The sequence below is a fragment of the Eleutherodactylus coqui genome, chromosome 3 (assembly GCF_035609145.1).
Source record: "Eleutherodactylus coqui strain aEleCoq1 chromosome 3, aEleCoq1.hap1, whole genome shotgun sequence".
NCBI lineage: Eukaryota > Metazoa > Chordata > Amphibia > Anura > Eleutherodactylidae > Eleutherodactylus > Eleutherodactylus coqui.
In genome coordinates this window covers 216,211,444-216,283,532 of record NC_089839.1, presented here as the reverse complement: position 1 = coordinate 216,283,532, position 72,089 = coordinate 216,211,444, and positions in this window count along the sequence as shown.

The window sequence follows — 72,089 nt, the reverse complement described above, 5'->3', positions numbered from 1 at the left end:
CACACCCAACCGCGACAAGTCTATGTGACAGCACACCGCACAGCGACAAGTCTATGTAACGGCACACCCCACCATGAAAAGTCAATGTAACAGCACACCCCACGTGCCAAGTCTAGGTGAAAGCACACTCCAGGGCGACAAGTCTATGTGACTACACACCCCACTGCGACAAGTCTCTGTGACAGGACACTCCACAGTGACTAGTCTATGTAACAGCACACCCCACCATCACAAGTCTATGTAACAGCACCCCGACCCCGCCAAGAAGTCCATGTTACCGCACACCCCAATGACAGCATACCCCACCGCGACAAGTCTATGTGACAGCACACCCCGCCGCGACAAGTCTATGTGAGAGCACACTCCACAGCGACAAGTCTATGTCACAGCACACCCCACCGCAACAAGTCTAAGAGACAGCACACTCCACCGCGACAAGTCTATGTGACAGCACACCCCATCACGACAAGTCTATGCGACAGGACACTCCCCAGCGACTAGTCTATGTAACAGCACACCCCACTATGACGAGCCTATGTGACTGCACCCCGAATCCCGGTGACAAGTCTATCTGACAGCACACCCCACAGCAACCAGTTTATCTGACAGCACACCCCTCGCAACAACTCTATGTGACAGCACACTTTACCGCCACAAGCCTATGTGACAGCGCACCCCACCGCGACAAGTCTACGTAACATAACACCCCCACGGCGACAAGTCTATGTAACAGCACACCGCACCATAAAAAGTCTATGTGACAGCACCCCAACCCCCGGCAAAAATTCTATGTGCAGCAGACACCCCCGCGACAAGTCTATGCAACAGGACACTCCACAGCGACTAGTCTATGGAACAGCACACCCCACTATGACAAGCCTATGTGACAGCACCCCGACCCCCGGTGACAAATCTATCTGACAGCACACCCCACCGCGACAAGTCTATGTGAAAGCACACTCCAACGGGGCAAGTCTATGTGAAAGAACACCCCACTGCGATAATTCTCTGTGACAGAACATTCCACAGCGACAAGTCTATGTAACATCACACCCCACAATGACAAGTCTATGTGACAGCACATCCCACAGCGACAAGTCTATGTGACAGCACATCCCACAGCGACAAATCTATGTGACAACACACTACATCGTGACTACTCTATGGGACAGCACACTTCACTGCGATAAGTCTATGTGACAGCACACTCCACCGCGACAAGTCAATGTGACAGCGCACCCCACCAAGACAAGTCTATGTGACAGCACACCCAATCGCGACAAGTCTATATTACAACACACCCCACCATGACAAGTCTATGTGACATGACACTCCACCGTGACAAGTCTATGTGACAGCACACTCCATCGCGACAAGTCTATGTGACAGCACATTCCACCGCGACAAGTCTATGTGACAGCACACCACACCATGACAAGTCTACGTGACAGCAGACCCCACCACGACAAGTCTATGTGACAGCACACCCCACCGCAACAAGTATATGTGACGGGACACTCCACAGAAACAAGTCTATGTAACAGCACACCCCACCATGACAAGCCTATGTGACCGCAGACCCGACCGCGACAAGTCTATGTGACAGCACACCCCACCGTGACAAGTCTATGTGACAGCACACCCCACCGCGACAAGTATATGTGACGGGACACTCCACAGAAACAAGTCTATGTAACAGCACACCCCACCATGACAAGCCTATGTGACCGCAGACCCGACCGCGACAAGTCTATGTGACAGCACACCCCACCGCGACAAGTCTATGTGACAGCACACCCCATCGCGACAAGTCTATGTGACAGCACACCCCACCGCGACAAGTCTATGTGACAGCACACCCCAACGCGACAAGTCTATGTGACAGCACACCCCACCGCAACAAGTATATGTGACGGGACACTCCACAGAAACAAGTCTATGTAACAGCACACCCCACCATGACAAGCCTATGTAACAGCACCCCGACCCCTGCCAAGAAGTCTATGTGACAGCACGACCCACCGGGACAAGTCTATGTGACAGCGCACTCCACAGCGACAAGTCTATGTAACAGCACACTCAAACACGACAAGTCTATGTGACAGCACACCCCACCGCAACAAGTATATGTGACGGGACACTCCACAGAAACAAGTCTATGTAACAGCACACCCCACCATGACAAGCCTATGTAACAGCACCCCGACCCCTGCCAAGAAGTCTATGTGACAGCACGACCCACCGGGACAAGTCTATGTGACAGCGCACTCCACAGCGACAAGTCTATGTAACAGCACACTCAAACACGACAAGTCTATGTAACAGCACACCCCACCATGACAAGTCTATGTGACAGCACCCTGACCCCGGGAAAAAGTCTATGTGACAGCACACCCCACCGCGACAAGTCTATGTGACAGCACACTCCACAGTGACAAGTCTATGTGATGGGACAATGCACCGCGACAAGTCTATGTAACAACACACCCCAACATGACAAGTCTATGTGACATGACACTCCACCGCGACAAGTCTATGTGACAGCACACTCCATCGCGACAAGTCTATGTGACAGCACATTCCACCACGACAAGTCTATGTGACAGCACACTGCACCATGACGAGTCTATGTGACAGAAAAACTGCACTGCGAAAAGTCTATGTGACAGCACACTCCCACAAAGGCAAGTCTATGTGACAGCACACTCCCACCACGACAAGTCTATGTGACAGCACACCCCACCGCGACAAGTCTATGTGACAGCACACCCCACCGCGACAAGTCTATGTGACAGCAGACCCCACCGCGACAAGTCTATATGACAGCACACCCCACCGCGACAAGTCTATGTGACAGCACACCCCACCATGACAAGTCTATGTGACAGCAATCCCCACTGCGAAAAGTCTATTTGACAGCACACCCCACCATGACAAGTTTATGTGACAGCATACCCCACCACGACAAGTCTATGTGACAGGACACTCCACAGCGACAAGTCTATGTAAAAAAAGCACACTCCACCATGACAAGCCTATGTGACAGCACCCCGACCCCTGGTGACAAGTCTATCTGACAGCACACCCCACCGTGACAAGTCTATGTGGCAGCACACTCCACAGCGACAAGTCTATGTAAAAGCACAACCCACCATGAAAAGTCTATGTGAGAGTACACCCCACCGCGAAAAGTCTATGTGACAGCACACTCCACCACGAAAAGTCTATGTGACAGCACACCCAACCGCGACAAGTCTATGTGACAGCACACCCCACCGCGACAAGTCTATGTGACAGCACACCCCACCACGACAAGTCTATGTGACAGCACACCCCACCGCGACAAGTCTATGTAACGGCACGCCCCACCATGACAAGTCAATGTAACAGCACACCCCACGTGTCAAGTCTAGTTGAAAGCACACTCCAGGGCGACAAGTCAATGTGACAACACACCCCACCACGACAAGTCTCTGTGACAGGACACTCCACAGTGACTAGTCTATGTAACAGCACACCCCACCATCACAAGTCTATGTAACAGCACCCCGACCCCGCCAAGAAGTCCATGTTACCGCACACCCCAATGCGACAAGTCTATGTGACAGCATACCCAACCACGACAAGTCAATGTGACAGGACACTCCACAGAGACAAGTCTATGTAAAAAAAGCACACCCCACCATGACAAGCCTATGTGACAGCACCCCGACCCCTGGTGACAAGTCTATCTGACAGCACACCCCGCCGCGACAAGTCTATGTGAGAGCACACTCCACAGCGACAAGTCTATGTCACAGCACACCCCACCGCAACAAGTCTAAGTGACAGCACACTCCACCGCGACAAGTCTATGCGACAGGACACTCCCCAGCGACTAGTCTATGTAACAGCACACCCCACTATGACGAGCCTATGTGACAGCACCCCGAATCCCGGTGACAAGTCTATCTGACAGCACACCCCATAGCGACCAGTTTATCTGACAGCACACCCCACCGCAACAACTCTATGTGACAGCACACTTTACCGCCACAAGTCTATGTGACAGCGCACCCCACCGCGACAAGTCTACGTAACATAACACCCCCACAGCGACAAGTCTATGTAACAGCACACCGCACCATAAAAAGTCTATGTGACAGCACCCCAACCCCCGGCAAAAATTCTATGTGCAGCAGACACCCCCGCGACAGGTCTATGCAACAGGACACTCCACAGCGACTAGTCTATGGAACAGCACACCCCACTATGACAAGCCTATGTGACAGCACCCCGACCCCCGGTGACAAATCTATCTGACAGCACACCCCACCGCGACAAGTCTATGTGAAAGCACACTCCAACGCGACAAGTCTATGTGAAAGAACACCCCACTGCGATAATTCTCTGTGACAGAACATTCCACAGCGACAAGTCTATGTAACATCACACCCCACAATGACAAGTCTATGTGACAGCACATCCCACAGCGACAAGTCTATGTGACAGCAGATCCCACAGCGACAAGTCTATGTGACAGCACATCCCACAGCGACAAATCTATGTGACAACACACTACATCGCGACTACTCTATGGGACAGCACACTTCACCGCGATAAGTCTATGTGACAGCACACTCCACCGCGACAAGTCAATGTGACAGCGCACCCCACCAAGACAAGTCTATGTGACAGCACACCCCATCGCGACAAGTCTATGTCACAGCACACTACATCGTGACAAGTCTATGTGACAGCACACTCCACAGCGACAAGTCTATGTAACAGCACAACCCACCATGAAAAGTCTATGTGAGAGTACACCCCACCGCGACAAGTCTATGTGACAGCACACTCCACAACGACAAGTCTATGTGACAGCACACCCAACCGCGACAAGTCTATGTGACAGCACACCCCACCGCGACAAGTCTATGTGACAGCACACTGCACAGCGACAAGTCTATGTAACGGCACACCCCACCATGACAAGTCAATGTAACAGCACACCCCACGTGCCAAGTCTAGGTGAAAGCACACTCCAGGGCGACATGTCTATGTGACAACACACCCCACCGCGACAAGTCTCTGTGACAGGACACTCCACAGTGACTAGTCTGTGTAACAGCACACCCCACCATCACAAGTCTATGTAACAGCACCCCGACCCCGCCAAGAAGTCCATGTTACCGCACACCCCAATGCGACAAGTCTATGTGACAGCATGCCCCACCACGACAAGTCTATGTGACAGGACACTCCACAGCGACAAGTCTATGTAAAAAAAGCACACTCCACCATGACAAGCCTATGTGACAGCACCCCGACCCCTGGTGACAAGTCTATCTGACAGCACACCCCGCCGCGACAAGTCTATGTGAGAGCACACTCCACAGCGACAAGTCTATGTCACAGCACACCCCACCGCAACAAGTCTAAGTGACAGCACACTCCACCGCGACAAGTCTATGTGACAGCACACCCCATCACGACAAGTCTACGTAACATAACACCCCCACGGCGACAAGTCTATGTAACAGCACAGCGCACCATAAAAAGTCTATGTGACAGGACCCCAACCCCCGGCAAAAATTCTATGTGCAGCAGACACCCCCGCGACAAGTCTTTGCAACAGGACACTCCACAGCGACTAGTCTATGGAACAGCACACCCCACTATGACAAGCCTATGTGACAGCAACCCGACCCCCGGTGACAAATCTATCTGACAGCACACCCCACCGCGACAAGTCTATGTGACAGCACACTCCAACGCGACAAGTCTATGTGAAAGAACAGCCCACTGCGATAATTCTCTATGACAGAACATTCCACAGCCACAAGTCTATGTAACATCACACCCCACAATGACAAGTCTATGTGACAGCACACCCCATCACGACAAGTCTATGCGACAGGACACTCCCCAGCGACTAGTCTATGTAACAGCACACCCCACCATGACGAGCCTATGTGACAGCACCCAGAATCCCGGTGCCAAGTCTATCTGACAGCACACCCCACAGCGACCAGTTTATCTGACAGCACACCCCACCGCAACAACTCTATGTGACAGCACACTTTACCGCCACAAGTCTATGTGACAGCACACCCCACCGCGACAAGTCTACGTAACATAACACCCCCACGGCGACAAGTCTATGTAACAGCACACCGCACCATAAAAAGTATATGTGACAGCACCCCAACCCCCGGCAAAAATTCTATGTGCAGCAGACACCCCCGCGACAAGTCTATGCAACAGGACACTCCACAGCGACTAGTCTATGGAACAGCACACCCCACTATGACAAGCCTATGTGACAGCACCCCGACCCCCGGCGACAAATCTATCTGACAGCACACCCCACCGCGACAAGTCTATGTGAAAGCACACTCCAACGCGACAAGTCTATGTGAAAGAACACCCCACTGCGATAATTCTCTGTGACAGAACATTCCACAGCGACAAGTCAATGTAACATCACACCCCACAATGACAAGTCTATGTGACAGCACATCCCACAGCGACAAGTCTATGTGACAGCACATCCCACAGCGACAAATCTATGTGACAACACACTACATCGCGACTACTCTATGGGACAGCACACTACATCGCGACTACTCTATGGGACAGCACACTTCACCGCGATAAGTCTGTGTGACAGCACACTCCACCGCGACAAGTCAATGTGACAGCGCACCTCACCAAGACAAGTCTATGTGACAGCACACCCAATCGCGACAAGTCTATATTACAACACACCCCACCATGACAAGTCTATGTGACATGACACTCCACCGCGACAAGTCTATGTGACAGCACACTCCATCGCGACAAGTCTATGTGACAGCACATTCCACCGCAACAAGTCTATGTGACAGCACACCACACCATGACAAGTCTATGTGACAGCAGACCCCACCGCGACAAGTCTATGTGACAGCACACCCCACCGCGACAAGTCTATGTGACAGCACACCCCACCGCAACAAGTATATGTGACGGGACACTCCACAGAAACAAGTCTATGTAACAGCACACCCCACCATGACAAGCCTATGTGACCGCAGACCCCATCGCGACAAGTCTATGTGACAGCACACCCCACCGTGACAAGTCTATGTGACAGCACTCCCCACCGCAACAAGTATATGTGACGGGACACTTCACAGAAACAAGTCTATGTAACAGCACACCCCACCATGACAAGCCTATGTGACAGCAGACCCCACCACGACAAGTCTATGTGACAGCACACCCCACCGCGACAAGTCTATGTGACAGCACACCCCACCGCGACAAGTCTATGTGACACCACACCCCATCGCGACAAGTCTATGTGACAGCACACCCCACCGCGACAAGTCTATGTGACAGCACACCCCACCGCGACAAGTCTATGTGACAGCACACCCCACCGCGACAAGTCTATGTGACAGCACACCCCACCGCAACAAGTATATGTGACGGGACACTCCACAGAAACAAGTCTATGTAACAGCACACCCCACCATGACAAGCCTATGTAACAGCACCCCGACCCCTGCCAAGAAGTCTATGTGACAGCACGACCCACCGGGACAAGTCTATGTGACAGCGCACTCCACAGCGACAAGTCTATGTAACAGCACACTCAAACACGACAAGTCTATGTAACAGCACACCCCACCATGACAAGTCTATGTGACAGCACATCCCACCGCGACAAGTCTATGTAACAGCACACCCCACCATGACAAGTCTATGTGACAGCACCCTGACCCCGGGAAAAAGTCTATGTGACAGCACACCCCACCGCGACAAGTCTATGTGACAGCACACTCCACAGCAACAAGTCTATGTGATGGGACAATCCACCGCGACAAGTCTATGTAACAACACACCCCAACATGACAAGTCTATGTGACATGACACTCCACCGCGACAAGTCTATGTGACAGCACACTCCATCGCGACAAGTCTATGTGACAGCACATTCCACCACGACAAGTCTATGTGACAGCACACTGCACCATGACGAGTCTATGTGACAGTAAACTGCACTGCGAAAAGTCTATGTGACAGCACACTCCCACAAAGGCAAGTCTATGTGACAGCACACTCCCACCACGACAAGTCTATGTGACAGCACACCCCACCGCGACAAGTCTATGTGACAGCACACCCCACCGCGACAAGTCTATGTGACAGCAGACCCCACTGTGACAAGTGTATGTGACAGCACACCCCACCGCGACAAGTCTATGTGACAGCACACCCCACTGCAACAAGTATATGTGACGGGACACTCCACAGAAACAAGTCTATGTAACAGCACACCCCACCATGACAAGCCTATGTGACAGCACCCCGACCCCTGCCAAGAAGTGTATGTGACAGCACGACTCACCGGGACAAGTCTATATGACAGCGCACTCCACAGCGACAAGTCTATGTAACAGCACACTCAAACACGACAAGTCTATGTACCAGCACACCCCACCATGACAAGTATATGAGACAGCACCCCGACCCTCAGTGACAAGTCTATGTGACCGCACACCCCCACCGCAACAAGTCTATGTGACAGTACACCGCACTGCTACAAGTCTATGTGACAGGACACTCCACAGCGACAAGTCTACGTAAAAAAAGCACACCCCACCATGACGAGCCTATGTGACAGCACCCCGACCCCCGGTGAGAAGTCTATGTGAGAGCACACTCCACAGCGACAAGTCTATGTGAGAGCACACTCCACAGCGACAAGTCTATGTCACAGCACACCCCACCGCAACAAGTCTATGTGACAGCACACTCCATCGCGACAAGTCTATGTGACATCATACCCCATTGCGACAAGTCTATATGAAAGGACACTCCACAGCGACAAGGCTATGTGACAGGACACTTAATAGCGACTAGTCTATGTAACAGCACACCCCACCAATACAAGTCTATGTGACAGCACCCTGATCCCCGGCAAAACGTCTATGTGACAGCACACTCCACCGCGACAATACTATGTGGCATGACACCCCACCGCAACAAGTCTATGTGACAGCACACTCCATCGCGACAAGTCTATGTGACAGCATACCCCATTGCGACAAGTCTATATGACAGGACACTCCACAGCGACAAGTCTATGTGACAGCACCCCCCACCGCGACAAGTCTATGTGATGGGACAATCCACCGCGACAAGTCTATGTAACAGTACACCGACCCCCGGCCAAGAAGTCTATGTGACAGCGCACCCCACCAAGACAAGTGTATGTGACAGCACCCCCCCCGCGACAAGTCTTTGTGACAGCACACCCCACCAAGACAAGTCTATGTGACAGCACACCCCATCGAGACAAGTCTATGTGAGAGTACACACCACCGCGAAAAGTCTATGTGACAGCACACTCCACCACGACAAGTCTATGTGACAGCACACTCCACCACGACAAGTCTATGTGACAGCACACCCCACCGCGACAAGTCTATGTGACAGCACACCCCACCGCGACAAGTATATGTGACAGCACACCCCACAGCGACAAGTCTATGTAACGGCACACCCCACCATGACAAGTCAATGTAACAGCACACCTCACGTGCCAAGTCTAGGTGAAAGCACACTCCAGGGCGACAAGTCTATGTGACTACACACCCCACCGCGACAAGTCTCTGTGACAGGACACTCCACAGTGACTAGTCTATGTAACAGCACACCCCACCATCACAAGTCTATGTAACAGCACCCCGACCCCGCCAAGAAGTCCATGTTACCGCACACCCCCGCGACAAGTCTATGTGACAGCATACCCCACCACGACAAGTCTATGTGACAGGACACTCCACAGCGACAAGTCTATGTAAAAAAAGCACACTCCACCATGACAAGCCTATGTGACAGCACCCCGACCCCTGGTGACAAGTCTATCTGACAGCACACCCCGCCGCGACAAGTCTATGTGAGAGCACACTCCACAGCGACAAGTCTATGTCACAGCACACCCCACCGCAACAAGTCTAAGTGACAGCACACTCCACCGCGACAAGTCTATGTGACAGCACACCCCATCACGACAAGTCTATGCGACAGCACCCGCCCCCCCCCCCCAACTAGTGACAGCTTGGCGCCCGCACCACCTGGCTAGTGATAGCTTGGCGCCCGCAAGCCCCGACTAGTGACATCTCGGCGCCCACACCCTCCGACTGACAGCTCAGCACTCGCACCCGCCCCCCGACTGCTGACAGCTCAAACCCCTCCCCCGCCCCCACGGCAGCTACTTACAGGTCACACCTGCAACTACTGGCAACTCACCCCCCCCCCCTTCCCCCACGGCTACTGCAGCTCGCACTCCCGCCCCGTTGCGACTACTGACTGCTCGCACCTGCACCACCCCCGCGCGCGACTGCTCACAGCTTGGACCCGCACCCCCTCTCCGCGCACCGACTACTGACAGCTCGCACCCGCACACCCCCCAAGCGACTACTGACAGCTTGCACCCACACACACACTCCCAGCGACTACTAACAGCTCGCACCCATGCACCCCCCCCCTTCACGACTACTGATAGCTCGCACCCCCTGCGACCACTCCCCCTCCTCCCCTCAGATTCTTACCTCAGCTGATAATCCAGCGGCTGTGCATCCCCTACAGGCAGACCAGAGCTTTTTGAAGCAGCGCGCGATCCCGGCAGAAGAACTTCTACTGAGCATGCGTGGAGCAGAAGAAGCGCGTCCCAGTCCAGTCAAGACCTGGAGCCAGCTCGACAAGAAGAGGAGAAGACTTGTCGTATCCATGGACAACAGGAGAAGCAACACAGGGGGGGCATCCCTAAAGGTAAGTGAATAACTTCTGTTTGCCTAATTTACAATGCACAATGTATATTACAAAGTTCCAGTTTTGTCTTCTCTTTCCATAGAACATTTCCCCAGAACCATTGTGGAGCATCCAGGTGTCTCAGGAAAACTAGATGGGTCACAGTGTTTATTTGGATAACAGCGCCTTCCCTCGTGGTGTCCCTCCATTAATATTAATTTTGTTCACTTGGTTTTCTATTAGTGGACACATGGACAGAGTTTATTTAGCATTTTCTAGAATCTTCTGTACGCCTTTTGCTGTTACCCGTGGCTTCTTTGTCACCACTTTTAGGATTACCCATTATGCTCTTGGAGAGATCTTAGCAGGACACCCACCTCTAACCTGTTCACACTGCAGATATTTGCAGTGGATTTGGCATTGAAATTGCATCAAATCTGTGTCAAATCCAAAATGCTCCATTGCTGTCATTGAAGTCTCATTTTTTGTACCCACTGAAATGAATTTTCTTCTTTTGTACATAATTTCTCTAACCATGGATTGCTGTACAACAAGTTACTTAACAATTTTTGCAGCTTTTTCCAACCTTTTGTGTCTCTATGTTATGTATTGTGAGATCTTCTGAAAGTTGCTTGCATTAACCAGTCTTTCTTGAAAAGGCTTTGTGCACTTTTAATTAATGTGAAGGCACCTGTTTAACTCACACTTCCATCTCCTTTCCTTAAAGGGGTTTTCTCATTTTAAAAAATCTATACTCGCCTATTCCTCCACAGGCAGTTTTTTTACAGCATCTTCTCCTTGCTCACCTTCTGCAGTCACCAGGGTCATGTCTCCTCCAGCCAGATCGGTTTGTTATAAAGCCGGTATTCCTCACATTCTTCAGTGAAGGTCACGTGACTGTAACATAGGCTTCACTGGCTAGGAAGGATTCTATTGCCGAGATTACATGCAAGAGCAGTCTATGCAGAAGCTTGGCACTCCACCTGTGATGTAGCGTACATTGGCTGGCAGGAACCAGACTGCCTGTGAATGTACGCATCATCACAGGAAGCAGAGGAATCAGGCAGCTGAAGGTGAGATGACCCCCCTGGACTGCAGGAGACAGGAGATCAAGGAGATGAAGATCTTATAAGTAGACTGACAGAGAAGAAATAGGTAAGTATAAATATTTTTTCTTTTTAATGACAGAAAACCTTTTTATTAAAACTCTTTTTGCCAATTAGGTCTTGAAAAAGTCACAGAGGCTCACTTACGGCCCATTTACAGGGCAAGATAGTTTTTCAAACGATTGGAAGTTTTGGTGATCTTTTTGCACAAAGTGTTAATGGATATTTGTGTCCATTAACACTTTATCATATTCATTTGCATGTAAAGGGGCCTCCAGGAGCTGTTTGCAAAGCCCAGCATGTGATTACTCACACTCCCAGCTGTAGACAGAGCTGTACCGCTCTCTCCAGGGCTGCCAGCAGAATACAATGTAATCCCTGGCTCCTGTGGACAACACAGCATGCAGTCTGTTGAGAGATTCAATATCTCTCTCAACTTAAAATCATTGTTCAGACAAAAAGTGCATGATGGCAGCACTTACATGTAACGATTATCACTTGTTTGAACGAATTTTGAGCGATAGTATTGCGTGTAAACGGGCCTTTGCTTTTTCTGCCTGCACTGTGAATATTTAGTTAAAGAGGATCTGTCACTAGAAAAAAATCAATCCTTACCCATTCCTCCCCAGGCAGCCTACTTACTGCATATTCTCCTTGTTGATCTTTTCCTGGCTCTTGCAGTCCTCCAGGTCACCTCACCTCCAGCCAGCCGATTCTTTTTAAATGAATGTAATTATCGACAGCATGAACATCCATCCACAGTCAGAGAGGAAGCTGGATAGATGTATGCTTGTCATCCGGACTCTGACTCCAAGGAATTCACCAGTAATCGTCAAGACAAGTAGAGAGCAAGCACTACTCAGGACACTTCTTGGTAAAAAATCACATCTGTAGATGTATCTTTATTCGGTCCACTAAAACAACGTTTCAACCAACTTGCGTGGTCTTTATCAAGCTTAAGTGTTGCTTGCTCTCTACTTGTCTAACCGATTCTTCGCTGTCTCGCCGCGAGAGTTTATATACTATTGCAGAGAGACAGAGCACATGCACAGTCTCTGCAATAGCTCAGCATTCCCTGCTAGGTAGTTAACGTTACGTCACTACTCATGTAGCGAACATTAGCCGGCAGGAAGAAGAATGCTGGCAATGGACACATCATAACAAGAAGAAGAAAATCTGGATGGTTTGCGGTGGGGTGACCCGGGGACTGTAGAAGATGCTGTAAGAAGATGGTCTGGGGAGGAATAGGTAAGTATTGATTTTTTTTTTTTTCTTAAATACCAAAACCCATTTAATGTGCTTCAACCTGTGCCAGTCAATGTACTGATGCCTCCATCCTGTGCCAGTCACTGTAATGACGCTTCCACCCTGTGCCACGCACTGTACTGATGTCTCCACTCTGTGCCAATCACTGTATGGACTCCTCCACCCTGTGCCAGTCATTGTACTGGTTGCTGTCCACTGTAGATTACAATATAAACTCCTCATTCTCAACCATAATGCTCTCCACAGTGCTGCACTTCCCTATATCTTCTCCATATCTACCACCCTAGCCTGCTCTGCAACCTGCTAATGATCATACTCCAAGGATGCCTTTAAATGGGTCAACTGCCATTCTAATAGTCACTTGGAATAGTCGCTTGAGTGACTTGTTAGCATATGAATAAATATTGTTTTAGTGTTTTACACAGAACCAATGTTCTTGATTTGTTCATTTTTGCGGGCGCTGAAGCGCGTCTCTGCAAAATTATTGGCTCGTTGTTCGAAGACAAATGATTACCTGTTTATACCAGATGATAATTAACCAATCGGGGACTACTTTTAGGTGAACTTAAACCAAGTGACTAGTGAACCAATTCTCATCATCCTGCTGGTGGCCATGTTTACACGGAGCAATCATCGCTTACATTCGCTCTTTCGAGAAATTTTTTGAAAGACAGTTGTCCTGTGTAAAGACACCCTAAACTCATCAGACGGAGAACAGAAAGATTGGAAGAAACACAAACTAAGGATTTGTTTTAAGTAGAGAAATTCTTTTATAACTTTTTCAATTTTTTAAATTAAATATAGGGAAGGAGGAGTACAATGGGACAAAGAAGGCTGGGGTAAAAAAGCAAAGAGATGGAGGGATATCAATCAGTGGCGTAACCATAGAGGATGCAGGGGATGTGCTTGCTCCTGGGCCCAGGAGCCTTAGGGGTCCCATAAGGCCACTCTTTTCCATATAGGGAGCCCCGTACTATAAATAAAGCATTATATTTGGGGGCCCTGGTACAGATTTTGTATTGGGGCCCAGAAGCTTCAAATTATGCCTCTGATATCAATGGTAAAAGGGGGAAAGGGTAAGAAAAGGAAGAAGGGTAAGGGGAAGGTAGGAATTAGAATGAAATTTTAAGGTGTTTTCTTTTTCATGAAGACTCGGTTTTTCTCTCAGGGGCATCAGGCTGGTTTCAGGTGTAGACTGGGCCCTAGAAGAATAATGAAACATGAGAATACCTGAGTGGATGCGAGTAACAAAGCGATCTGTTATATCATCACAATAACATTATAATGAGCCACCCTTATAAACGACATACCCGCGTGAAAGTACTCCCAGAGTGAGAAAATCGTGCGAGTTTTGTGCATTGTGATATGCACAAAACTTCCTTGAAAATACAACCCGTAATTCGTGAGCGGTGAATTTAGATGGGCGACTTTTCTCTCGCAGCGATGCTGTAAGACGGAAAAATCACAGCATGTTCTACTCTCATGCAGATGTGCGTCTCCTGCTCGGCACACAGACAACGCGGGTGTCCGGGTGCTGTGCGATGCGACTCGTGTCCGAGAATGTAGGGTGGAACACGCTCTCGCCCATGTGAATTCAGAGCTCTTCACAATTAATCATGTGGCACATGAGTAGATTTGCTTTTGCTAAAAGACTTTAAAAATTTTATCAGTCGTTATCCAAATGAAAACAGAAAACCACAAGTTCAAGTTTGTACAAGTATGTTAAACTCCTGCCCCCTCTCCGCCCCTCGCCGGCTGTTGCAAAGGGAGGGGGTGTGATGGGGCGGGCGCTAGTGTGCTAATCTCCTTTCCCCTCCCCTTGCTGGATGCCGCCATGGGACGGAGAGGGGGAGGGAAGGGGGCGGGAATTCAGCAGAGCCTCTGATAAAATCCCTCTCACCTCCCTTTTTCCGACAGCTCCCCTAGGCTCCCATAGAAGTCTATGGGACTAGCTGCTTTATTCCGGCTGGAAGATAGTTCCAGAACCATCTTTTTTGCCTGGCATAAAAATGGCCGGCCGGAATGCGCACCATTTGCGCTATCTTTTCGGGACGGCCGTTTTATGCACTGGAAAATCGTCCATCTGAACTGATTCCTTGGAATTCAATGCATCAGATGGTCGCATGTATTGGCCAGTCAAGGAAAGCGTCCGATATACGTTTGCGTGAGTAAGCGCTGAGATGGAGAAAAGAGAAAGGGAGAGATGGTAGCGATGACAATATCTGCATAGCTGCAAAATATGGTAAAGATATAAAAACAACAGAAACAAATGATTACCTTTAGCTAGATGGAGCTCTTATCATTTAACCACTTGTTTTTGAGGAGCGTCTTCAGAGATGGTCTTTTTCTGGGGTCCGGCTGCAGGAGTTTTTTCATGAAGTTTACGGCTCCTAATTTAAAATGACATTTACAAAATAAATCCGTGTATATATTCTTGTTCTAGACACTACAGAGACAAGTTCTGGAGGCAATGCTTTATGTCCCATGTGTGATGGTAACAGCCCCCCGTCATACACTGAGTGTTACCTTTAGAAAGGTCTGATGGAAATGCTATTGGTTTTTCTTTGAGTTGGTTCAGTATGTTGCTTCCATTGTCCAGCTCTGATGTATAAGGGAAGTTGCCGGTCAGCATAGCATAAATGGTGACTCCACTGAAATAGAGAATACAAATCAAAGAGGTGAGTTAGAAATTATCCATATTGTTGTATTTGTACAATTGTGCTAAATGGAAGCTTTTACTAGAATCCATCATCTGGTTTCTCCTGCCGGCGAACGGCACTGGCTTCTTCTTGCCCAGATTGTCTACTCTGACAGGTCTCTCCTTGTTTGTATATAGAAAGAGACATGTCCGTCTCGGTGATCTGGGCGGGGAGAAGCCAGCGGGGCCTGAGGACTCCTTATAAAACCAGCTAAGTCTACTTACATTGACCAGACGTCAACTTTTGAATCATACGGCTTGCCCGCAAGTAACTCAGGTGCCGCATAGGCTCTTGTGCCACACTGCGTTCTCAATGGCTGGGGGCATGATCCATAATAGCCGATGGTGTTGCTAAGGCCAAAATCTGTAAAATCATAAAAAATAGTCCTAAGAAGTGACTCATATTTCTATATGGATTCATATCCTACACAAGTCTAGTAGGAATTGTATCTCATTTATTTACACTTCTGCTCTTTCTATGCTGAGGAGTCATCACTGAAGCATTCATGGAAGGCGCTGTGCGGGGCATCAGCAGGAAAGTTACTTACCCACGAGTTTTATGTTGTTATCTTCATCCAGTAGGATGTTTTCTAATTTGATATCTCTATAAATAACAAAGGAAATGATCAATCAGTTCAGTAATAATAAATTACAAGCTAAGTAGAAGGTAATGGAAATCATGTTTAGGGCGGCTTCACATGAGTGTATGCAAAACCGCTCACTGCAGAACATAAACGAGGCGAGTGCTGAACTTTTTGGGCATGCAGAGCCATTTCACCCACGACACACCCTATCTGTGGATTAAATGGCTAATTAGCCTAATGAGCTCCAGATGTGTTCTTTTCCTTTTAAGCAGTGTTTCGCCCTTCCCCTTGTGTATTTGCGCACCTCATGTAGACCTCTATAGGACCTTTGTTGTGCAAAACGCAGGAAAATAGAAATAGTAGCAGGTCCTACTTTTTAACAAGTGTGAAAAACGCACTCCTGAGAACATACCTAATAAAATCATTGGTTTCTATTCTCTGTTTTTGCGTGCGCAAATATGGTCGTGTGGAGAAACCATTACTTTATTATATGTATGGCATTTCTGAGCCGCCATGAAGTAACTGCATTGCATTATGTATCCGGCCCCGGTCCTGAATGTTACAACCCAGAGCCGCAGTCACAGTTCTTCTGGTTTTTGTTGGAAACCGCCAAGAAGCTTGGTGGCGGACTCCTCCATAACAGCTTAGCTGAGCCCCTGTATAATGCAGTGAGGCGGTTATGCCTCACACACCAGATTATTGCAGTAACGCCACTTTCCAAAATGTCAATCACTGGAGGAAGCTTTGTAAGAACATTGACTTAGTGAAAAATGACAGGAGGTTTCAGCTCTGAAGCCTCCAGAAATGTAATGCTAGAATCGTAGAATTCAGGATCAGAGCACAATAAGTAATGCAATGTATATAGAATGTGAATATATGGAATATACAGTGCATGAAGATTGTTTACCTGTGTACAATCCCCTTTTTATGTAGATGTTCTACTGCTGTTATAATTTGCCTGATGTACGGTTTGGCTTGATGTTCTTCGATCTTCTTTTTTGCAATAAGTTGGTCAAATAGGTCACCGCCCTCGCAGAGCTCCATCACTAGATAGTATGAACTGCCGGTCTCATACGCTTCATACAAGGGCACAATGTTTTGGTGCTTGATCATCTTTTGGAGTCTTATTTCCCTCTGCAGGTTCTTTATTGAGGTGGGAGTCTTTAGGGATTTGGCCTTGTTTATGATTTTTACGGCGACCTATATTACAGACAGGATACATGATGTGCAGTTAGCAAACGGAAATTACCCCAAACCTTGAATATTCACTATACTAAGATATAGCAGAGGTGAATTCATCATTATAGCAATTCTGTTCTTCACCTTGATCCCTCAGGTAACTGAGAGGGTTTACATGCCGTCCTATGAACCTCAGAGATACCATCTAGCAATATGATGGCACATGCTGGCACACTGGCGCATGATTAACAGCTCTTCTACATTAAAACAATTCAGCTCTGCTATACCGGTGTGGGTATTGGTCTGTGTCGTTGGTTGTAATGTAATGTAGGTGATGAATGATGCTACAATATTCTCCTTATAATAAATGAAAACTCTACCTTGTGGCCGGTTGGAAAATGCAGGCCTTCAGCAACCTTTCCAAAAGAACCTTGGTTTATGGTTCTGCCAATATAGTACTCGCCCACACGCAGTTTATGGGGGTAGTATGGCAGACCGGGCTGCTCACTTCTTCTGCCGTCCTTGGCAGGCATGTTTCTGCTAAAGAAGAAAAGATTTCTTTCCATGTTAGTCCCAAAAAACATAGGGTTTTAATGAGGCAATAATCCCCGTCCTGGCTTATAGGGCATATAAATATGTCCATATAACCATATAATTCAGTGCCTAATTAACTATAGCATACGGGCTGGTGCACAAATAACAGCTATACATTGACCACTTATTACATTACATCACTAAGGTTTGTCCAAAGAAAGGCAAAAAAATGAGATAAAAAACAATTTTCCCCATTCAAGTGGAAAAATTTCTTGCTGACTCTAGTCTGGCAATCGGAATAATCCCTGGATCACTGACCCTTCTGGAGTAATTAGTGGCTATAACATCTAATATTGTATTGCTTTAAAAAAGGCCCGCGGACCCTCTTGTACTCTTCAGTGATTTCACCATCACCCAGACAGCTGTTTCATAGTTTTTGCCCCTAATTAGTGTGCAGTAGGTCAAAAACCCAGAAGCAGCTGTCTCTGTATGGTATTCTGGCTTAGTTTACAATTCCCAGTCATTATTATAAGGCTTGTCTAAAAAGTCTACATTGACTTGCAGGAATGCTGCCTTTCAATAGGGGGTGATGCAGAGGTATTGTTCCATCTTCCATATTTGCATATTTCCCAGAGGAGCATGCATGGCCTTATAAGTCTCTTATGGACAAAAAGAGAGCTGAAATCTGGTCCCCGGCTAATGTTGATGTGGCAGCAAATGAAAATATTACTAGCCCACTCAGGAACTGGTATTAATTACAAGATAGAAAAAATGGGAATTTTCCAAGCAAGCAGTGCAGATTGTATAGAAGATGATGGTGGTCTTACCTCAGTATGCAGAACAGTTAGGTCTCTTCCAAGCAGGAGGAGGACAATCCGTCCCCTCGCCCCCTAAGGGGGAGCGGAGGTAAAGAAAGCTCTGGAAAGAGAAGTGAGAAAGTGGATCACTTACTGAACACAGACCCCCGGACACATCCAGTAGCCCCCAGTATCAGCCCCAGTAGCCCCAGTGCTCCTTATCCCCTTCGCGCCCCAGGAGGTACATTTATGTCCTACGTGTGTGTTGGGTCAATATGACGCATGATCGGAAGGCGAGGCTCCATAACATTGATGTGCGGATATGTGCCTCAAACTTGCAGGTTACCTGAGTGTGTTTGGCGCATTTATGCAAGCCCATTGATTTCAGTGCGCTCTTGCACTGCGCAGAAAATAGGACATGTCACATATTTGTTTGTGCGACCAACATGTGTGTGCAAAATACACACATGTGAACAAACCCATTGAAATCAACGCATTCTGTTCACTGCTTGTCATGTGTGCTGGTTTTCACGCATTATACATAATGCAAATATGACCGTGTAAACCCGGCCTAAGCGTCAAGTTGAACTTTGCTGCATCTGTACATATCCGGTCACTGAGCTACCTAATAATATGAGGTGAATTACATACAGCGATCTGCTATCATATTACAACCACTGACAGAGGAATTGAACAAAATCAACTATCTCATTACACGGACACCATGGTGTTACCTTATAGAAGGGGGTACAATTATAACATTGGCTTGTACATTCCCACCCCCTAAATAATGCATTTACCAGCGCCCCATATTTGGACTATGATACAAATGACCTGATAGCTTGGTATCAGCAATTACACCACCTTTTGCTTGAGGTCCTTAAAAATAAAACTTCTTACCTGATGAGCTTTCAAAAAGTTTTCAACAGATGAGCTTTTATCACAATAAAAGTTTTCAATCCTATAGAGAAACTCTGAAAAGTACGAGCACAGTGTCACCAGGATGCGACTGCGTCCCACCAACAACACTGTGTGGCCAGCCAAGCAGCTGCTAGAATGTTAACCGCTGTCTGGATTGTGACATCATCATGGTAGGGATGTCATGCAGATCGGGGCATACTGCGTATACAGCACTGATACATGTACTGCTTAGGCTGCCTTTACCATCATGGCATTCATTTATAGTCACCCAAAGACACCATTGTTTTATAATGGCGGCCCTTCAGGTTTCTGCAATGTTTCCATTGTTTGGTGACATAATATACCTGTGTGCAGCGCCTTCATTGCAGGCAAATATTAAAACCTGCTGACAGAACCCCCAATACCCGGAAATTTGTGTTGTTTTATTTTTGTACAATATCTAAGTGCGGCTCTAAAACCCCATTCACATGTATTATACTGGAGTCTGTTCCAGTGTATTGGTGCAGAAGCCATGAGACGTCCACCATGGCTGTCATGTAACTTAACCCCTTACGCACGGACCCTTTTTGTGTCCCAAGGACGAACCAATTTATCAGTTTTTTCATTGAGACATTCCTAGAGCCATTACTTTAAAATTTTTCAAAGGGCTTGTTTTTTTGCGGGACAAGTTGTATGTTTTATTACATCATTTTGGAGTAGATATAATATGTTGGGGGGGTTGAGAAAAAAAAAATCACTATTGTTTCTTTAATTTCATTTTCACGGCATTCAGCGTGCAGAATAAATGATGTGATGACATTATTCTTTGGGTCAACACGATTCTGGTGATACAAAGTTTATACAGTTTTTTTATAATTTGCTACTTTTGTAAACTGAAAACACTTTTTTTTTTTTGTTTTACGGTGTTCACCATGCAGTATAAACAATATGTAAATTAATTCTGCGGGTCGGTACGATTCCAGCAATACCAAACTTATAAAGTTTAAAAAAATATTTTGATTTTTTTCTCACGTTTTTTTTTTTTTTTTAAAGAATGTTTTGTTTTTTTTATCATCGCATTCATAGACCCCCAACATTTATTTTTCTTGGTCAACTGTGTAGTTTGAGGTTTCTTATTTTTTCGAGACAAATTCAAATTTTTATCCGTACCATTAGGTGACCCATATGACTTTTTGATCGCTTTCTATTTAATTTATTGTGAGGTGAGATTTACAAAATTAGCTATTTTTTGCCATGTTTTTTGTGTGGGTAAAATAATTTACCAACTAATTACAAACGCGGTAACAAAATATTCGTAATGATATAGATGTATATTTTTTGTACATAATGAAGGGGGAAAGGTGAAGTTTTAACACTTTTATTTTCATTCTTTCTTTAATATTTTTTTACATTTTTTTTAACTTTTTAATCTTTGTTCCACAATCAGACATCAATATCTCTACCTTTTATGTTGCTTATAATACACCGCTATACTTTTAGTATAGCCGTATATTAAATTAAATTGTCTATGAAGCTCAGCCACAGGCTGAACCTCATAGGTCACCGTACATGGCAGACCTGGAGGCCATCTTCAAGCAGTTGGATGGTATGACAACCAAATGCAACCAATTGATCGCATCTTGGGGGTCCAGTGGGTAATAGAGGGAACCCCCTCCCTCTCTCAGCCTTTAACATGCTGCAGTCATATTGACCGCCGCTTGTAAAGGATTAGTCAGTGACGATCGGAGGTTTCTCTGGTTCCTGCTGTTTGAGCAAGTACCAGACTGTCAAGTGACAATTGAACATCTGCTCTCCCTGGCATGGGATACTCGCTGTAAAATGCACATGGATGGTCATTAAGAGTTCAAAGGGGTTTTCTATGGCCTCATCATTGTTTAACAGGCAGAGCTCTGTAGATCTGGTACTGGCTGTGCCAGGTACTGCAGCTCTCTGCGGCCTTCTGCCATTCAAGTGAATAGGACTAAGATGTGTTACAATGCACCAGGCACTCTGCCTGGTAAACAATGAAGGGGACGCGTGCCATGGCCCCTTGAGTCAGCTGATCGATGCCAGGAGTCGGACCTCCACCAATCTGATATTGTTAGCTAATTTTAAGTAAAAGGCACAAATAACAAAGTCCCTGAAAACCCCTTTAATCTTTAGTGCAAAACATAAAAGATAAGTGTTAAAACACATTAAAAAGGTTTTCTGAGCAGAGCCGGCGCATCACCAGCGACATTTCTGTGCGGGCCTCTGTGAGGCTCGCACAGAAATAGGAAATGCTGCGATTTGTTTACTGTGTGAGATTTTTAATGCAGTCAAATCACAGCTGTCTGCATAGGATTGTGCGCATGCATGCAATACTATGATAGCGAGTAGTGGCCGAAATTCTGCGGGAAATCTCACCGCGGAATTTCCGCCCGTCTGCATTTACCCTTAGGGCTCAGTCACATGGGTGCCGATGCGCCAGTGTTACTGCATGAAGAAGACGGCCACACTGCAAGTGCGGACGACTCTCTGCACCGCCGGAAGAAAGAACATATGACCGGCAATGGAGCCAGTCATGTGTTCTTTCTTCCGGTGGTGTGGAGAGTCGTCCGCACCTGCAGTGTAGCCGTCTTATCGTAGAGGAACACGGGCACATTGGTGCCCGTGTGACTGAGCCCTTAGTGAGAATATGTGGTTACATGTAAAGAATATTTCCAAGGTCAAGTAGCTTGTGCCATGTCCTGAGGTACCTACTTTGTAAAGGTGCATTTAGACATGAAGACAACCGCTCAAAAAATGGCTTTTCAGAAATCATTTTGCATAATCTACTAATTGGTACTAATGCCTATTAGTATCAATTAGTAACATGTGAACCTCTGGGAAATGAATTTATTCTATGAATTAATTCTCTTTGTTCTGCCAGTGGGGCTAATGGCTGAGAACAGCTGAGACAATGTAATCAGCTGTTATCAGCGCTCACCTGCAGAGCACAGCGTGCGGTCTGTCTTATCAGCTGTTCTGCTGAACTACGGATTTTCGGCAGAAAACTGAAAGATGGGCACATTTACATGCAATGATTATCGCTCAAAAGATGTGTTTTGAGCGTATTTTGAGAGATAATCAAGTCTAAATGGCCTTAAAACCCTGGACTACGCAACCACTTCAAAAAAAAAGGTGGGCACTGAATAGAAAAACACTCAACTCCAATTAATACCATAACCTTTATTAGTAGCAAAGACACAAAGATTTTAGGAAAAATAAAATCAAGATGAAAAAAATCTTTTTTACGTTATCAAGTTGTTTATTAGTGGAAACAATTAAAACATACACTAAAAAAAAGTACAGAATTGGACTCTGCATCTATAATGACCTAAACATTAAAGGAGTTGTCCCGCGCCGAAACGAGTTTTTTTTTTTTTTTTTTTCAATAGCCCCCCCATTCGGCGCGAGACAAACCCGATGCAGGGGTTAAAAAAGAAAACCGGAGAGTGTTTACCTGAATCCCCGCACTCCGGTGACTTCTTACTTACCTGGTGAAGATGGCCGCCGGGATCTTCACCCTCGGTGGACCGCAGGGCTTCTGTGCGGTCCATTGCCGATTCCAGCCTCCTGATTGGCTGGAATCGGCACGTGACGGGGCGGAGCTACAAGGAGCCGCTCTCCGGCACGAGCGGCCCCATTCAGAAAAGAAGAAGACCGGACTGCGCAAGCTCGTCTAATCCGGCGATTAGACGCTGAAAATTAGACGGCACCATGGAGACGAGGACGCTAGCAACTGAACAGGTAAGTGAATAACTTCTGATAACTTCTGTATGGCTCATAATTAATGCACAATGTACATTACAAAGTACGTTAATATGGCCATACAGAAGTGTATACCCCCACTTTGTTTCGCGGGACAACCCCTTTAACATTTTCAGGCTATTTGTTCCACATAGTGAATACCATAGAAGCGGGGGAAAAAAAAAAAAAAAACAATACCAGAATTGATGTTTTTTAGACACTTTGTTTCCTGAATATGGAAAAATGTGTGACCAAAAAAGTTGTATGTACCCCAAAATGGTATCAATGGAAACAGCAACTCATCCACCCTTAAACAAAATCTCTCACTCAGCTCCATTGATAACAGAATAATGAGTCTTGAGAATATGTTGACAAATTAGGCCTAATTCCCACTGGTGGATTTCCACCCCGTATCATGTGGTGGAAATTCGCGACGTGGCCCTGCAGCTATTAGGTTCTATTGACCCTAATAGTGCAATGCTCACGGTGCGGAATTTCATCGTGGAATTTTGCCCCGTGAAATCACCCGTAATCACCCGCGGCATGTTCTATTTGCCACAGGTGTACATGCGGACTGCTTCCATTGCAGTCAATGGAATCTGTCCGTCACGCTATCTTCCTCTGTAGCGCCTGAAAATGCTTCCCCACCCACTGACGCCTGCGTCATATGACACGGCCAGCGCGTCATGTGACGCTGCGGGCGCATCATGTGACACTGCGGGCGTGTCATATGACAATGCCGGCGCATCATGTTCTGCACTGCGCATGCGTGCCGGCAAGGGATGCGGGACATCGGGCAGGGGATCCGGAGGTGAGTATGGGGTCTCTGGGGGGCGCCGTGACGGACTCTGCTGCGGATTTCCTTTTGCGGAGCCTGTCACGACCTTGGGCACTAGGCCTTAGTTTCTTTTTGTTAAATTTCACCCACTGACTGGGTAGCGGGGGGTTACTGCTGTGTTCTTTGGCTTCCAAGAAATACTAAAGTCGAAAACCCATCAGAGTGCCTGTTTTAACAAAGCACTGGACACAGCACCTCACCTGGGCTTGTGAGTTTGCTAACTGAACCTTAGAAGACTGGCAACGTGTCATGGCCCGATGAGTCATAGAATTATGGAATGGTAGAGTTGGAAAGGACCTCCAGGGTCATTGGATCCAACCCTATGCTCAATGCAGGATCACTAAATCATCCCAGACAGATATTTGTCCAGCCTCTGTTTGAAGATTTCCATTGAAGGAGAACTCACCACCTCCCGTGGTAACCTGTTTCACTTATTGATCACCCTCACTGTTAGAAAGCTTTTACTAATATCTAATATGTGTCTCCCCTAGAGATGAGCGAGCACCAAAATGCTCGGGTGCTCGGTACTCGGGACGAAATTATCGTGATGCTCGAGGGTTCGTTTCGAGTAACGAACCCCATTGAAGTCAATGGGCGACCCGAGCATTTTTGTATTTCGCCGATGCTCGCTAAGGTTTCCTTGTGTGAAAATCTGGGCAATTCAAGAAAGTGATGGGAACGACACAGCAACGGATAGGGCAGGCGAGGGGCAACATGTTGGGCTGCATCTCAAGTTCACAGGTCCCACTATTAAGCCACAATAGCGGCAAGAGTGGGCCCCCCCCCTCCCAAAAACTTTTACTTCTGAAAAGCCCTCATTAGCATGGCATACCTTAGCTAAGCACCACACTACCTCCAACAAAGCACAATCACTGCCTGCATGACACTCCGCTGCCACTTCTCCTGTGTTACATGCTGCCCAACCGCCCCCCCTCCCCCCCACAGCGCACACCAAAGTGTCCCTGCGCAGCCTTCAGCTGCCCTCATGCCACACCACCCTCATGTCTATTTAGAAGTGCGTCTGCCATGAGGAGGAACCGCAGGCACACACTGCAGAGGTTGGCACGGCTAGGCAGCGACCCTCTTTAAAAGGGGCGGGGCGATAGCCCACAATGCTGTACAGAAGCAATGAGAAATAGAATCCTGTGCCACCGCCATCAGGAGCTGCACACGTGGGCATAGCAATGGGGAACCTATGTGCCACACACTATTCATTCTGTCAAGGTGTCTCTGCATGCCCCAGTCAGACCGGGCTTTTTAATTCATAGACACAGGCAGGTACAACTCCCTATTGTGAAGTCCCTGTCGACCGACAGCATGGGTGGCTCCCTGGAACCCACCGGCGGTACACAAAAATATCCCATTGCTTTGCCCAACACAGCTGAGGTAACGTCAGGTTTATTGCAGGTGGGCTTCGGCCCACACTGCATGCCCCAGTCAGACTGGGGTTCTTTATAAGTAGACACATGTAGGTTAAACTCCGTGTGCACCTACAGCATGGGTGGCTCCCTGGAACCCACCGGTGGTACATAAAAATATCCCATTGCAGTGCCCAACACAGCTGATGTAACGTCACGTCAGCTGTAATGCAGGTGGGCTAAAAATTTATTTGATTACACTGTAGGCGAGGGCCCACAAAAATTGCTGTATCAACAGTACTAATGTACATCAGAAAAATTGCCCATGCCCAACCAAGAGGGCATGTGGCTTAGGTGGTAATTAGGCCTGGAGGCAGCCCAGTTTAACGAAAAATTGGTTCAAGTTAAAGTTTCAACGCTTTTAAGAGCATTGAAACATATAAAAATTGTTTAGAAAAATTAGATGAGTGAGCCTTGTGGCCCTAAGAAAAATTGCCCGTTCAGCGTGATTACGTGAGGTTTCAGGAGGAGGAGCAGGAGGAGGAGGAGGAATATTATACACAGATTGATGAAGCAGAAATGTCCCCGTTTTGGATGGTGAGAGAGAACGTAGCTTCCATCGGCGGGTACAGCCTACGTATTGCTTAGGTATCGCTGCTGTCCGCTGGTGGAGAAGAGAAGTCTGGGGAAATCCAGGCTTTGTTCATCTTGATCAGTGTTAGCCTGTCGGCACTGTCGGTTGACAGGCGGGTACGCCTATCTGTGATGATTCCCCCAGCCGCACTAAACACCCTCTCCGACAAGACGCTAGCCGCATGACAAGCAAGCACCTCCAGGGCATACAGCGCTAGTTCAGACCACGTGTCCAGCTTCGACACCCAGTAGTTGTAGGTGGCAGAGGCATCACGGAGGACGGTCGTGCGATCGGCTACGTACTCCCTCACCATCCTTTTACAGTGCTCCCGCCGACTCAGCCTTGACTGGGGAGCGGTGACACAGTCTTGCTGGGGAGCCATATAGCTGTCCAGGCCCTTAAAGACTGTTGCACTGCCTGGGCTGTACATGCTGCTCGATCTCCGCACCTCCCCTGCTACCTGGCCCTCGGAACTGCGCCTTCTGCCACTAGCGCTGTCGGATGGGAATTTTACCATCAGCTTGTCCGCCAGGGTCCTGTGGTATAGCATCACTCTCGAACCCCTTTCCTCTTCGGGAATCAGAGTGGGCAGGTTCTCCTTATACCGTGGATCGAGCAGTGTGTACACCCAGTAATTCGTCGTGGCCAGAATGCGTGCAACGCGAGGGTCACGAGAAAGGCATCCTAACATGAAGTCAGCCATGTGTGCCAGGGTACCTGTATGCAACACATGGCTGTCTTCACTAGGAAGATCACTTTCAGGATCCTCCTCCTCCTCCTCCGCCTCCCCCTCCTCAGGCCATGCACGCTGAAAGGATGACAGGCAAGCAGCATGGGTACCGTCAGCAGTGGGCCAAGCTGTCTCTTCCCCCTCCTCCTCATCCTCCTCATCCTCCTCCTCCTGAACGCGCTGAGATATAGAAAGGAGGGTGCTCTGACTATCCAGCGACATACTGTCTTCCCCCGCCTCCGTTTCCGAGCGCAAAGCAGCTGCCTTTATGCTTTGCAGGGAACTTCTCAAGATGCAGAGCAGAGGAATGGTGACGCTAATGATTGCGGCATTGCCGCTCACCACCTGGGTCGACTGCTCAAAGTTTCCAAGGACCTTGCAGATGTCTGCCAACCAGGCCCACTCTTATGAAAATAATTGAGGAGGCTGACTCCCACTGCGCCGCCCATGTTGGAGTTGGTATTCCACTATAGCTCTACGCTGCTCATAGAGCCTGGCCAACATGTGGAGCGTAGAGTTCCACCGTGTGGCAACGTCGCACAGCAGTCGGTGCACTGGCAGATTAAAGCGATGTTGCAGGGTGCGCAGGGTGGCAGCGTCCGTGTGGGACTTGCGGAAATGTGCGCAGAGCCGGCGCACCTTTACGAGCAGGTCTGACAAGCGTGGGTAGCTTTTCAGAAAGCGCTGAACCACCAAATTAAAGACGTGGGCCAGGCATGGCACGTGCGTGAGGCTGCCGAGCTGCAGAGCCGCCACCAGATTACGGCCGTTGTCACACACGACCATGCCCGGTTGGAGGCTCAGCGGCGCAAGCCAACGGTCGGTCTGCTGTGTCAGACCCTGCAGCAGTTCGTGGGCCGTGTGCCTCCTATCTCCTAAGCTGAGTAGTTTCAGCACGGCCTGCTGACGCTTGCCCACCGCTGTGCTGCCACACCGCGCGACACCGACTGCTGGCGACGTCCTGCTGCTGCTGACACATCTAGATTGCGAGACAAAGGTTGAGGAGGAGGAGGGTGCTTTAGTGGAGGAAGCATACACCGCCGAACATACCACCACCGAGCTGGGGCCCGCAATTCTGGGGGTGGGTAGGACGTGAGCGGTCCCAGGCTCTGACTCTGTCCCAGCCTCCACTAAATTCACCCAATGTGCCGTCAGGGAGATGTACTGGCCCTGCCCGCCTGTGCTTGTCCACGTGTCCGTAGTTAAGTGGACCTTGCCACTAACCGCATTGGTGAGGGCGCGTACAATGTTGCGGGAGACGTGGTCGTGCAGGGCTGGGACGACACATCGAGAAAAGTAGTGGCGACTGGGAAATGAGTAGCGCGGGGCCGCCGCCGCCATCATAGCTTTGAAAGCCTCCGTTTCCACAACCCTATACGGCAGCATCTCAAGGCTGATAAATTTGGCTATGTGGACGGTTAACGATTGAGCGTGTGGTTGCGTGGCGGCGTACTTGCGCTTGCGCTCCAACACTTGCGCTAGCGACGGCTGGACTGTGCGGTGCGAGACATTGCTGGATGGGGCCGAGGACAGCGGAGGTGAGGGTGTGGGTGCAGGCCAGGAGACGGTAGTGCCTGTGTCCTGAGAGGGGGGTTGGATCTCAGTGGCAGGTTGGGGCACAGGGGGAGAGGCAGCGGTGCAAACCGGAGGTGGTGAACGGCCTTCGTCCCACCTTGTGGGGTGCTTTGCTTGGCCATCATATGTCTGCGCATGCTGGTGGTGGTGAGGCTGTTGGTGGTGGCTCCCCGGCTGATCTTGGCGCGACAAAGGTTGCACACCACTGTTCGTCGGTCGTCAGGCGTCTCTGTGAAAAACTGCCAGACCATAGAGCACCTCGACCTCTGCAGGGTGGCATGGCGCGAGGGTGTGCTTTGGGAAACACTTGGTGGATTATTCGGTCTGGCCCTGCCTCTACCCCTGGCCACCGCACTGCCTCTTGCAACCTGCCCTGCTGCTGCCCGTGTCTCCCCCTCTGAAGACCTGTCCTGTGTAGGCGTTGCACACCAGGTGGGGTCAGTCACCTCATCGTCCTGCTGCTCTTCCTCCGAATCCTCTGTGCGCTCCTCCCTCGGACTTACTGCCCTTACTACTACCTCACTGCAAGACAACTGTGTCTCATCGTCATCGTCCTCCTCACCCACAGAAAGTTCTTGAGACAGTTGGCGGAAGTCCCCAGCCTCATCCCCTGGACCCCGGGAACTTTCGAATGGTTGGGCATCAGTGACGATAAACTCCTCTGGTGGGAGAGGAACCACTGCTGCCCAATCTGAGCAGGGGCCCGAGAACAGTTCCTGGGAGTGTTCCCGCTCCTGAGCATGTGTCATTGTAGTGGAGTGAGGAGGCTGGGAGGAAGGAGGAGCAGCAGACAGAGGATTCGGATTTGCAGCAGTGGACGGCACAGAACTGTGGCTGGACGATAGGTTGCTCGAAGCACTTTCTGCCATCCAGGACAGGACCTGCTCACACTGCTCATTTTCTAATAAACGTCTCCCGCGTGAACCCATTAATTGGGCGATGAATGTGGGGACGCCAGAAACGTGCCTCTCTCCTAATCGCGCAGCAGTCGGCTGCGACACACCTGGATCAGGAGCTCGGCCTGTGCCCACACCCTCACTTGGCCTTCCGCGTCCTCGGCCACGTCCACGTCCTCTAGGCCTACCCCTACCCCTCAGCATGCTGTATTACCAGTGATTTGATTTCACAGGCAGGAAATAAATTGGCGCAAGCCTACAGGCCAAATACAATTTTTTCCCTTTTGTTTAAAAGGAAAGGCCCACTGCCTCTAGTGAATGAATAATAATAAGTTTAATAACTGTGTTGCGGCCCTGCAAAAGTGTCACAGAACTTTACTGTTGCAGAGTTATTAACTGTGGTAGAGCAGGTATTTCCCAGGCAGGAAAGAAATTGGCGCAAGGCTGCACTCAACCGTAGCTGGTTGCGTCTGATTTTTTTACATTCTCCACGCAGCACACACGTACCCAGAGCCCTGACGGCTGTCAGAGGCAGGGCAAATATAATTTTTTCCCTTTTGTTTAAAAGGAAAGGCCCACTGTGCCTATTGAGAATGAATAATAAGTTTAATAACTGTGTTGCGGCCCTGCAAAAGTGTCACAGAACTTTACTGTTGCAGAGTTATTAACTGTGGCAGAGCAGGTATTTCCCAGGCAGGAAAGAAATTGGCGCAAGGCTGCACTCAACCGTAGCTGGTTGCGTCTGATTTTTTTACGTTCTCCACGCAGCACACACGTACACAGAGCCCTTAGGACTGACAGAGGCAGGGCAAATATAATTTTTTCCCTTTTGTTTAAAAGGAAAGGCCCACTGTGCCTATTCAATGACTAATAACTGTGTTGTGGCCCTGCCTACACAATTCTGTGCCTGTAGTATCAATGCAGGGTGCAATGCTCTGCACCGCCGATTTTGAGAAAAAAAAAAAAAGGAACACAACTAACAGCAGCCAGCACAGTACTGCAGACGGTTAAATGTGGCCCTAGAAAGGACCGTTGAGGTTCTTGAAGGCTACACTCACTCCTAACACTCTCCCCGCCTAAGCACCACTTCTGTCCCTAATGCTAGGTGCAATGCTCTGCACTGCCGATTTTGAGAAAAAAAAATTTTTTCTCCACTGCTAACAGCAGCCTGCACACACGTAGATGTGGCCCTAAGAAGGACCGTTGGGGTTCTTGAAGGCTACACTCACTACAAACACTCTCCCTACAGCAACTCCAATAGAACAGCACTGTCCCTCAGCTAACTCACAAGGCATGTGTGGCGAGCTGCGGGAGGGGCCGACTTTTATACTCAGGTGACATCTGATCGCCCCAGCCACTCACAGCAGGGGGGTGGTATAGGGCTTGAACGTCACAGGGGGAAGTTGTAATGCCTTCCCTGTCTTTCAATTGGCCAGAAAAGCGCGCTAACGTCTCAGAGAGGAAACTGAAAGTAACCAGAACACCGCGTGGTGCTCGTTACGAGTAACGAGCATCCCGAACACGCTAATATTCGCCCGAGCATCAAGCTCGGACGAGTACGTTCGCTCATCTCTAGTCTCCTCCCTTTTGGTTTCATCCCATTGCTTCTAGTCTTTCCTTGTGCAAATGAGAATAGGGCTGATCCCTCTGCACTGTGACAGCCCTTCAGATATTTGTAGACAGCTATTACGTCTCCTCTTAGCTTTTTGTTTTGCAAACTAAACATTCCCAGATCCTTTAACTGTTCCTCATAGGACATGATTTTCAGACCACTCACCATTTTGGTTACTCTTCTCTGAACTTGCTCCTGTTTTTCTTTTTTTTTAAATTCTGGGTGCCCACAATGGTCACAGTATTCCAGATGAGGTCTGACTAAGGAAGAGTAGAGGGGGATAATTAGCTCACGTGATCTAGACTCTATGCTTCTCTTAATACATCCCAGAATTGTATTTGGCTTTTTCTTGCTGCTGCATTATGCTATTGACTCATGTTCAGACTATGGTCTATTAGTATACCCAAGTCTTTTTCACATGTGCTGCTTAGTCCAATTCCTCCTGCAGCGTTCAAGGAGCCGGTCCACAGGCGAGGAGATGGGGGGGGGGGTAGAGTTAGGCCGTGTCAAGGAGCTCTACCATCTCCTCCCTTGGGGGTTGCATGAGACCCGTTCAAGTTACCGCTGGGGAAAGTTTCATGGGGGTAACCCAAAATGTAGATTATTTTAAGAGTCCTGTCATTTGTGACGCCACCGTTCCTTCCTCCGCGGTGATATCAGATGATGAAATAAGTGATCTACATACAGGGAAACGTTTAAGGAGCAAATTCGGGAATGGTCGGCAGTGCTCGTTTACTTGAGACATTATTCACCGTCCAAAAACAGTAGATACACACGCCCGCAGAGAATGGTGTATAACACAAGAGAGGAAATCACAGGATCACAGAAAAATCCACAGTCCAAAGTTATCTGTGGGATTCTGTTCCTAGTCACTCTTCTTCACTCTCTAGCTCTCTACCTGTCAGCACTCACAAGTGGACACAAAATTCACTCAGTGCTGCTTGGTGGTTCCACTGTCTCTCTTCACTCATAGTGTATTAGGGGTAACACTGGCATCTCCCGGGTAAAGTAGGCCCAGGGAAGGCTGGTGGATATCTTCCATTCCGGCCCACACAGAACAGATGGTGTCTGTGTGGCTCACTTGCAGAACTCCATACGCTCCTCTCTCTTGCAAGACTAGAAGAGACTCCTTGCAAAACACCTTGCAAACATATATACATAGCACAATCACATGCCAAACAATGAGATACATTTTCCAGGCATCTCACATACCAGATAGTCAACCCACTCAGTGCTGCAGCTATGCAATACACATCATATTTATGCAACATATAAGACACTTACAACACATAGGCACAAGACAAATGCATGCATGCATCATGGAGGGGCCCTCTTAACTCCCATACTGTAGGTGCTTTTATTCATTTTTTGCCCAGATGTAGGACCTTGCATTCCTACTCATTAAATACCATTCTGTTAGTAGTTTCCCACTGTTCAAGCTTTTCTAGATCTTTTCGAATCCTTACTCTTTTCTATCCCTCCTAGCTTTGCGTCATCTGCAAATTTGATGTTTCCAATCTATGGTACCCAAGTGGTACCCCACTTGACACATTCATCTAATTGGATGTGCAGCTATTTATGACCACTCTCTTAGTATGATCACTCAGCCAGTGGTGAATCCACCTAACAGTTGCCTTGTCAATCATATATTTGGTCATGTTATCAATAAAGATGATATAAGATACTTTGTCAAATGCATCACTAAAGTCAAGATATACTATATCCACCGCATTTCCCCAATCAACCCAGTCGGTGATTCTGTCATAGAAGGAAATTAGATTTGTCTGGCATGACTTGTTTGTTACAAATCCATACTGGCTTTGTTTAATTACTCCATTCTCATCTAAGTACTTGCACATATGCTGTTTAATAATTTCCTCAAACATCTTACCCAGTATAGAAGTCAGGCTCACAGGCATGTAGTTTACTGGATCGACCTTCCTCCCTTCTTTGAAGACTTACTTCATTTGAAGGAGATATTGGGGTGTTCCTAAAAAGAGCGAAGGATTAAGTTTCTTCATTATCATCCCCTTTTTATCTAAAATTGAAGAATAGCATAATCATTGCCTCCTAAAGTCCCAGCCACTCGTACTTCCTCAACCATTTTCTCTCTACCACTTGTTTCAGGCTGATGGTCTGGTTCGTATGTGGCACAGACCCCTGGAAGCAATGGACCTCAGTTGTCAAGAAGTGGTTGCACATGTATTCCTAGACTATTGCGGCAGAATATGTCTCCCTCAATTAAGATGTGGTTTAGAATGGTTAGAGAGATAATGGAGATGGAGGATTTGACAGCTTCAGTAAAAGGCGCACAAGATAAATATCAGAAAACATGATTTTATTAATCAAATTTCAGGATATTTGGAATTCCGTAACATATACAGCTCATAAGACCACTACACAGTGGAAATAGGCCTTTATAATAGTTCAGAAAGTGATGCCACGGTACGCCAAGGTCTTGCCAAATAATACAAATGCAAGACTATGCATTATGATGTACTCTTCCTCATTTCTTTTCCTTTCCTTTTTAGATTGTGTTTTTTTAAATTTTTTTATTGCTTGTTTTTTCCATCTTATGATGTTCTAATGTTACGCCACAGTCAGGGCTGCAATATTAGGGGGTTACCATTCACTATCAAGAGATTAGAGAAATAGAGAGGGTACATGGAGGGTGGGATGGGTCGGAGATTGACCTTTAGTGAGGGTCTTCTTCCCTCTTTATGGGGGTTGCCAAATTCGGGACCGAGCATAATTGCAGTTCGCACTTGCAATACCATAGGTAGTACCTGAATGGGCCCCCCTCCAGGGGTTTATTGTATGTGCTTCAAGGTTTAGCACTTTGTCTGAATTTATTTGGGGAATTTTGTAGCACTTCCTGGGTTGCAGGTTGTCAATTTCTTTGTATTACTTAACAGTGATTTGACTTTGTTTTTGAAAAATAGAAAACTTAAAAATAAAAGAATTTATAAAAAAAGAAGTGGTTGCATACTGGTGTGGGGTGTAGTCTCATGGCATGGGTTGGGTCCACTGATCCATTGAACAGTTCCCGCTACGTTTCACTGCTTGGTGACTATTTGCAGGTCTTTATGGATCTCATGAAGCCCCGCGATGATAGGATATTTCAGCAGGATAATGCATCATGCCATGAGGCTTAAGTTGTCCAGAATTGGTTTGAGGAGCACTCGTGAGAGTTCCTATGAATGGAAAGGCCTGCATGTTTACCCATCATGAGCCCAATGGAGCATGTATGTGAAGTATAAATCCATTCACACCTGAGATCATGCACATACAAATATCGTGGAGCTGTAGGTGGCTATCCAGATGGCATTGCTCAAGATCCTTCTAGACATCGGCTGTCCACTTGTGGAATCAATGCCACGTTAAGTCGCTGCACTTTGTCGGGACAGAGGGTGTCCTATACAATAATAGTTCCTATCCTATGACTTTTGGCATATCAGTAAGACTCCAAAAGTATACCTTTAACACAAGTGAGAAACTGGATACTCCAGGATAAAGTTCAAGATATTTGTTCAAGTTGGGTTAAAAACAATGAAAATGGCTAGTAGACCCCAGGTTCGTGAGTGCACATGCATGGACCTGGGTTTGCTAGCCATTTGCATTGTTTATAATTAGAGATGAGCGAACACCAAAATGTTCGGGTGTTCGTTATTCGGAACGAACTTCCCGCGATGTTCGTGGGTTCGTTTTGAACAACGAACCCCATTGAAGTCAATGGGCGACCAGAGCATTTTTGTATTTCGCCGATGCTCGCTAAGGTTTTCATGTGTGAAAATCTGGGCAATTCAAGAAAGTGATGGGAATGACACAGAAACGGATAGGGCAGGCGAGGGGCTACATGTTGGGCTGCATCTCAAGTTCACAGGTCCCACTATTAAGCCACAATACCGGCAAGAGTGCCCCCCCCCCCTCCCAACAACTTTTAATTCCGAAAAGCCCTCATTAGCATGGCATACCTTTGATAAGCACCACACTACCTACAACAAAGCACAATCACTGCCTGGATGACACTCCGCTGCCACTTCTCCTGTGTTACATGCTGCCCAACCGCCCCCCCTCCCCCCCACAGCGCACACCAAAGTGTCCCTGCGCAGCCTTCAGCTGCCCTCATGCCACGCCACACTCATGTCTATTTAGAAGTGCGTCTGCCATGAGGAGGAACCGCAGGCACACACTGCAGAGGGTTGGCATGGCTAGGCAGCGACCCTCTTTAAAAGGGACGGGGCGATAGCCCACAATGCTGTACAGAAGCAATGAGAAATAGAATCCTGTGCCACCGCCATCAGGAGCTGCACACGTAGGCATAGCAATGGGGAACCTATGTGCCACACACTATTCATTCTGTCAAGGTGTCTGCATGCCCCAGTCAGACTGGTAATATGCACCTTTACAGTAACCGCGTTGGTGGTAATGTGGTGGTGACTGCGGACCTAGTAGCACGGTTGTATTTTGTTGGTTTTCGGAATGCGGCCAGGATTAAGTGGGCCGTGGCGGGGGGATGGTGTGGGGGCTCTCTTGTTGTGTCGGTAAAGGTGAAATTCTTGGACTGCCACCAGACGAACCAATGCAAAGACATTTGCCAAGAATGTTTTCCCTGTTGGAGGAGGAGGGGGATGTTTTTGAGGCACTACGTGTCCTCTCCACGTGTCCGTGGTTATATGCACCTTTACAGTAACCGCGTTGGTGGGAAATGGCCTCGCCGCCATCATGTCTTTGGGAAGCCTCTGTTTCCACACCCCAGAGACATACCATTAGCAGCGGTATAGGCCGAGCCCAGAATTCGTAACATTTCAGCCGTAGCATTAGGACAGGCCCCACTAACATATCACTAGCAGCATTATAGGAGGAGCGCAGTCTTCGTTCCATGTCAGCAATAGTAGCACTCAAGACAGGCCCCAGTAACAATTCCGAAGCAGCAGTATAGCGGGAGCGCAGTCTTCGTTCCATGTCAGCAATAGTAGCACTCAAGACAGGCCCCAGTAACAATTCCGAAGCAGCAGTATAGCGGGAGCGCAGTCTTCGTTCCATGTCAGTAGCCTTAGTATAGCCAAGGCCCAAGTTACATTTATGTAGCTAAAGTGTAGGCCAACCCCACACACCTTTCTGTACCATGAGTGCAGGCGAAGAACATACAAATTGCTATGATTACACTGTAGGTGAGGGCCCCAAAAATTTGGTGTACCAACAGTACTAATGTACCTCAGTAAAAATTGGCCATGCCCAACCAAGATGGCAGGTGAATCGCTTTGGTTAATGTGGCTTAAGTGGTAACTAGGCCTGGAGGCAGCCCAGTGTAACGAAAAATTGGTTCAAGTTAAAGTTCCAACGCTTTTAAGCGCATTGAAACTTATAAAAATTGTTCAGAAAAATTATTTGAGTGAGCCTTGTGGCCCTAAGAAAAATTGCCCGTTCAGCGTGATTACGTGAGGTTTCAGGAGGAGGAGCAGGAGGAGGAGGAGGAATATTAGACACAGATTGATGAAGCAGAAATGTCCCCGTTTTGGATGGTGAGAGAGAACGTAGCTTCCATCCGCGGGTGCAGCCTACGTATTGCTTACGTATCGCTGCTGTCCACTGGTGGAGAACAGAAGTCTGGGGAAATCCAGGCTTTGTTCATCTTGATGAGTGTTAGCCTGTCGGCACTGTCGGTTGACAAGCGGCTACGCTTATCTGTGATGATTCCCCCAGCCGCACTAAACACCCTCTCCGACAAGACGCTAGCCGCAGGACAAGCAAGCACCTCCAGGGCATACAGCGCTAGTTCAGGCCACGTGTCCAGCTTCGACACCCAGTAGTTGTAGGTGGCAGAGGCGTCACGGAGGACGGTCGTGCGATCCGCTACGTACTCCCTCACCATCCTTTTACAGTGCTCCCGCCGACTCAGCCTTGACTGGGGAGCGGTGACACAGTCTTGGTGGGGAGCCATAAAGCTGTCCAGGCCCTTAAAGACTGTTGCACTGCCTGGAATGTACATGCTGCTCGATCTACGCACATCCCCTGCTACCTTGCCCTCGGTACTGCGCCTTCTGCCACTAGCGCTGTCGGCTGGGAATTTTACCATCAGCTTGTCCGCAAGGGTCCTGTGGTATAGCAACACTCTCGAACCCCTTTCCTCTTCGGGAATCAGAGTGGGCAGGTTCTCCTTATACCGTGGATCGAGCAGTGTGTACACCCAGTAATCCGTCGTGGCCAGAATGCGTGCAACGCGAGGGTCACGAGAAAGGCATCCTAACATGAAGTCAGCCATGTGTGCCAGGGTACCTGTACGCAACACATGGCTGTCTTCACTAGGAAGATCACTTTCAGGATCCTCCTCCTCCTCCTCCTCCTCCTCCTCCTCCTCCTCCTCCTCAGGCCATACACGCTGAAAGGATGACAGGCAATCAGCCGGTGTACCGTCAGCAGCGGGCCAAGCTGTCTCTTCCCCCTCCTCCTCATCCTCCTCATGCTCCTCCTCCTCTTGTACGCGCTGAGAAATAGACAGGAGGGTGCCCTGACTATCCAGCGGCATACTGTCTTCCCCTGCCCCCGTTTCCGAGCGCAAAGCAGCTGCCTTTATGGTTTGCAGGGAATTTCTCAAGATGCATAGCAGAGGAATGGTGACGCTAATGATTGTAGCATCGCCGCTCACCACCTGGGTAGACTCCTCAAAATTACCAAGGACATGGCAGATGTCTGCCAACCAGGCCCACTCTTCTGAAAGGAATTGAGGAGGCTGACTCCCACTGCGCCGCCCATGTTGGAGTTGGTATTCGACTATAGCTCTACGCTGTTCATAGAGCCTGGCCAACATGTGGAGCGTAGAGTTCCACCGTGTGGGCACGTCGCACAGCAGTCGGTGCACTGGCAGCTTAAAGTGATATTGCAGGGTGCGCAGGGTGGCAGCGTCCGTGTGGGACTTGCGGAAATGTGCGCAGAGCCGGCGCGCCTTTACGAGCAGGTCTGACAAGCATGGGTAGCTTTTCAGAAAGCGCTGAACCACCAAATTAAAGACGTGGGCCAGGCATGGCACGTGTGTGAGGCTGCCGAGCTGCAGAGCCGCCACCAGGTTACGGCCGTTGTCACACACGACCATGCCCGGTTGGAGGCTCAGCGGTGCAAGCCAGCGGTCGGTCTGCTGTGTCAGACCCTGCAGCAGTTTGTGGGCCGTGTGCCTCTTATCGCCTAAGCTGAGTAGTTTCAGCACGGCCTGCTGACGCTTGCCCACCGCTGTGCTGCCACACCGCGCGACACCGACTGCTGGCGACATGCTGCTGCTAACACATCTTGATTGCGAGACAGAGGAGGAGGAGGAGGAGGAGGGTGCTTTAGTGGAGGAAGCATACACCTCCGCAGATACCACCACCGAGCTGGGGCCCGCAATTCTGGGGGTGGGTAGGACGTGAGCGGTCCCGGGCTCTGACTCTGTCCCAGCCTCCACTAAATTCACCCAATGTGCCGTCAGGGAGATGTAGTGGCCCTGCCCGCCTGTGCTTGTCCACGTGTCCGTAGTTAAGTGGACCGTGGCAGTAACCGCGTTGGTGAGGGCGCGTACAATGTTGCGGGAGACGTGGTCGTGCAGGGCTGGGACGGCACATTGGGAAAAGTAGTGGCGACTGGGAACTGAGTAGCGCGGGGCCGCCGCCTCCATGATACTTTTGAAGAACTCCGTTTCCACAACCCTATACGGCAGCATCTCAAGGCTGATGAATTTTGCTATGCGGACGGTTAACGTTTGAGCGTGCGGGTGCGTGGCGGCGTACTTGCGCTTGCGCTCCAACAGTTGCGCAAGCGACGGCTGGACGGTGCGCTGAACTACACTGCTGGATGGGGCCGAGGACAGCGGAGGTGAGGGTGTGGGTGCAGGCCAGGAGGCGGTAGTGCCTGTGTCCTGAGAGGGGGGTTGCATCTCAGGGGCAGGTTGGGGCACAGGGGGAGAGGCAGGGGTGCAAACCGGAGGCGCTGAACGGCCTTCGTTCCACCTTGTGGGGTGCTTGGCCATCATATGTCTGCGCATGGTGGTGGTGGTGAGGCTGTTGGTGTTGGCTCCCCGGCTGAGCTTTGCGCGACAAAGGTTGCACACCACTGTTCGTCGGTCGTCAGGCGTCTCTGTGAAAAACTGCCAGACCTTAGAGCACCTCGGCCTCTGCAGGGTGGCATGGCGCGAGGGGGCTCTTTGGGAAACAGTTGGTGGATTATTCGGTCTGGCCCTGCCTCTACCCCTGGCCACCGCACTGCCTCTTGCAACCTGCCCTGCTGATGCCCTTGACTCCCCCTCTGAAGACCTGTCCTCCTGAGTAAGCGTTGCACACCAGGTGGGGTCAGTCACCTCATCGTCCTGCTGCTCTTCCTCCGAATCCTCTGTGCGCTGCTCCCTCGGACTTACTGCCCTTACTACTACCTCACTGCAAGACAACTGTGTCTGATTGTCATCGTCCTCCTCACCCACAGAAAGTTGTTGAGACAGTTGGCGGAAGTCCCCAGCCTCTTCCCCCGGACCCCGGGAACTTTCGAATGGTTGGGCATCAGTGACGATAAACTCCTCTGGTGGGAGAGGAACCGCTGCTGCCCAATCTAAGCAGGGGCCCGAGAACAGTTCCTGGGAGTGTTCCCGCTCCTGAGCAGGTGTCATTGTAGTGGAGTGAGGAGGCTGGGAGGAAGGAGGAGCAGCAGACAGAGGATTCGGATTTGCAGCAGTGGACGGCGCAGAACTGCGTGTTGACGATAGGTTGCTCGAAGCACTTTCTGCCATCCAGGACAGGACCTGCTCACACTGCTCATTTTCTAATAACCGTCTCCCGCGTGGACCCATTAATTGGGCGATGAATGTGGGGACGCCAGAAACGTGCCTCTCTCCTAATCGCGCAGCAGTCGGCTGCGACACACCTGGATCAGGAGCTCGGCCTGTGCCCACACCCTGACTTGGCCCTCCGCGTCCTCGGCCGCGTCCACGTCCTCTAGGCCTACCCCTACCCCTCAGCATGCTGTATTACCAGTGATTTGATTTCACAGGCAGGAAAGAAATTGGCGCAAGACTGCAGGCCAAATAAATTTTTTTCCCTTTTTTGAAAACGAAAGGCCCCACTGCCTCTAGTGAATGTATAATCTAAGTTTAATAACTGTGCAGTGTCCCTGCTAATGTGTCACAGAACGTGAGGGTAGCAGAGTTATTAACTGTGGCAGAGCAGGTATTTTTTTTCCCAATTAAGGAAAGCAAATGGCAAAGCCAGGAGTAAAACGTAGCTGGGTGCGTCTGATTTTTAAAGGTTGCACACGCAGCCGACACGTGTCCACCGCCCTTAGGACGGACAGAGGCAGGACAAATAGAATTATTTTCACTTGTTTTACAAGCAAAAGGCAGCACTGCGTATATTCAATGAACATGAGAAGTTTAATAACTGTGCTGTGGCCCTGCCTATACAATTCTTTCCCTGCAGTATCAATGGAGGGTGCAATGCTCTGCAGAGGCGATTTTGAGAAGCAAAAAAAAATGCAGCACAGCTAACAGCAGCCTGGACAGTACTGCACACGGTTAAATATGGCCCTAGAAAGGACCGTTGAGGTTCTTGAAGGCTACACTCACTCCTAACACTCTCCCTGCCTATGCAGCACTTCTGTCCCTAATGCCGGGTGCAACGCTCTGCAGAGACGATTTTGAGAAAAAAAAAATTGCCACTGCTAACAGCAGCCAACACACAGCTATCAGTGGCCCTAATAAGGACCTTTGGGGGGTCTTGAAGCCTACACTAACTACCAATTCTTTCCCTACAGCAGCTCCGGTACAAACAGCACTGTCCCTCATCTAACTCACACGGCATCTGAGGCGAACCGCGGGAGGGGCCGACTTTTATGTTCGGGTGACACCTGATCTTCCCAGCCACTCACAGCAGGGGGGTGGTATAGGGCTTGAACGTCACAGGGGGAAGTTGTAATGCCTTCCCTGTCTTTCAATTGGCCAGAAAAGCGCGCTAACGTCTCAGGGAAGGAAGTGAAAGTAACCAGAACACCGCATGGTGTTCGTTACGAATAACGAACATCCCGAACACCCTAATATTCGCACGAATATCAAGCTCGGAAGAACACGTTCGCTCATCTCTATTTATAATCCTTCTTTAATAAAATTCTTGGATATTCCAGATGCAGAATAAAAGCCAGTTTCAGAGTTGCTACTTCCGCTCGCTTCAGCAAGAAGTGTATGAACAAGGGCTGATGGTGTAATGAGGTGATCACAGGTGAGAGGGACACTTATTCGCATCCACAACAGTTATGCCTAACACCAACCAGTATGGACGACAGTCATGAATAATATACTGTCAGGGTAATTTCTGCGTACATCACCAATCAGGCCCACCCCACTTGCCCCGCTGCCGGCGGTAAAGAAGAAAACACCACACAGAGGTCTGGTATAGTTCCTCACACGGGGACATGACTGCGCTGCGCCTCTTTATTACAGATTACATGAGATCTTATACCCTTTGGTCTCATCACCAGGAATGGGTGATGGGCTCATTGGCTAAAATTCACAGCATAACCATATATGGGAAGTCCGGATTTCCAGCCTGAGACAGTGAAAGTTATGTACGTAGTTGAACAGTCGTTATCTTGCTACGGCGCCTCTGGAAAAACAGCCAAGTACACGCAGCCTTCGTGTCTGGTTATTCCTTGTGTTCAAGATACATTTTGTCTTCGCCTTGCAAGGCCTCTTGGCATATCTGATATAAGGCGAAGTATTAAGTTTTTCATAGAGTTAGTACATATAAGAATAAAGTTAGTATATATATAAAAAGAAAGGCACATAACTATATCTATATAAATGTATATATTCCAGTGTTTTCTACCTACAAGGATATATATGTATCCTTCTCAATACCAGAGCGTATTGGTTTATTCATTATTTTACTTCTTGAATAGACGCGCTCAGATATATAAATACGTAAATGGGAATTTATACCATTATGTTATGCAGCAGAAAACAAGTGCTTTTGTAACATTACAGGAGCAGTCCCATGAAAATAATGTATCACCGATCCACAGGACTGAAGGTAAGTATCTAATTTGTGGAGTACTACTAACACCCACAATGTTCACGAGCATGGAAAAGCGCAGTGCAAATGGCTCCTTTTAAATAGGAAGTCATTCCTGCTACCACAGTACTGCTCTGTGGGTTTTTCCATTTGATGGTTGGTCAGACTTTAACCCCTTCCTGCTACATGACGTACCGGTACGTCATGGAGCGGCGGGATATGTATGAAGAGAGGTTGCATGGCAACCTCTCTTCATACAGTGCGGGTGTCAGCTGTTTATAACAGCTGACATCAGCGGGCAATAACTGCGATCGGCCGCGCGGCCGAATCGGCGCTATTAACCATTTAAATGCCGCTGTCAATTCTGACAGCGGCATTTAAATTCCCCGAAGCGGTGAGATCGGGGGAGCCATGCAGGTGTAATGGCAGCCAGGGCCTAGCTATAGCATTACGTCATACTGCAGGAGCGATCAAAGCATCGCATGTTAAAGCTTCCCAGGGGGACTTTAAAGTAATGTAAAAAAAAATCAATAAGGTTTTTTTTAATTAAAAAAAAAAAAAAAAGTTGTAAAAGTTTAAATCACCCCCCTTTTGCCATATATATTATTAAAAAATCTAAATCATACAATAAAAATATGTATTTGGTATCGCCGCGTCCGTAAAAGTCCAAACTATCAAAGTAGCACATTATTTTTCCGGCACGGTGAACATCGTCCAAAAAATAAAAAATGTCAGAAATGCACTTTTTTCGTTACTCTATCTCCCAGAATAAACGCAATAAAAAGGGATCAAAAAGTCAGATGTATTCCAAATTGGTACTCTCAGAAACTACAGAACATCCCGCAAAAAAATGAGCCCTTGCTCAACTACGTCGATGGAAAAATAAAAAAGTTATTGCGCGCACAAAATGACCGCAGAAAATAATTGAAAAAAATTAAATGTCTTTGAAAAAAAAAAAAAAAGAGTATAGTAAAAAAAAAAACTATACAAGTTTGATATCGTAGTAATCGTACCGACCCATAGAATAAAGTTATCATGTCACTTTCGTTGCTGTTTGTGCACCAAAGAAACAAAACACACTTAAAAAAGCGAAATGTCGCTTTTTTCATTTTACTCCACTTAGAATTTTTTAAATGTTTTCCAGTACATTATATTGTACTTTAAATATCACCATTGAAAAATACAACTTATCCCGCAAAAAACAAGCGACGTAGATGGATAAATAAAGGAGTTACGATTTTTTTGAAGGGGGGGAACGAAAATGGAAAAAGAAAAAGGGGCTCCGTCATTAAGGGGTTAATTAGCCAGATATGATATGGAAAGACAAAACCTGCGAATCTCACAAGGGTGATATAAGTTCTTGAGAACAATTAAACCTAACTACCTTACCCAACTTGTATGGGAGCCTGCTAGATGGAGGGACACTCTGGATTTATTATTAATAGAGATGAGCGAACGTGTTCTTCCGAGCTTGATATTCGTGCGAATATTAGGGTGTTCGGTATGTTCGTTATCCGTAACGAACACCATGCGGTGTCCGGGTTACTTTAACTTTCTTCCCTGAGACGTTAGCGCTTTTTTTTGGCCAATATAAAGACAGGGAAGGCATTACAACTTCCCCCTGCAACGTTTAAGCCCTATACCACCCCCCTGCTGTGAGTGGCTGGGGAGATAAGGTGTCCGCCTGATATAAAAGTCTGCCCCTCCCGCGGTTCGCTATGGATGCATTCTATATGCGCTCAATGGGGCCAGCGGCAGCAGCGCTGACCCCATTGAGAACATATAGAAGACAAATCCTTCTTCTCTGGCACAGCTGTAACAGCTGTAGCAGAGAAGAACGATGTTTGCCCATTGAATTCAATGGAGCGGCAATACAGCATGTTCCACTGAATGCAATGGGCTGCCGGCGATCGCAGGATGAATGGTCGGAAAGGGGTTAAATATATAACCCCTTTCCTGCAATTCATCCAGAAATGTGTTACACTAAAAATATATACCGGCGTATAAGGCGACGGGGCGTATAAGACGACCCCCCAACTGTCACCTTATACGCCGGTAATACAGTGGAGCAAAGAATAAAAATCATTACTTACGTTTTTAGATGATCTGCGGCGCTCCTGCAGGCTGTCACTCCCTCCTAATCCACGGCAAAGTATTCCTTTCTCCACGAAAGGCTTTAAATCCCTGCCTCCAGAAGCACACGTGCCTTCAGCCAATCACAGCCAATGACAATGATGTCATTGAATGGCTGTGATTGGCTGTGTTTCTGGAGGCGGGGATTTCAAGGCTTGAAATCCCCGCCTCCAGAAACACAGCCAATCACAGCCATTCAATGACATCATTGTCATTGGCTGTGATTGGCTGAAGGCACGTGTCTTTCTGGAGGCAGGGATTTAAAGCCTTTCATAGAGAAAGCTTGTCTGCCGTGGATTAGGAGGGAGTGACAGCCTGCAGGAGCGCCGCAGATCATCTAAAAACGTAAGTAATGATTTTTATTCTTTGCTCCACTGTATTACCGGCGTATAAGGTGACAGTTGGGGGGTCGTCTTATACGCCCCGTCACCTTATACGCCGGTATATATTTTTAGTGTAACACATTTCTGGATGAATTGCAGGAAAGGGGTTATATATTTAACCCCTTTCCGACCATTCATCCTGCGATCGCCGGCAGCCCATTGCATTCAGTGGAACATGCTGTATTGCCGCTCCATTGAATTCAATGGGCAAACATCATTCTTCTCTGCTACAGCTGTTACAGCTGTGCCAGAGGAGAACGATCTCTATGCTGACAGTGGGGGGGGGGGGGGGGGGGCACTCTTGCCGCTATTGTGGCTTAATAGTGGGACCTGTGAACTTGAGATGCAGCCCACCATGTAGCCCCTCGCCTGCCCTATCCGTCACTGTGTCATTCCCATCACTTTCTTGAATTGCCCAGATTTTCACACATGAAAACCTTAGCGAGCATCGGCGATATACAAAAATGCTCTGGTCGCCCATTGACTTCAATGGGGTTCGTTGTTCGAAACGAACCCTCGAGCATCGCGGGAAGTTCGTTCCGAATAACGAACACCCGAACATTTTGGTGTTCGCTCATCTCTAATTATTAACTAACAAACCGGACAGAATCACGGCGGTGCAAGTTAAAGGACCCCTTGGAAATAGTGACCACAATATAGTTAATTTCCAGTTTTCATTCAATAGGAAGCCTTATTATGGAGCGACAAAAAACCTAAACTTTAGTAAAGCAAAATTTGATCAGCTCAGAACTACTATCGGTAACATTAATTGGGACTTTGTCCTTAAAAATAATAGTACGGATAACAAATGGGAGAAGTTTAAAAACATCCTAAATACCTCATGTGAGCAGTTCATCCCCTTTAAAAATAAAAGAAATACAAATAAAAGGAAACCAATGTGGTGCGACAAGACTGTAAGAGAGGAAATAAGCAGAAAAAAGAAAACATTTAAATTATTAAAACAAGAAGGCAGTGAGAAAACATACAGGAAGAAAACAAATTGTGTAAGGAAAAGATGAAAACTGCAATGAAGGAGGCAGAAAGACTGATTGCCAAAGAGAGCAAAAATAACTCCAAACTATTTTTCAATTATATGAATGGGAAAAGGATTTGCACTGAAAGCAGTGGCCCTTTTACAAATAATGCAGGAGAAATCATAGAAGATGAAGGGAAAGGCAAAGCTATTAAATAGTTTTTCTCAAGTGTATTCACGAAGGAAAAAGAAATGTCACATGAGATGCAGGGGCATAAAATGAACCTCCCACAAAATAGAGATGGTTAAAAAAGATTAAAATCGACAAATCGGCAGGCCCAGATGGAATACACCTAAAGGTTCTAAGGGTACTAAGTAACATGATAGACCGCTATTTCTTATATTTGGGGACACTATTGAAACCATGGTTGTACCACTGGATTGGCGTATTGCCAATGTGGTTCCAATATACAAAAAGGGGTCAAGAAGGTAGCCTGGTAACTACAGGCCAGTAAGTCTCACTTCAATAATTGGAAAAATATTCAAGGGATTTCTGAGAGATGTCATCCTGGAACACCTCAAGGAAAACAACAGAATAACTCCTCATCATCATGGGTTCATGAGGAGTTGATCATGTCAGACCAATTTGATTAGCTTCTACAATGAAGTAAGTTCTAGGCTGGACCTGGGAGACTCTATTGATCTTGTACATATATCTGCATCTTTCTAAAGCATTTGACACCTTGCTGAATAAAAGACTGATATATAAAATGAAGCAGCTCACACTGGGCAAAAATGTGTGTAGTTGGGTAAAGAACTGGCTCTGAGATAGAAAGCAGAGGGTGATAATAAATGGATCATACTCTAATTGGGCCACCATTGCTAGTGGGGTGCCACAGGATTCAGTATTAGAACCCATTCTGTTCAATATATTTATCAACGACCTGATAGAGGGGCTGCACAGTAAAATATCAATATTTGCATACTATACAAAATTATACAAAGTGATTAATACAAAGAAGGACATGTACAGCTGCAAATGGACACAGATAGGAATATACTGCATATATAATAGTCTGGGGGAACAGAATTTATCTTGTCATAATTTGCCAAGTTCCAGTCTATTTAGTGCAAGCTAATTCCTCCATAGAATCATCTCAGGTTACTTAATGGAGAGTACTGATGCAATGTGCGAGGAGAGAGCCCAAAGCCAAGGAAATGGTGGGGATAGAGTTGTCACTTGTCAAAGTGGTTCTACCATCTCCTCCCCTGTAAGGGTAGCACAGGACCCGTCCACGTTACTACTATGGGGAGGTAACAGAAAACCGCAGTGTGGTTTTAACTTATAGATAATTGTCACGGGTGACGCCACCATTCCTTTCTATTTGGTGAATCCAGATGATGGAATAACAGTCCAAACACACAGGCAGTAGCTTGAAACAAAGTCGGGAATGGACAGCAGTGTTACTTTACTTATAAATCCAAACAGAGCAGTTCAACAGGTACATAGGCCAAAACAAGTCACTGGTGCAGACACAGTTGATGGTGCGACAGGGAGGAAATCACAGGATGAATATCGGGCCCAAAGTCTCAGTTATCTGTGTGACTCCGCTCCTGGCCCAAACTCCTTTTCTCTCTCTTCCAACTCTCTATCCAGCACTCACTCTCAAAGGCAGCACTCAGCGCTGCATGGCGATCTCATCTCATCCACTCATTCTGTAGAGCTCCTGACAGTAGGAGTCCCAGGGTAACGTCAAGGCCATGGCTCAGCCTTCTCCACTAGACGCAATGGGATGAAACTGAAAGGGAGGAGACACAAATTAGATATTAGAAAAAACTTTCTGACAGTGAGGGTGATCAATGAGTGGAACAGGTTACCACGGGAGGTGGTGAAATATTCTTCAATGGAAGTGCTCAAACAAAGGCTGGACAAATATCTGTCTAGGATGATTCAGTAAATCCTGCACTGAGCATGGGGTTGGACTTGATGACCCTGGCAGTCCCTTCCAACTCTACCATTCTTTGATTCTATGATTGTTCCATTCACAGACCATGGGGGTTCAAATAACACTAGGTCCTGCCAGCTCCTCTTGCAATCTCCAACACTGACTCTCTTTTGCAAACCGCAAACATTAATATGAAGCATGGTCACATGACTTCCAAACTCACAACACAAAACGATACATTTTCAGACAGGACGGGACATACCAGACAGTAAGGCCGGCTTCACACGAGCGTGAGGGGCTCCGCTGCAGAATATTCCGCAGTGAAGCCCGTCACGGCGCCCCCCAGAGACCCCATACGTACCAGCGGAAGATAGCGTGAAGACGCTTCCCCGCCCACCGCCGTCGCGTCATGTGACACGCCCACCGCGTCACATGACGCGGCCGGCCGTGTCACGTGACGCGCCTGCCGCGTCATATGATGCGGCGGCGGTAGGTGGGGAAGCGTTTTTGCACGCTATCTCCCGCTGGTTACATCGGGAGATAGCGTGAACGGACGGCTTCCAGTGACTGCAATGGAAGCCGTCAGTGCGTACACCCGCGGCAAATAGAGCATGCTGCAGGTGAGGACGGGAGATTTTACGGTGCGTAATTCCGCGGTGGAATTACGCATCGTGAGCATTGTGCTATTAGGTTTAATAGAACCTAATAGCAGGGGGCAACGCAGCGGATTTTTGCCGCGAATTTACGCGGCGTAAATCCGTTCGTGGGAAGGAGGCCTAACCCTTTCAATCATGCAGAGATGCAATTCTTAGTTTTGCAGACGCACTCCTCATTCAAAGACTGTATACAGGGCAAAGTACAAAACAGTACTTTGGCAGAAAAAAATCAGAGATGGGGACGCAGCACTAAACCAGCACTGCATTCTCTTTATTCTCAAGAACGGTATGTAAAAAGAACTCATCGCCCACGTTAACCTAAACAGTCGCCGTATCCGAAAACAGCCTAGTCATTAAAAGGTTAAAAATGTCATTTAACATGGAAAAGAAATTCAAATTTCTTAAAGTAGAAGTACTCCATCCTCACCTCTTGGGCGGGGTCTCTGATAAACTAACATGATAGGGTCGGAGTCCAGTAAAATTTGACACCATCTTCATCTTCCATTTTAGTCTGAGGTTTGCGCTCTATCTCTATAGAGGAGTCTGAGGAGATCAACATCTTCTTTCACTTCTTCCTCCTTTTTCAGGATCTTCTCTAGTTCCTTCATTTTCTACAGAAAGCGTCAGGTAAGGAATAGGAGGAGGGCAAAGCTGAAAAATAAAGACAGTACATAAATACCTGGAATTACAAAGACACCAATTTAAAAACAAAGCAGTTTTAGGATTATTCGGCAGCGCCCCGTCACCGAGATCACAGCAACTGTTCCAGATTAATAACTGTGTGGTATGTCGGAAAACAGGGGTAATTATAGAGGCCTAGTTGGGATGGGCACATGGGGTAATAAAACCAGGTATGCCTCCTCCCATGCCTGCTGCAACCCCGACACTTTTGGGGGTGTATCTCTAGACCTCAGTGGCATGGACAGAATGTAAAAAGTAGCGCTATGTGAGGCTTCGTAAGCTTGCTGAGGAGCAGCGGTCTCACAGAGAAGGCGCACAACAAGCTGCTCCTGGAACTGCAGGAAGGCGAGCATTCTCGGGGCTTCTTGTAGATTACTATAGATGAGCGAACGTACTCGTCCGAGCCTGATACTCGTTCGAGTATTAGCGTGTTCGAGATGCTCGTTACTCGTGACGAGTACCACGCGATGTTCGAGTTACTTTCACTTTCATCTCTGAGACGTTAGCGCGCTTTTCTGGCCAATAGAAAGACAGGGAAGGCATTACAACTTCCCCCTGCCACGTTCAAGCCCTATACCACCCCCCTGCAGTGAGTGGCTGGCGAGATCAGGTGTCACCCGAGTATAAAAATCGGCCCCTCCCGCGGCTCGGCACAGATTTATTCTGACATAGAGGAGGGAAAGTGCTGTTGGTGCCGGAGCTGCTATAGGGAGAGTGTTAGGAGTATTTTAGGCTTCAAGAACCCCAACGGTCCTTCTTAGGGCCACATCTAACCGTGTGCAGTAGTGTGGAGGCTGCTTTTTGCAGTGTTGCACATTTTTTTTTTTGTATATCGGCCGTGCAGAGCATTGCGCCCTGCAGTAATTATACATACTCCAGGGCCAGTAGTGGTGGTGAGGCAGGGACAGAAGACATATATTTATTGAATATAGGCAGTGGGCCTTTCCAAAAACATTTGGGGAAAAAAATCTATTTGGGCTGCCTGTGACTGTCCTCAGTGTACTGGGTCTGTGCTGGGTGTAGTTGTCCTCCTAATTCATACGCAGCCAGCTAAGTGTTACAGCAGGCTTGCACAAAATTATTTCCTGGCTCTGCTGTGCGTTCGGTAAGCAAAGTCAGCCTCCAACCACAGGCCAATAAGCGGCACATTTAATTACAGCGTTCTGTTTCTGCACTACTGGTAATACACCATGTTGAGGGATAGGGGTAGGCCTAGAGGACGTGGACGCGGGCGAGGACGCGGAGGCCCAAGTCAGGGTGTGGGCACAGGCCGAGCCAGTGCGGTGGCCAGGGGTAGAGGCAGGGCCAGACCGAATAATCCACCAACTGTTTCCCAAATGCCCCCTCGCGCCATGCCACCCTGCAGAGGTCAAGGTGCTCTACGGTGTGGCAGTATTTCACAGAGACGCCTGACGACTGACGAACAGTGGTATGCAACCTTTGTCGCGCCAAGATCAGCTGGGGAGCCACCACCACCAGCATGCACAGGCATATGATGGCCAAGCACCCCACAAGGTGGGACAAAGGCCGTTCACCGCCTCCGGTTTGCACCACTGCCTCTCCCCCTGTGCCCCAACCTGCCACTGAGATCCAACCCCCCTCTGAGGACACAGGCACTACCGTCTCCTGGCCTGCACCCACACCCTCACCTCCGCTAACCTCGGCCCCATCCAGCAATGTCTCTCAGCGCAGCGTCCAGACGTCGCTAGCGCCACTGTTTGAGCGCAAGCGCAAGTACGCCGCCACGCACCCGCACGCTCAAGCGTTAAACGTGCACATTGCCAAAGTGATCAGCCTGGAGATGCTGCCGTATAGGCTTGTGGAAACGGAGGCTTTCAAAAGCATGATGGCGGCGGCGGCCCCACGCTACTCGGTTCCCAGTTGCCACTACTTTTCCCGATGTGCCGTCCAAGCCCTGCACGACCACGGCTCCCGCAACATTGTACGCACCCTCACCAACGCGGTTACTGCCAAGGTCCAATTAACAACGGACACGTGGACAAGCACAGGCGGGCAGGGCCACTATATCTCCCTGACGGCACATTGGGTGAATTTAGTGGAGGCTGGGACAGAGTCAGAGCCTGGGACCGCTCACGTCCTACCCACCCCCAGAATTGCGGGCCCCAGCTCCATGCTGGTATCTGCGGTGGTGTATGCTTCCTCCACTAAACCAGCCTCCTCCTCCAATGCAACCTCTGTCTCGCAATCAAGATGTGTCAGCAGCAGCAGGACGTCGCCAGTAGTCGGTGTCGCGCGGCGTGGCAGCACAGCGGTGGGCAAGCGTCAGCAGGCCGTGCTGAAACTACTCAGCTTAGGAGAGAAGAGGCACACGGCCCACGAACTGGTGCAGGGTCTGACAGAGCAGACCGACCGCTGGCTTGCGCCGCTGAGCCTCCAACCGGGCATGGTCGTGTGTGACAACGGCCGTAACCTGGTGGAGGCTCTGCAGCTCGGCAGCCTCACGCACGTGCCATGCCTGGCCCATGTCTTTAATTTGGTGGTTCAGCGCTTTCTGAAAAGCTAGCCACACTTCTCATACCTGCTCGGAAAGGTGCGCCGGGTCAGCGCATATTTCCGCAACTCCAAGACGGACGCTGCCACCCTGCGGACCCTGCAACATCGGTTTAATCTGCCAGTGCACTGACTTCTGTGCAACATGCCCACATGGTGGAACTCTACGCTCCACATGTTGGCCAGGCTCTATGAGCAGCGTAGAGCTATAGTGAAATACCAACTCCAACATGGGCGGCGCAGTGGGAGTCAGCCTCCTCAATTCTTTACAGAAGAGTGGGCCTGGTTGGCAGACATCTGCCAGGTCCTTGGAAACTTTGAGGAGTCTACCCAGATGGTGAGCGGGGATGCTGCAATCATTAGCGTCACCATTCCTCTGCTATGCCTCTTGAGAAGTTCCCTGCAAAGCATAAAGGCAGATGCTTTGCACTCGGAAACTGAGGCGTGGGAAGACAATATGTCGCTGGATAGTCAGAGCACCCTCATGTCTATATCTCAGCGCGTTGAGGAGGAGGGGGAGGAGCATGAGAAGGAGGGGGAAGAGACAGCTTGGGCCACTGCTGAGGGTACACATGCTGCTTGTCTGTCATCCTTTCAGCGTGTATGGCCGGAGGAGGAGGATCCAGAAAGTGATCTTCCTAGTGAGGACAGCCATGTGTTGCGTACAGGTACCCTGGCACACATGGCTGACTTCATGTTAGGATGCCTTTCTCGTGACCCTCGCGTTACACGCATTCTGGCCACTACGGATTACTGGGTGTACACACTGCTCGACCCACGGTATAAGGAGAACCTTTCCACTCTCATTCCCGAAGAGGAAAGGGGTTCCAGAATGATGCTATACCACAGGGCGCTGGTGGACAAACTGATGGTAAACTTCCCATCCAACAGCGCTAGTGGCAGAAGGCGCAGTTCCGAGGGCCAGGTAGCAGGGGAGGCGCAGAGATCAGGCAGCATGTACAGCGCAGGCAGGGGAACATTCTCCAAGGCCTTTGCCAGCTTTATGGCTCCCCAACAAGACTGTGTCACCGCTCCCCAGTCAAGGCTGAGTTGGCGGGAGCACTGTAAAAGGATGGTGAGGGAGTATGTAGCCGATCGCACGACCGTCCTTGGTGACGCTTCTGCCCCCTACAACTACTGGGTGTCGAAGCTGGACACGTGGCCTGAACTAGCGCTGTATGCCCTGGAGGTGCTTGCTTGTCCTGCAGCTAGCGTCTTGTCAGAGAGGGTGTTTAGTGTGGCTGGGGGAATCATCACAGATAAGCGTACCCGCCTGTCAACCGACAGTGCCGACAGGCTTACACTCATCAAGATGAACAAAGCCTGGATTTCCCCAGACTTCTCTTCTTCACCAGCGGACAGCAGCGATACCTAAGCAATACGTAGGCTGCACCCGCGGATGGAAGCATCGTTCCCTATCACCATCAAAAACGGGGACATTTTTGCTTCATCAATCTGTGTACAATATTCCTCCTCCTCCTCCTGCTCCTCCTCCTGAAACCTCACATAAACACGCCGAACAGGCAATTTTTCTTAGGCCCACAAGGCTCAGTCATATAATATTTCTAAACAATTTTTATACGTTTCAATGCTCATTAAAGCGTTGAAACTTGCACCTGAACCAATTTTTATTTTAACTGGGTTGCCTCCAGGCCTAGTTACCAATTAAGCCCCATTAACCAAAGCGATTAATGGGTTTCACCTGCCCTCTTGGTTGGGCAATTTTTCTGAGGTACATTAGTACTGTTGGTACACCAATTTTTGGGGGCCCTCGCCTACAGTGTAATCCAATTAATTTTTTGCCCACCTGCATTACAGCTGACGTTACATCAGCTGTGTTGGGCACTGCAATAGGATATATTTATGTACCGCCGGTGGGTTCCAGGGAGCCACCCATGCCATGGGTCCACACGGAGTTGTAACTACATGTGTCCACTTCTAAAGAGCCCCAGTCTGACTGGGGCATGCAGTGTGGGCCGAAGCCCATTTGCATTAAACATGACATTACCTCAGCTGTGATGGGCAATGCAATGGGATATATTTATGTACCGCCGGTGGCTTCCTGGCACCCACCCATGCTTTCGGTCCACACGGAGTTGTAACTACATGTGTCCACTTCTAAAGAACCCCAGTCTGACTGGGGCATGCAGTGTGGGCCGAAGCCCACCTGCATTTAATCGGACCTTACCTCAGCTATGCTGGGCACTGCAATGGGATACATTAATGTACAGCCGGTGGGTTCCAGGGAGCCACCCATGCTGTGGGTGCACACGGAATTCCCATTGCGGAGTTGTACCTGCCTGTGACTATTTATTAAAAAACGCGGTCTGACTGGGGCATGCAGACACCTTGACAGAATGAATAGTGTGTGGTACATAGGTTCCCCATTGCTATGCCCACGTGTGCAGCTCCTGATGGCGGTGGCACAGGATTATATTTCTCATTGCTTCTGTACCGCATTGTGGGCTATCGCCCCGCCCCTTTTAAAGAGGGTCGCTGCCTAGCCGTGCCAACCCTCTGCAGTGTGTGCCTGCGGTTCCTCCTTATGGCAGACGCACTTATAAATAGACATGAGTGTGGCGTGGCATGAGGGCAGCTGAAGGCTGCGTAGGGACAATTTCGTGTGCGCTGTGGACACTGGGTCGTGCAGGGGGGGGGGGTTGGGCAGCATGTAACCCAGGAGAAGTGGCAGCGGAGTGTCATGCAGGCAGTGATTGTGCTTTGTTGGAGGTAGTGTGGTTCTTAGCTAAGGTATGCATTGCTAATGAGGGCTTTTCAGATGTAAAAGTTGTTGGGAGGGGGGGGGGGGCACTCTTGCCGCTATTGTGGCTTAATAGTGGGACCTGTGAACTTGAGATGCAGCCCAACATGTAGCCCCTTGCTGCCCTATCCGTTGCTGTGTCGTTCCCATCACTTTCTTGAATTGCCCCGATTTTCACAAATGGAAACCTTAGCGAGCATCGGCGATATACAAAAATGCTCAATGCATTGACTTCAATGGGGTTCGTTACTCGAAACGAACCCTCGAGCATCGCGATAACTTTGTCCCGAGTAACGAGCACCCGAGCATTTTGGTGCTCGCTCATCTCTATAGATTACGCATTACAGGTAGCGATCTGAATAATGCCGGGCTCACACGGCCGTATGTGGAATCCGCTTGTGGAGGTCCGCAGCGGATGCCGGTTGTGAGGCCAGCTGTGTCCCTGCGTACAGCCGCGTAATATACTGCACATAACTGCATACTCACAGTACACAGTACTCATGCACAGTACACCTTTTTTTGTTTATATTTCCCAGGCCCTCACTTAGCGATCACATAGGTACCTGCAGCCCGTACACAATGTAATTACGAATGGGCTGCAGGTATATCCACGACCATAGAGCACAACGGGTTCTATGTTGCAAATATCCGTTCTGTTTTACATAGTATCGACCGGCCAATGCATTTGATTCATCTGCGTATTGCCGCGGATCAAAGACATACAGAATCCGCAATTTCTATCTGGTCATGTGAGACCAGTCTAAGGTAGATCGCTAAGTTTTTATCATGTGACAGGGGACCGCTCAACGAGGCCACCGGTCACTGCTCCAGGCTATGGTCTGTCTTTGATAGTCGGAAGCACGGGAATTTTAAATTTCCTAAGCCTCGTTGGCTCCTGCGCATGTTTCAGTCATTCTGCTGGCAGGCGCATGCACAGAAGTCGGGAAAGGTCCGTGAAGGATTATCACGTCAGGGTTCAAATGCGGAGGGCTCTGGTAAAGCGTTTCATCTCCTCACCATTCAGGAAAAATTAAAGGGGTTGTCTTGTGAAATCAAGTGGGGTTATACACTTCTGTATGGCCATATTAATGCACTTTGTAATATACATCGTGCATTAAATATGAGCCATACAAAAGTTATTCACTTACCTGCTCCGTTGCTAGCGTCCTCGTCTCCATGGTTCCGTCTAAATTCGCTGGCAGCTTGCTTTCTTAGACGCGCTTGCACAGTCCGGTCTTCTCCTTTCAGCACGAGCCGCTTCAGTGTGCTCCCCGCTACAGCTCTTCTGCGCATACGCAGACGAGCTGTCACTGCTCGGGAGCGCGCTGGAGCGGCCATTCTGTATCATCCTCTGTTAGAGGAAGGTGCAGAGCCGCCCAGCTGTCCCGAGAAGCCGCCCAGCTGTCCCGCCGCCCAGGTAAGTGATGGGCCGGGGGGGCTGCCGCTGTGATGGGGGGGCTACCGCTGTGCAAGGGGGGGGGCTACCGCTGTGCCAGGGGGGGGCCGCCGCTGTGATGGGGGGGCCGCCGCTGTGCCGGGGGGGCTGCCGCTGTGATGGGTCGGCCGCGTTCAATCCAGGGGTCCGGTCGGCGGCTGCGGGGCGTCTGGTTGTCAGGGAGACACAGCTGGTAGCGTCTCGGGAGCGCGCACGTCGGGCTACAGCAAGCGATGGGAAAAGAGCCGGCGGCCATCTTGGGAAACTTTTTATAAGTTGCTGAAATGCTGGAACTGTAAGTAGAAACCAGCTAGAAAAGTCATTTACAGGGAGGCTTAGTAATGTATGCTTAATTAGGGGGACTGGGCAAAAAAAAAATCACTGCTTCCTCGAGACAACCCCTTTAAACTTCAACTTTTTTAAACTTTTATGTGATCGCCGTTATCCAATGTGATCAGGGATCACTCACCATGGCAATCAGTCACTGCAGCAGGTTCTTGGTCACCTTTAGTAGCCAAGAGCAAGGAGTCTTTAAACTACTGCAGCAATCTGCAGCTTTAATACATCTGTCCGACAGTTTGACGACAGGCGCATGTGCAGAAGCTGCGGTAAGGTCCGTGGATAAATCGGGGGGCCTTAGGTACATAATTTCATCTCCACTCATGGATATGATCATGAGGGGAGATGAAACAAACTTTTTTTTTTTTTTACTTTACATGATGGATATCTAATGGATAACAGTGATCATGTGACCAGGGACTGCATACCACGGCGCTCAGTGACATATTTTTGCTCTCTGCTACTCATGCTAGCTGGGAGCAGGGAGATTTTAATTCTCCCTGGCTCTCCGGCCTTCTGCGCATGTGCCCAACATTGTGGGACATCATGGAGGATTGAGGTGAGTGGTTTATTTCCCTTTTTGTTTACTTTTATGCCATCGCCATTATCCATTGGCTAAATCAGTTTTAGCTTAGTGTCTGAAGGAGGCAGACCTCTTGCTCTGCAGGTCTTCTTTTTTTAAATTTTTTTTCTTCTTCTCTTCTAGCTAGGCATCGGGGATTGGCTAACAAGTGGGGAAGGGTCAAAAAGTGCTGCCAAACACACTGTTATCCACTCCTCTAAGAAGACAAAATGGACCAGAGCATCACTAATGACTCTGCTTCCCGCCAGCAATAATGGGGTCATCTGAATGTTCCGGACTCCTACCCCCAATTCCAGTGACCTGTCAATGCGATGTAACTGAAGCAGTGATCCTGCTGGTGGCTGGGGGAGCTGAAGGGAAGAGGATTACGATACATGAGTAGATGAGAGTAGGTGAATATTGCACCATCATACCTCTACTTCTTTTCCCCTTCTCACCTTCCCCTTGGATTCATCCACCACTGCGCAGATGACTGTAGTTGATGGTACGCTCTTCCCTCCCCCATCAGTGCAGCGATGATGTACCTTCGGGGCAGGGGGCAATATCTGGGGTCCCATTAGTATGCAGGGAAGGGGTGCAATTACCCTTCATCCCTGCACTATCCTTCACCATCCCCTCTCAGTCCAGTCGGGTTACGCTCTAGCGAGCCCCTGGCCTCTAGAACCCTAGAGGGTTCAACTAGGGACCTCCCTCTGCCCATGCGGCTACTTGAAGATGGAGCCGCCTCCAGCCTAAGCTTAACTCGAGCCTCCGGCTGTAGGCTGGTGTAGGCAGCAACTGGGGGCAGGACTGCCAACTGATGGTGTTTGGGTGAAAATTGCCCCCCTCCCTGCGTGAATCCTCTAGGTATCCGGCCTGGCCCTTGCTCCCAGCTGTGAGTGCTACTGGCCTTGCCTCCAGGCAGGCAGGCAGGCAGGGTGGGCTCAAATCAAACCCTTGGCTCCTAGGCCTGCTTAGGCCGTGTCATAGGCGGGGCTCCGGATGCTGCGCGACCCAACAGCGGTGCTGCCTTCGGATGGGGCTCAGATTGAGTCCATGGCTTCTAGGCCTGATAGACCGTGATGCAGCTGGGGCTCTGGATGGTGTGCAGGGAGGGGGTGGAACCTTCTTCTCTCCATGCGTGTTTCACTTACAGCACCAAAAATCAAGCCTCTCCCCCTCAGCCTTCCAGGCCTGTTTAGGCTGCAAGGGAGGGGGGAGGAGTATAGAAAGCCATCAGGGTTCTAACCTCCAGGTGGACAATCGTCCGTCATCTGTAAAGCGAGAGACGCGTTATAGCTAATCTGCCGTCATACATTGAATCATAGTATGAGGCGGTGTATTTGCTCCCCTCTTTCTGAGGTGCAAATATCCTGCTGATACTTGCCTTTTCCCTGCAGCTGAACTGCGGCTGCAGGGAAAAGGCGAGTATCCTTTTTTTAATTTTTACACATTTTAGAATGGTTTTCAGGGAAGGGCTTATATTTTTAAGCCCTTCCTGAAAATTCATCCCGTACTCGCTGGCAGCCCATTGCTTTCAATGGAGCCGGCTATATTACCGGCTCCATTAAATTCAATGGGCGAATATCGTTCTTCTTTGCCACAGCTGTAACAGCTGTGGCAGAGGAGAATGATCTTTAAGTATATGTTCTCAATGGGGTCGGCGCTGATGCAGCCGGCCCCATTGAGAGCATATATAGAACACAGCGATGCGCAGAACGCAGATAGGCGCGTTCTGCGAATCGTTGTGTCCTATAATTGATCGCACATCCGCATAAAAAGCGGACATGTGACCGATCCCATTGGGATGCATTTGGTCTGTAGATCTGCAGATTGGACCAAAAACGGTCGTGTGACCGAGGCCTTAGTGAGTTATGTACACACGGTGAACACAATACATTAGGTTTCCCATTGAGTGCATCCAGCCAATGTGGTTATGTGTCTTTTAGGCTCATTCACACTTCTTATCAGTTAAGATTTTCATCTCGGCTCTGAATTGACTCCCCGATCAGCCTGACGTTGAAGCCGTTCTGAAGCGGCTTTGTGACCTGTATGCTTTACATGGAATAGTCACAAATGCTGGTGACTTCTTACAACATGGGTACCTATCAGGTAAACAGCTGGACGTGGTCACTACAGCTTGCCTGGGCCTCCTGGCTGAGCTCTGGTGAGTAGCCACAAGGTTTGGTGCAGGTTGGCACCTGAAGTGCAGAGACTAGAGTTTCATCCTATTGATATTAATAGACTGAAATTAAGAGAAACTTAAATTTACTCAACTGTAAAACATTTCCTTTTTCTATTTGTAGTAAGGTGCAGTTCTACTGGTTGATGCTTCTGATTTCACAGATGAACAGTTGTTATCCGCCCTTGGGATGTATGATGTATGTGTATCATAGCCTGCTGGAATGGGCTCAGAAAAACCCTGAGAACTAGAAGGTGAGATCTGAGTGAGATGATTGCTCACATTCCAGACCTACTGTCTTTTAAAGACCAGAATCATAAAGTCCACAGGATAGGGGATGACTTGTTGATTGGTGGGCCTCTCACTTCTGAGACCCCCCCCCCCAACAATCCCAACAATGGGGGGTCCTGCGTCCACCGTCCTCCTTACTGTGGGTTTACTACACCCACCGCAGTGAGGAGGACACTGAATGAGGTGACGGTTGTACTAGCATGCTGCCGCACCATTCATTTTCAATGGCACTGCGGGAGATAGCTTAGCAGGTACTCAGGTATTTCCTTTAGGCGCTTTGAAATAAATGGAGCAGCGGCTGTTTATGCTTGGCCATTCATTCTGACGTCACTGTACGGCATGAAGCGACCCCGCAGTGACAGGCAGAGGGGGACATGGGCCACCAATTCTTGAGATCGGTGAGCGTCTCAGCGGCGAGACTCCTATTAATCAGCAAGTTATGCCCTGTCCTGTGGATAGGAGATAAGTTGTGATCGTCAGGCCAAGTTAAAGGGGTTGTACATATATTCCTTGTATATATAGTGGATGGTGCTAGATTTAATTTTATAGACATGTTACATCATTTCCTGTTAAACTGAGAGCAGCACCCAAGAGGGTATGGCACACTGGCCTTCACCCTGTGGCATTGCTATTTGCAAAAATCTTATAGTTTTACCTTCCTGACTTTTAGGTCTTAAAAAACGTTCAAAAATGATTCTGTTGCATTTTGTGGCTAAAGTAGATAAAAATATTGTGGTGTTGATAATATACCTGTTTTATTTTTGTACAGGCAAATCCAGTATTCAGACTTACCTGAAGCCAAACCTGCAAAGCAGTCCATCGAAAATCTGAAGAGGACTCGCTTAGAAGACGCAGACGCCACAGAATGTGATTTTGAAGTTTCCCATGTTTTTGTCATATTTATGTGTCGCGGCTCAGGGATGCTTTCTAGTGTTTTACTCTGATATGCTGAAAGTCATGGGATAGTACAATGTTTCCTTGAAAATAAGACCTATCCCTAAAATAACATCTACCCTGATTTTCAGAGGAGAAGCTTGACATATGAGCCTTACCGAAAAAAATAAGCCCTAAATATACTACCCGCTATCCGGGTCCCTCCCGCTGGTCTCCACAGTTCCTACAGGCTTGCTGGTAACAGGATTTGAAAACCTTGCCTCGAGCAAGTGATTGCTTTGATTGGTTCTCGAGTGCCGTGGCTCAGCCAATCACTGCGGTGTTCAAAGAACCAATGACAGCCATTGCATTGATTGGTTGTGATTGGTTCATCGAGCACTGGAGTGATTGGCTGAGCTGACGTGCTCGAAAACCAATTAGAGCAATCGCTGGCTGTAAGCAGGGGTTTTCAAAACCCGTTACCAGCAAGCAATATTTTGTCAGCAGCTGAGAACTGCACAGAAGCCTGAAGGAGCTGTGGAGACCAACGGGAGGGACCTGGGCGGTGCCTGATAGGTAAGTATAAAACATCCCCTGAAAATAAGACAGGGTCTTATTTTAGGGGAAACACGGTCGTATATAAATTGATTATGAAGTGGTGTTATCTGAGATGACAGCTTGGGAACACCCACACTTGTATAAGTTGTGAGGTGCGAGATATTATCTTGTGAGACTGAACACTGGCCAACGTGCTCATGGCGAAGTAAATTATCGGAGTTCAAACGATGTATGATAGTTGGCTCCAGATGATGGGACATTCCATTTCCAATGTGATACAGGCATTAAACCCCTTAGGCTGCCTGTCCACTGGCAATGATCCATGGGTGGTTTATCGCCCGCGGATCATGCTCTTTAAAGCTTTCCCTAGGGTTCCTATGGAAAGCGCAGCGCTGGCGTCAATGAGTGATGAATCATAGTGATTCTCCGCTCGCGGGATTTAAATAGTGGCATGCTACAATTGCCGCGATTCTCCGCGATGAGCCTATCTATTAGATAGACTCATCTCAGAGACCTGTCAGTGCTCCCTCCCCCTCCCCCGCGGTGGAATATCGCTAGTGATTTTCCGCCTTAGCAATGGACAGGTGGCCTTAGTGACCAAGCCTGTTTGCGCCTTAATGTCGGCCAAATTATGGAAATCTGACATTTGTCACTTAGAATAACCATTCATATCCAAGTGATTCTGACATTCTTTTTTCACCACATATTGTGCTTCATTTAGGTGGAAAAATAGACAGAATTTGTGCACAGTTATTAAAAGTGTCAAAATTGGGAAGATTTTGAAAAAAATGTCATTTTTTTCACATTTTTAACAGCAATATGTCAAATATGGGCAAACATACTGTACAAATTTTTCATGAGATATATATTTCCATCTTTCGTTTTCCATTTTTTAACCATTTAGTAGACAAACAAATTTAACATTAATTATAAACATTTTGAGGAACACTTTGTTTTCCTGCACCAAGCCAAGATTGCAAAGGCTCATGGGTGTCAGAATGATAGATACCCCCACCAATGACCCCTTTTAAAAAAATACATATTTTAATGTATTCACTGAGGGCTGTCAGGAGTATTTTGACCCCACAGTTTCTTTTCAGGAATTCATGCAATTTAGAGAAGAAAAAAAAATTTCATCTTTTTGCAAATGTATGTCATTTTAAAGACAGGATTTGTTTCTATAGTGCACATGAAAATGAGGATTTGCACCCCAAAATGGATACCCCAGTTAGTCCTGTTTTCAGAAACCTATCCGTTATGGCCCTAATCCTATATCTCTATGCACAACCGTGCACAAAACAAAGGGCCTTCCGTAACTCCCTATTTCAAGCTTTAAATACCATACTAGCAATTCTGGACGTCAATGGGCTGGTACTTGGAGCACGTAAATAGTCATGTCATGATACATATGGGCGTCACGTGATCAATTACAGCATCATGATACAGCCACATTTTGTCCATAGGACATTTGGGAATGTCGATAGACAACAGTTATGGTTTCTAAGGTCTGAGGGTGTGTGGCGGTCTTTTCCCTTTTGCCTTTAGGGTCTGTCCGCTGTGCACTGGGTGATTGCCCTTCTCCTTCAATTAAGCATCATCTTTTTTATCCCCTACATTGGCCTGGGTGCTGTTCTCACACTCTTCTACTTTTACTTTAAATGATACCAGCGATCATGTGACTGGAAGCCGCTGTATGCGGTGATATCTCTCTTCTCCAGGCTACACAATCTAGCCGGGAGCAGAGGCATTTTAAATTTCCCGGGGTGCAAGCCTTTCTGTACAGAAGGTGATGTCAGGTCCAGGGAAGGATATGGCGATCGTGTGAGGGGGTGCTTCCCGTGGCCCCCCATGACCGCTCCAGGTTGTCAGTTAGCTATATCCACAGCCCACGTGGCTTTAATCCCCAGAGCCAGAGTGTTTTTATGAACCTTGAAATTAAAGCCTACTAAAGCGGAACGTAAACAGTCTATGGGGTGGTAATAAGAGGTTAATGAAAAGTTAGTTAATAGGAAGAAACGAAGAAAAAAGAATGAAAGAAAAAAGTTTCCTTCTTTTTCCCTGTATTTCCTTCTTTTGACTTCTTATTGTTCCGTCTTTTTCCTTTTTTCTCTTCTAGTGGGTTCAGCCAAGACAAACCCCCCGAGGTATTCAGGTTCTATCCTAAACGGATCGAATGCTTAGGTTTGCGCAGCACAAATGTTTAATATATATGTTTTTCTGGGCTCAGGGCTGCACTAGGAATAGTACGGTATCAGTAGAACATGGAACATGGCTTTTAAAGAATGAGTCCATTTGATGTACTGGAGCAGAGGGTGTTCTTCTGAGGCGAGGCAGAGAAGTACTTTTCACAGGAGGCCTTGGATAGTTTCATAACACACTTCCATACTGATCATCTCATTAAAGAGAATTTTTAACTAAATGTATGCTATATTGTTTTAATTTCCATCTAACTGCAAATCCAGCATTACAGTCCATTGGGAAATAATGTAGTGGCTTTTTTTGTGTATGTTCGACACCTTTTTCTTACTGCTCACAGTAAAGGTCCATTTACACGTAACGACTGTCAGGCAAAAAGTGAAAGTCTGTTATGTTATGTCAATGGAGGGCGGCGGGGGAGCGACAAGAGAGAAATCTTCTGCACTGCCCCGCCCCCTGCTGGCTGCTCCGTGAGCGAGCTAGCATTAGTAGCTCCCGTGTGACAGCACGGGAGTGCGGACACACAGGGACGAGTGTCAGGCATCGTTTGCCTGACAGTAGTCCCATGTAAATGGACCCTAACTATCTCAAGAATTTGCAGTACAATAGCTCTTTGGTGGGATCAGACCAGATGGGCTAGCCTTTGTGCATCAATGAGCCCTGGTTGCCCATTACATGTTCACTGTTTGCCCTTCAATGGCCAACGTTTGGTGGGTTCTATCCATTGTACACCAGGGACACCCCAAAAGACCTGCCATTTTGGAGATGCCCTGACCGAGTAATCTAGCAATCATTATTTGGCCCTTTGCATAGTCGCACAGATCCTTACTCTTTCCCAGCTTTCCTCCTGCCAACAAACAGACATCAAGAAGTGACTGTATATGACTGCTTAAGGCTAAGACTACACGATGACTTTGGGCATGTGCCATCACACCTAATGATTGTAAATGGGGTCGTGTTGAGGCCTGTGACAAAAGTGATAGGACCTGGGGCGGAGATAGAGGCTCATGGGCGCGGGTACAAAAGTTCAGCTTAGTCCCCCCATCCCTATGCCCCTTAGGCTAGTTTTACAAGGGCGATTGCAGTTTTGCTCATGAGATGTCTGAGCATTAGCGATTCTTTTTTCCACAAAAGCATCGCTGCGACTTGTAAGTTCGTGCGTGCGATGCAATAAAACGAAGGCTCCATAGGGAAACATGGGCAATAAAAAAGAGCAAAATGCAGCAATTGTTTTACCATGCAACTTCGCATGGTGTGAAGATATTGCAAATGTGAACGAAACAATTGAAAAGCATGGATTTCATACTTCAGTGTTTTCATGAACTCTTGTATCGCGCCATTTTATCGCCCGTCTGAAACTGACCTTATGGTATGTTCCCAAGTAGTGGAAAACAGCTCTTGTTTGCATCGAACAATCCACCCAAAATTCTACGTGAATTGGAAGACTGAAATCTGCTGCGGATACGCATTAAAAACCTGCATCAAAAACCTTCACCAACGGCGCGGATTTGGTAATTTTTTTCCATTGTGGTTTTGATACGGAACTTGGGGTGAATTGTCTGCTGTGGACAACCTGCACCATTTTCCATGTGTGGAAACATACGCTTAGGCAACTCTCACACACATTGCTTTTTATATCGTTTACTGCGGCAAAACCCTGGTTTATGGTAGATGATGACCACTCAAACTCCTGGGAATGTAAAGTCAGGCTATGCAGACTGTCGCATGATGGACTTATTCCTCCCATGGATGGAAGTGTTATTTACTGGTACATACTATGCCTGAGCATTGTAAAGATACTGCTTTGTGAAGGGTACCATTCTTGGCCTAAAGAAGGTTCTCTTATCATTGCGTATATAACTATGATGTCAGATACGGAAAGGCCAAATGTCTTTCTCTGATATGAGTGCTGCCTCTGATAGGCTGAGCGCAGGGACCAATCAGAGGCAACACTCACTCACCCATTCATGAATTCATGAATGGGTGAGTGAGAGCTGCCTCTGATTGGTGAGGGCTGTGACCAATCAGAAGCAGCGCATTCAGCAGGCGGGGATTTTAAATCCCCTCCTGCTAAATACTACACAGAGCAGTTCAGGAGAACTGCCGGACGGAAGCGGCTGAACTTCGGCTGCAGGGAAAAGGTGAGTATCCTTTTTTTTTTTTTTTTTTTTTACACATTTTAGGATGGTTTTCAGGGAAGGGCTTATATTTTTAAGCCCTTCCCGAAAATTCATCCCGCGCTCGCCGGCAGCTCATTGCTTTCAATGGAGCTGGCTGTATTGTCGGCTCCATTGAATTCAATGGGCGAACATCGTTCTCCTATGCCACAGCTGTGGCATAGCTGTGGCAGAGGATAGCGGGCAGTGCGGGGCGGTTTCATTGAATCAGCGAATCGTCCGCCCCGGTCACGCGATTTGCGGATGCGCATCCGTTATGCGATCCGCAAATCGCGAGAAAAAACGCCCGTGTGACAGAGGCCTAAAGCTGTGTTTACATGTGCATTTTTAGGTTTCTTAAATCTCATCTACATGGCTTGTAGTGTAAATGCTGTAGATTTTCCATATGGAAATTCCATCCCGTGTGAAAATCCCCTTAGGGCAGTCAGGGAGACGCGAGAAAAAAATATATTTCACATTCTCCGTATACATTGCAAAAACACGTATCATACATTCATTTCTAAAACACTCCTAACTGAGGTTAAAGGGAAAGGGTAACTAAGGTTACCTTATAGTTCTTCTTACTCATGATGCCACTGTTCCTTCCTCTGTGGTGAACCTTGGGACGGAAATAAAGTCGGCCATGCACAAAGATAACTTTCTGAGGAAAACAGGGATAGTCAGTAATGCCCATTTACTTAAGTCCAACAAAGATCCAACAACAACAGTGTCACTCTAGAAGAATACTTTACATTTTCAGAAGGTGGTGTGACAGGGAGGACTCTCGGGGTAAACCAGTTAATCCACAGTCTCAGTTATTTGTGAGATTCTGCTTCTGGCAACACTCTCTCTCCTCTCGTAATCTCTACTGGTCATACAGCAAATGTGGAGCGATATGCCAAAAGATACCATACAGAATCTGTATGCCTCCACATCTTACATCTAAGCTAGAAACAGTACAATAGGGTACTAGAGCCTCCATGCCCTCCTGTATCACATATTGTATTGAAGCTAGAGGTGGCCCAGCAAGGTACTAGAGCCTCCATGCCCACCAGTATCACATGTTGCATCCAAGCTATAGACAGTACAACAGGGTAATAGAGTCTCCATGTCCACCCATATCACATCTTGCATCCAAGCTAGAGGTAGATCAACAGGTTACTAGAGCCTCGATGCCTACCCATATCACATCTTGTATCCAAGCTAAAGGCAGCCAAATAGGATACTAGAGCCTCCATGCCCACCTGTATCACATCTTGCATCCAAACAAGAGGTGGTACAACAGGATACTAGAGCCTTTATGCCAACAAAATATCACATCTTGCATCCAAGCATGAGGTGGACCAACAGGGTACTAAAGCCTACATGCCCGCCCGTATCACATCTTGCATCCAGGCTAGAGGCGATACAACAGGGTACTAGAGCCTCCCTTCAAATGTTCAGATTCCATAATAAATTATGCTTTTGCTCTGATATTCTAATCACTTACTTATATCAATATTACAATCGCACAAAAGTTCCATTCGATTCTGACAACTCCTTCTACATAGGATGCTAGGCTGAATGAAGACCATGTCCATCTAGTTCAACCTGTTTCAACCCCTAGTTGATCCAGGCAAAGGCAAAAACCCCAAGAGGCAGAAGCCAATTAGCCCATTTGGGGGAAAATTCCTCCCCGACTCCGTAATGCCAGTCAGAATAATCCATGGATCAACCTTTGATAGTTCTCACCTAAATATAAGACCCAGAACTACAAAACCGCTGGTCAACTAATGTCTATATCCTGTAATATTCTTCCGCTCGAGAAAGACGTCTAGTCCCCTCTTAAACTCCTCCATGGATTTTGCCATCACGATGTCCTCAGGCAGACAGTTCCACAGTTTCACTGCTCTTACAGTAAAGAACCCCCTTCTGTGTTGGTGATGAAACCTGCTTTCCTCTAGACGTAGAGGATGCCCTCTTGTTACCGACGCAGTCGTTTGAATAAACAGCTCATGGGAGAGATTCTTGTATTGTCCCCTAATAAATTTATACATAGCTATTTGATCGCCCCTTAGCTGTCTTTTTTCCAGGGTGAAAAGTCCTAATTTTGATAGTCTCTCTGGGTATTCCAGTCCTCTCATTCCATTTATTATTTTTTGCCATTTTTTGAAGCCCCTCAAGCACTGCAACATTTTTTCTGAGCACCGGTGTCCAGAACTGTACACAGTACTCCATGTGGGGCCTGACAAAGTGCCTTATATAGGGGAAGAATAGTGTTCTCGTCCTTCATCCCTACACCTCTTTTAATGCACCCCAAGACTCTATTAGCTTTTGCAGCAGCTGACTGGCATTGGTTGCTCCAGTTATATCTACAATCCACTAGTACCCCCAGGCCTTTTTCCATATTGCTTTTCCCTAGCAGTACCCCATTTAGTGTATATTGGTGACATCCGTTTCTCCTGCCCATGTGCATAACCTTACATTTATCCACATTGAACTTCATTTGCCATTTTTCTGCCCAAACCCCCAGCTTATCTAGTTCCTTTTGTAGCCGCACATTGTCTTCCATTATATTAATTGTCTTATATAATTTTGTATCATTTGCAAATATTGATATTTTACTGTGCAGTCCCTCTATCAGATCGTTGATAAATATATTGAACAGAATGGGGCCTAGTACTGAGCCCTGTGGAACCCCACTAGCGATGGTGGCCCAATCAGAGTATTAACCATTTATTACCACCCTCTGCTTTCTATCTCTTGAACAATTCCTTACCCAGATACACACTTTTCCGCCCAGTCCGAGTTGCCTCATTTTATATATCAGCCTATTATGCAGCACGGTGTCAAATGCTTTAGAAAAAACCAGACATACGAGATCAATAGACTCTCCCAGGTCAAGCTTAGACTTACTTCATCGTAGAAGCAGATCGGATTAGACTGACATGATCGATCCCTAATGAACCCATGCAGGTTAGAAGTTATTCCGTTGTGCTCCTTGAGGTATTCTAGGATGGAGTCTCTCAGAAACCCCTTGAATATTTTTTCCAGTTATTGAAGTGAGACTTACCGGCCTGTAGTTACCAGGCTCTCTTTTGGACCCCTTTTTGTAAATTGGAACCACGGTCTTGATAGTGTCCATAAATATAAGAAATAGTGGTCTAGCTATCACATCACTTACTTCCCTTAGAACCCTTGGGTGTATTCCATTTGGATCCGGCGATTTATCGATTTTAATCCTCTGTAACCTGCTCTGCACTTCCTCCTGTGTTAGCTATGCAATATGTAGCGGTGGGTTCGTTTTATTCCCCTGCATCTCATGTGACATTTCCTTTTCATTCGTGAATACACTTGAAAAGAATCCATTTAATAGGTTTGCCTTCTCCCCATCATCTTCTATGATTTTGCCTGCATTATTTGTTAAAGTTCAGTGCTCTCAGTGCAAATCCCTTTGCTCTCAATATAGTTGAAGAACAGTTTAGGGTTTTGCTCTCTTTGGCGATCAGTCTTTCTGCCTCCTCCTTAGCAATTTTAATCCTTTCTTTACATATTTTGGTTTTTTCCCTGTATGATTGCAGCGCTTCTTTACTGCCTTCTTGGTTTAATAGTTTAAACGCTTTATTATTTTCATTCATTGCCCCCCTTACAGTCTTGTCGAGCCACACTGGTTTCCTTCTACTTGTAGTTCTTTTGTTTTAAAGGGTATGAACTGCTCACATGAGGTGATTAGGATGTTTTTTAACTTTTCCCATTTGTTGTCTGTACCGATATTTTTGAGGATGTTGTCCCAACTAATGTTACCGATAATTCTCAGCTGATCAAATTTTGCTTTACTAAAGTTTAGTTTTTTTGTCATTCCCTGGTAAGGTTTCATAATGAATGACAGCTGGAAATTAATTATATTGTAGTCACTATTTCCCAAGTGCCCCTCAACCTGCACCCCTATTATTCGGTCTGGTTTGCTAGTTAATACTAAGTCCAGAGTTGCCCTTCTTCTAGTTGGCTCCTGCACAAGTTGGGTAAGGTAGTTATCTTTAATTGTTTTCAAGAACTTATCACCCTTGTGAGATTTGCAGGTTTCGTTTTCCCATATCATATCTGGATAATTAAAGTCCCCCATGATAATTACTTCATTGCGGTTTGATACCTCTTCTATCCACCTTAATAATAAGATTTAAAGGGGTTGTCCCGTGAAAGCAAGTGGGGTTAAGCACTTCTGTATGGCCATATTAATGCACTTTGTAATATACATCGTGCATTAAATATGAGCCATACAGAAGTTATTCACTCACTTGTCTGCCGTCCTCGCGCTGTCTCTGCGTCCCCGTCGCCATGGAGCCGTCTAATTTCTTCTTCTTAGTCCTTTTTAGACGCACTTGCGCAGTCAGTCTTTTCCCCACTGTGAACGAGCCACTCCAGCGTGCCCGCGCGATACAGCTAGTCTGCGCATGCGCAGACGACCTATCACTGTACGGGAGCGCGCAGGGGCAGCCATTCAGCTCACGGCCTCCCATAAGTAGTGGTGAAGGCGCAGTCAAGGCTTTCACCCAGCTCCAGCAGCAGCCAGCCGGGATCAGCAGCCGCCAGCCAGCCGGGACCAGCAGCCGCCAGCCAGCCGGGACCGGTAGCCGCCAGCCAGCCGGGACCGGCAGCCGCCAGCCAGCCGGGACCGGCAGCCGCCAGCCAGCCAGGACCGGCAGCCGCCAGCGATCTGGGACGAACACAATCAAAGCCGCCGTGCAGCCGCCTGGGTAAGTGAGGGGTCGGGGGTGCTGTCGGCGCTGGGGGGGACTTTCTTTGCCCCGGACTTACAATTGGGGTGCCCTGCTGTATTTATGTTGGCTTACCACTGTGCCCTGGGCAGTACCGCAGCGCCCCTGGGGCCAGTTCTGTGGGGCTGAGGGGCCAGTTTTCCAGGGCCTGCTGGATGGAGGGATGGATGAGGCTGCATGAATGAATGCATGGATGGATGTGTGTGCGTAAGTGCGTGCGGATGCATGGATGGATGAGGCCGCATGGGCGGATGGATGAGGCCGCATGGGCGGATGGATGAGGCCGCATGGACGGATGTGTGTCTATGTGATGATGCATGTATAAGTCTGTGTGGATGCATGGATGGATGGGGCCGCATGGGCGGATGTGTATCTCTGTGAAGATGCATGTATAAGTCTGTGTGGATGCATGGATGGTTGGGGCCGCATGGATGGTTGGGGCCGCATGGGCGGATGTGTGTCTCTGTGATGATGCATTTTTAAGTCTGTGTGGATGCATGGATGGTTGGGGCCGCATGGACGAATGTGTGTCTCTGAGATGATGCATGTATAAGTCTGTGTGGATGCATGGATGGATGTGTGTGCGTGTGTGCATAAGTGCGTGCGGATGCATGGATGGACGGATGGATGAGGCCACATGGGCGGATGGATGAGGCCACATGGGCGGATGGATGAGGCCGCATGGGCGGATGTGTGTCTATGTGATGATGCATGTATAAGTCTGTGTGGATGCATGGATGGTTGGGGCCACATGGATGATTGGGGCCGCATGGGCGGTTGGGGCCGCATGGGCGGATGTGTGTCTCTGTGATGATGCATGTATAAGTCTGTGTGGATGCATGGATGGTTGGGGCCGCATGGGCGGATGTGTGTCTCTGTGATGATGCATGTATAAGTCTCTGTGGATGCATGGATGGATGTGTGTGCGTGTGTGCATAAGTGCGTGCGGATGCATGGATGGACGGATGGATGAGGCCGCATGGGCAGATGGATGAGGCCGCATGGGCGGATGTGTGTCTTTGTGATGATGCATGTATAAGTCTGTGTGGATGCATGGATGGTTGGGGCCGCATGGATGGTTGGGGCCGCATGGGCGGTTGGGGCCACATGGGCGGATGTGTGTCTCTGTGATGATGCATGTATAAGTCTGTGTGGATGCATGGATGGTTGGGGCCGCATGGGCGGATGTGTGTCTATGTGATGATGCATGTGTAAGTCTGTGTGGATGCATGGATGGTTGGGGCCGCATGGGCGGATGTGTGTTTATGTGATGATGCATGTATAAGTCTGTGTGGATGCATGGGTGGATGAGGCCGCATGGATGGTTGGGGCCGCATGGGCGGATGTGTGTCTATGTGATGATGCATGTATAAGTCTGTGTTGATGCATGGATGGATGAGGCCGCATGGATGGTTGGAGCCGCATGGGCGGATGTGTGTCTCTGTGATGATGCATGTATAAGTCTGTGTGGATGCATGGATGGTTGGGGCCGCATGGGTGGATGTGTGTCTCTGTGATGATGCATGTATAAGTCTGTGTGGATGCATGGATGGATGGGGCCGCATGGGCGGATGGATGAGGCCGTGTGGATGTGTGTGTGGTTGTGTGTGGTTCTGTGTGTCTAGGGATATATGCATGTATATATGCTGATGGATGGATGTGTCTGTGTATATTTGTCTGTCTATCTGCGGGTGGGTTGGTTGTTGTAGCTTAGCATCTCGGTTGATCTACGCCTTCTTGTCTTTAAAATGCAGAGTGTATACGTCGGAGCGCATCGGTGGCCAGTGGCGATTCCCGGGTTTGCACTCGTGATCTTCTTCCGAAGTCCCTGCAGGAGGGTGAGTATTTGCACCACATTTTCTTTCCCACACACAGCAGATCACAGCCTCTTTAAAACACAAAATCACAATGCCTAGTTGTGTGGTTCCAACTTGCACCACATACTGGAAGAAGGGAGGTGAAAGTGCTTGTCTTCATGTGTTTCCAATGAATATGGAAAAAACAAGACTTTGGCTACAGCAGGCTCCTCACATCTTCGTGGACGTCGAAGAGTGGCTTACAAAGATTTCCCCAAAAAAAGATTCTTATAGTTATCGGTTGTGCAGCAAACATTTCAAGGAGGATTGCTACATAATAGTCGGCGACCGTAAAAAATTGAAGCCCAATGTTGTGCCAAGTATATTCCCAACAGCGTTGGAAATTGAGACCCGAGCTAACCGGTTAGCAAAGAAAGGTGAACCTTCAAGAAAACGCTGAAGAATTGGGGAGACGCAACAGCCGTAAAGTTCAGCCGAAGAAACTTTGAGGGAAGAAACTTCAAGGGAAGAAACTTTGCGTGAAGAATCTATCCTGGATGCACCTAACGCGGTTCAAGAAATTACCGCCGACGTGTATTTACAAGGTGATGAAACCCAG